The 72,089-nt window shown below is 42.1% G+C and overlaps 1 protein-coding gene across 1 annotated transcript; it reads right to left on the reverse strand.

The window, feature by feature from the left end:
* Positions 1–1,641: 1,641 nt before the first annotated feature.
* LOC137323063 (insulin receptor substrate 2-like) lies at positions 1,642–46,296 on the reverse strand. The gene is made up of 2 exons (XM_067986462.1): positions 42,901–46,296; positions 1,642–3,584 (listed from the first exon to the last, which is right to left on the reverse strand). The coding sequence occupies exons 1-2, from the start codon at positions 46,115–46,117 to the stop codon at positions 3,580–3,582; spliced, it is 3,222 nt and encodes a 1,073-aa protein (XP_067842563.1). The 5' UTR covers positions 46,118–46,296; the 3' UTR covers positions 1,642–3,579.
* Positions 46,297–72,089: the final 25,793 nt, after the last annotated feature.

Here is a 72,089-nt window from a genome sequence, read left to right on the forward strand (position 1 = left end):
CAAATTGACAATCAAAAAGTGACTAGTGGGCAATACCACATTCTTTGAATGTTAAATGTTTTGAATATTAAACAGTTAACATTTAAGAATAGGTTTGATAGGTAGTTGAAGGAAAGGGATATGGGAGAAGAACGAGCATATGGGAATAGGATTACCGCTTGTGTGGAGGATAAACAACAGACAGGTTGGGCTGAACATCCTCTTTCCATTTTGCAATTTCTATGTAATAAAATGTGGTTTTTGGAGTGTTATCCATTTTCACTGATTTATAGATTAAAATAAATGTAAAATTATGTTGCCTTAGATGTGAAGTTACAATAATCTGAGTTCTGTATTGGTAAACTGAACTTTGGTGCATAGATCATGGAAATAGAGGCAGGACATACTGAACAGAATGGGAGGACACCAAGCCAAAAGGAAACTTTTCTTTCCCTCACATTTCACTAATTTTCAATAATTAACTTTTGAAGGTGTAAGAATCCTTTGAACAACACTAACCAGGGATCAATAGCTAGTTAGTGCTTTTGTTAAAAAACTGGTTTTCGGGATATGGCCGACATTGGCATGGTGGCCAGTCTCTAGTTGGGCTAGGTTTGGGGTTAGGGTTAGGACAAAAATTCTCCTTGAACTGCTGCAGTCCTTGTGATGGTGCCAATTTTATTCATTACTGAACTACATAGCGACTATTTTACAATTGGGTGGCTGACTAGGCCACTTTAGAATGCAGTGGAGTCAGGTGTAGGTCAGACCGGGTAGGGGTGGCAGGCTCTCTTCCCTCTAGGACATTAGTGAACCAGTTGGGTTTCTAGGCCAATCAGGAAACTTTCATGGTTATTTTTCTGGTGCTAGCCCACAATTCATGTATACTTTTTCAATAAAAGAATAAACAAAACATAGATATAAAAATAACTGAAAGAAAATAAAAATAAGCCAGAAAACAGAATACAGAGCAGAAAGAAAACAATGATAGTATATTGAAGGAGAGAAAGAAACAATAATAAGGAGGATCAGAGGAAAAGATGGAAAGGAGGGATGAAATGATGGAAAGCTGAAGAAGAAAGCTTTTTGTACACTGACCTACTGCATTAAAAAATAACTTACACAAGGAGACAACTGGAAACAGGACAAAGCTGGCTATGAACTGGCACGAGTCCAGATTTCCCATTCTTTTTATGCTGTTTGAATACATCATGCATAATCTGCAACCATCATCATACAATATACCTATGGGGTAATTTTATAGGTCCGCAATGCCAGAAGACAGCCATGTCCATTGAACAGTTGGAAAATTGTTGGCTGGGCGTGCCAGAATTTCTGCTATTCATTGCCAGTGGTTAAGGACATTCGCCGGCAGCACTGACTTTTAAGGTTACTCCCCCGCCACCCTGTCTCGAGCAGCATAGTAGCTAGCTCGCTACCATTATACCATTATCTAGTTGATGGAGGTAGATTCTTACAGTACATGTTAACCAGAATCAATACACATGCTTTGGTGGTGTGTACTTGACAGAAATATTGAATAAAAGGGACAATTCCAGGTGGTGTAGAGATTTGCAGATAGAGCTCAATACATTCTTAATGCACCCAAAACTCATTTATCTAATGAAATCTGGGAAATAACAGCTTTCATAAATATTGTAGGTTATTTTATTGCATATGGCTATTGAGAGAGCATTCAAGATCAATACAGATATAATACAATGCACTATTCTAAATCAGTTTTTCCTCTTCCGGCAGCATTACATTATATATACAATATATACAACGGAAGACACAGCAAGATATGTTAAAGTTACAATTATCTCTTGTCTGGTCACAAGAAGAAATATTATTACATAATGTTACCTTTTAGTTTTGGGATGTCAGGAAAGATAACATGAAAACACTGCTCTTACATTGCTACGAGTTTATACAGCATAATGAGAAAAGAAACACACATTGAACTGAAAAGGGCAAAATATACAAATAGCACAAGGTGCTATACACTCTAGTGAACGTTGTAACTATCATATACAGATATTTATTACATTTGGTTCCAAACTGTAAACTAAGGACATAAAATTTTGCATACACAGTTTCTGAATCGTACATTTAAATGTTTCTGATTTAGTGAAGTTATGAAAACTGTATTCAGTGGCAAGTGGTCACTTATTTCTGTACATTCCATAAGCTGTTGTCTCAGGTAATGAAATTTGAAGTTAGCATTTTTTTTCAGTGCCATGGTTATAAGTGGCTTTCAATACAGATTCAGCCACTGTATCATGATTAATTACGGTCTTTTTTTATTCCTAATGTAAAAATAAGCAATGCTCACAATACAGATTTTCTTTGTACAGTATATTTACAGATACCATCAGGCATGACTACAATGGAATTGATCTCTGGTGAAATACAGAGACCTTCACACGGGTCTATAGTGAAACTTCAATTACTTGCATTGCAGAAAATCATGTCTACATTCAGAATTTTCTGGCACTTTCATCAGCTGTTCCAGTATTAATAAATAAGTCAGCAGGAAGGTCTAATGGAACCACGTCCACCAAAACATTACTGGATAGTCCAAGTTCTGTGTCCAACGTAAGAAGCACTCGTGGGTAAGAACAGCAAGAGCTTTATCCTCTATATATATCTTTTAAACCAAAAACGCTGACTCCTCTTTGAAGGAATCAAACTTACAATTTAAATAAGCTGTACAGTTGACAATGTTTTGCATTCAATTGCAATTAATATTTACGTCTGACTCAGCTCAAAATATGTGAAGATCTTTATCGTCCACATTCATAATATCACATCTTCTCTCCTTATAATGACTTACTGAAGGTTACCATCCTGGTTCTAGTGAAAGCACTTGTCTGTATCTTGATGGGTCTTTCATGGGTCTTTTGAACCAAGTCCATTGACCTGAAATTGCACTTTTCTTTCCTCCTATCTGTCAGGCCATTTTGCTTTTTTTTTAAGTTAGGCTTAAACTACTCAATATGGGATCCTTGTTGAACATAGCAAGCCCAAAATTCTGGCTCGTCACAAGGGTACAGTATTTTCAAGATATTACACTCAGTTAAGGCCCAGGGTTTGTGTCTTGGGAGTTCAGCAGTGATAAAGCTAAGTTTGTGCTCCTTCTCCCATAAAAGGCTGACTTTAGTATTTAAACGAGGTAGGATTTATACCAGGTCAGTAATGTTCCAGTTCAGTCAGTTTCTGGTGTGAGAAGCATATCAAAAAGGTAACGAAGTCACGGTGTTACCAGACTGGGAAAGTTAAGTAACAGAAGTTGGCCATATCTCAGCTTAAAGCAAGGCCTAACTGGCAACAGTTAATATACTGCTAAATAAGTACTGCTTCAGTGCACTCAACCTAGAAAAGGAAGAGAATGATCGATATCCATAACAGAAACTAATGAGGCAGAAAGCTTCCTTGTCCTTGAAGGTATGCTGTGCGGTGCAGTGTTATAACGGTCTCGAGGCATTATTGGTTACCCATTCACAACGAAGAAAAAAGGTAAACTTGGAGCAGCGTTCCACAAAGGTGTTTGCTGAGCAGCATCGCTTGTGTGAGGTTCCAGAGATGTAGAGGGATCTGTCAGTCTGGACAAGACAAAAAAAAATGTTGCTTGAAATAATATTTTACAATATAAACTTAGTGATTTGGACATTCACACTTGTTAACATTGCTTAGATTGGTACTTCGCAGTTATTTTCTTTCCTTAATAAACTATTTAAGACACACAGAAGGCTCAGAAAACAAGTTGCATTTATTGCCAGTGTTAGAGCCAGTATCCTTTTCTCCTCTCCCAAAAGTTGTTTGGTTAGCTATCTAAGCACGGCATCAATTCACATGGGAAATGTTGCTTTTGAGGCAATGTTTATTTCTGCTACAAATCAGGAGTTTAAGGATTAAGACTAGGATTCTAGAGAGCGGATGCAAACAACATTTGTATTAGCATACACTGCAGTTACAATTTCATGATTCTAGGGCGAGAATCTGAATTAACAGAAATCTCTGAATAGTCTGCAGGTCTGAGACAAGAGTCAAAATACACTATGAAGACAGGCCTAGAATATGCATTGATTAGAATGTGACCTCAAAGTGCAACCTACCAAATTTGTGCTCTATTTTTGAAAAACACATTTTATTTTACTTTGTGTTTTTTTAAAATGGTGAGTTTGACTGGGGTTGTGAAGTGGAGTAACTGTGTCTGACCTTTGAACCTTGTGCTCTATTTTGCCATGACAAGTTACGTAGCTTTACCCTTTCAAGTTTAAAAAAAACTATGCACTATTCTACTCGAATGGTGTTTAATAGGTGCAATTAAGTCTAAAAACAAAAGGTTCAAGTCTGACCTTTAACCCAAATGAATAAAAACAGTGCATAAGCAGAGAGAGAAGTTTCTGGAAAGCATGGGGCTGGTGTTTACAAAGGGAATACTGTGCTCTAAATGTTACTGTTGGCACAAGTTCTTTTCAATTTCCTAAAGTGCAGTTATCAGGAGGCTGGACACAGGCTTCTTTTGTTTTTCAACATCCTATTGAAGTTTTAACAAAAGAAATTCAGAATATAATGAGTATCAGATGCAGAACAATCTGCTGCTGGAAAGTCAAACCCTTGAAAGGAGATTTTTGAAGCATATGGCCGCAATAAAAACATTGAGTGCATCACTATAATCGTGGACTGGCAGCCCATAACCTCCAAGGCAGCATGCATCCTATGATTCTATTGCTAAAAGAGATCCCTACCGACACATGTTCTATGGACCTCAAAGAATAGGATTTGAAAGCACAAAGAGGGTTCATAGAATTATAGAAATTTACGGCACAGAAGGAGGCCATTCGGTCCATCGTGTCTGTGCCGGCCGAAAAAGAGCTATCCAGCCTAATTCCACTTTCCAGCACTTGGTCCATAACCATGTAGGTTACACATCCAAGTACTTTGTAAATGCAATGAGGGTTTCTGCCTCAACCACCCTTTCAGGCAGTGAGTTCCAGACCCCCGCCACCCTCTGGGTGAAAAAAATTCTCTTCAGCTCCCCTCTAATCCTTTTACCAATTACTTTAAATCTATGCCCCCTGGTTATTGATCTCTCTGCTAAGGGAAATAGGTCCTTCCTATCCACTCTAGGTAGGCACCTCATTATTTTATACGCCTCAATTAAATTTCCCCTCAGCCTCCTCTGTTCCAAAGAAAACAATCACAGCCTATCCAATGTTTCCTCATTCCTGGCAACATCCTCGTAAATCTCCTCTGTACCCTCTCCAGTGCAATCACATCTTTCCTGGAATGTAGTGACCAGAACTGTATGCAGTACTCAAGCTGTGGCCTAACTAGTATTTTTTTTTTAAGAGTTCTAGCATAACCTCCCTATTCTGTGCCTCGGCTAATAAAGGAAAGTATACCGTATGCCTTTTTAACCACATTATCTGCTACCTTCAGGGATCTGTGGACATGCACTCCAAGGTCCCTTTGTTCCTCTACACCTTTCAGTATCCTCCCATTTATTGTGTATGCCCTTGCCTTGTTCGCTCTCCCCAAATGCATTACTTCACACTTCTCCAGATTGAATTCCATTTCCCACTTTTCTGCCTGCCTGACTAATCCATTGATATCTTCCTGTAGTCTATAGCTTTCCTCCTCACTATCAACCACATGGCCAATTTTTGTATCATCTGCAAACTTCTTAATCATGCCCCCTACATTTAAGTCTAAATCATTAATATAGACCAATACTGAGCCCTGCGGAACCTCACTGGAAACAGCCTTCCAGTCACAAAAACACCCATCGATCATTACCCTTTGCTTCCTGCCACTGAGCCAATTTTGGATCCAACTTGCCACTTTCCCTTGGATCCCACGGGCTTTTACTTTTCTGACCAGTCTGCCACATGAGACCTTGTCAAAAGCCTTGCTAAAATCCAGATAGACTACAACGCACTACCCTCATCGACCCTCCTTGATGCCTCCTCAAAAAATGCAATCAAGTTAGTGAGACACGACCTTCTCTTAACAAATCCACGCTGACTGTCCTTGATTAATCCGTGCCTTTCTAAATGACGGTTTATCCTGTCCCTCAGAATTGTTTCCAATAATTTGCCGACCACAGAGGTTCGGCTGACTAGCCTGTAATTACTCGGTCTATCCCTTTCTCCTTTAAATAATGGTACAACGTTAGCGGTCCTCCAATCCTCCGGCACCACTGGCCTGTAGCCAGAGACGGATTGGAAAATGATGGTCAGAACCTCTGCTGCTTCCCCCCTTGCTACTCTTAACAGCCTGGGATACATTTCATCCGTGCCTGGTGATTTATCTACTTTCAAAGATGCTATTCCCCTTAATATTTCCTCTCTCACTATGTTAACCCCATCCAAAATTTCAGACTCCTCCTCAACTACAATGCCTGCATCGTCCCCCTCTTTTGTGAAGACAGACGCAAAGTTTTCATTAGGAACCATACCTACATCTTCTGCCTCCACACATAGGTTACCTTTTTGGTCTCTAATAGGCCCTACTCTTTCCTTAGTTATCCTCTTGCTCTTTATGCATTTATAAAACATCTGAGTTTTCCTTGATTTTACTTGCCAGTATTCTTTCATGTCCTCTCTTTGCTTTCCTAATTTCCTTTTTTTAATTTCATCCCTGCACTTTCTATACTGCTCTAGGCTTTCTGCAGTATTGAGCTCTCAGTATCTGACATAAGCTTCCCTTTTTTGCCTTATCTTACCCCATATGCTCCTTGACATCCAGGGGTCTCTAGATTTGGCAGCCCCATCCTTTTACTTTGTGGGAACATATTTGTTCTGAACCCCTTGAACACCTCCCACTGCTCTGACATTAATTTACCCTCAAGTAGCTGTTTCCAGTCCACTTTTGCTCAATCACTTCTCAGCTTAGTAAAATTGAGAACTTTTATTTCTGTTCTATCTTTGTCCTTTTCCATAACTATGCTAATTCTAAGTGAATTATGATCACTACCACCAAAATGCTCTCCCACTGACACTCTTTCCACCTGCCCAGCTTTATTCCCTAAAACTAAGTCCAGAACTGCCCCCTCTCTTGTTGGGCTTGTGGCGCACTGGCTAAAAAAGTTCTCCTGACTGCGTTTTAAGAATTCTATGCCCTCTATACCTTTTACACTGATTCTGTCCCAGTTAATATCAGGGTAGTTGAAATCCCCTACTATTACTGCCCTATTGATTTTGCACTTCTCAGAAATTTGCCTACATATTTGCTCTTCTATCGTCCTGACTGTTTGGGGGTCTATAGTACACTCCCAGCAGTGCGATTGCCGCTTTTTGTTCTTTTGCTCAAAACATATAGCCTCATTTGATGACCTTTCTAACATATCATCCCTCCTCACAGCTGTAATTGTTCCTTTAACCAATATTGCCACCCCCATCCTTGTTTATTTCCCTCTCTATCTCGTCTGAAAACCCTGTAACCAGGAACATCGGGCTGCCATTCCTGTCCCTCTTTAAGCCATGTTTCAGTAATAGCTATGATATCATACTGCCACGTGTGTCTATCTGTGTCCTCAGCTCACCTGCCTTATTCAATAGACTCCTTGCATTGAAGTATATACCATTAAGCAAAGCCAAACTCCTTTCTTGTCTATTTTCTAACCTTTGTTTCCTCTGCCTTCCAAACTCACTTACTAATTTTCTGCCTTCCATTTTCAGCTCTGCTATTCTCCCTTCTGAATCTATGCTCAGTTTCCCATCCCCCTACCAAGCAAGTTTAAACCCTTCCCAACAACACTAGCAAATCTCTCTGCGAGGATATTGGTCCCGGCCCTGTTGAGGTGCAACCCGTCCGGCTTGTACAGATCCCACCTCCCCTAGAACTGGCCCCAATGCCCCAGGAATCTAAAGCCCTCCCTCCTGCACCATCTCTCTAGCCACTCATTCATCTGCACTATCCTCCTAGTTCTATACTCACTAGCACGTGGCACCGGGAGTAATCCAGAGATTACTACTCTTGAGGTCCTGCCTATTAATCTCTTTCCTAGCTCCTTAAAATCCGCCTGCAGGACCTCATCCCTTTTTCTACCTATGTCATTGGTACTGATATGGACTACGACCTCTGGCTGTTCACCCTCCCCCCATCAGAATGTTCTGTAGCTGCTTAGTGACATCCTTGACCCTGGCACCAGGGAGGCAACATACCACCCTGGAATCACATCTGCAGCCGCAGAAATGCCTGTTCCCCTATCACTATTACTTTCCTGAACTTTCTCCTCCCCCCCCACCCTGGACTTGGCTCTGGCTGTACTCCCCAGAGGAACCATCGCCCTCACCAGTATTCAGAATCGGTTAGAGAATGAGATGCACTCAGGGGACTCCTGCACTACCTGCCTGGTCCTTCTAGTCTGTCTGGCGGTCACCCAGTCCCTCTTTGCCTGCACTCTCTTAAGCTGTGGGGTGACCACCTCCTGAATCGTGCTATTCGTGTAGCTCTCAGCCTCGCGGATGCACTGCACTGACGCCAGCTACTGCTCAAGCTCCGAAACCCGGAGCTCGAGCTCCTCCAGCTGACGACACGTCCTGTACACGTGGCTGTCCAGGACATGAGAAGCGTCCTGGACTTCCCACACAGGATGTACATTTGACGGAACCGAGGTGCTTTGCCATACCTCTATTTATTAGGCTACTAACTAAACTTACCAGAAATAAACTTAAGACTTGTCCCTGATCTGGTCACAAAAAAAACACTCACCAGCTACTCACCAATCAGCTCCTTCCTTTTGCTGACGTCACTTTAGGTGTTTTTTTAATACCTCTCACTGCCGGGGTTCGGGGCAGGACAGCTACTAATTTTTGTTTTTATTTGGAAAGGCCACATTTGCCCATGCCTGGTTGCCCAGATGTGGCTCATCTTTCTCAGAAGCTATTTAGAGTGGACTGAGTCATGTGTAGATCAGACCTGGTCAACATGACTGGTTCCCTTCCTTAAAAGGACATTACTAAACCAGTTGGGATTTAACGACAATCCGGTAGCTTTCATGGTCATTTAAGTCATCAGAGTTACTGAATTCAATTTCACCACTTGCCATAGCTACTTCTGAATGTTATTTTGCATGTACAGTTAATCTATTTAGAGTACAATACATTAAACTGCCTGTTGATTTAGCCTTTTCCTTTCACTCTTAAATTCAGATAATTTCAATCACACAGGATGTTTGATTAAAGACAGTGGCCATAACCAGAAATTCATCCAAAAGCTGAGAAAAACTCATCCAAAACCAAACCACCTCAACAGAAAGTACTGGCTGCTAGCTGCATCGTTACCATACTATACACGGTAGCAGTTACTGTAAGGGAGCTCGAGTCCATCTAGGAATAGGGTATACACTCCATAATGGACAAACAGAAAATCTATCCGCACATAGCCTTCGCAACATGGTTTGGGGACTCTTAAACATGTCGTGTTATCGGTATTTGTGCATACTGGAATTCTACGCAGCCGAAAAAATATTAACACTGCATAATTTTAGAACATTTACTAAAAGTCAGTTCAGAAACCTAGATGTCCTAGAAGAGACAACATTGTGCAAGTAAACCTGTCTAAACTCCAGTAAAATTGATCTACATCAAACACTCACAACTGCAAAAATACTGGAGTGTCCTACATTTCTGTAATACACTGAATGGTGTTATAGACGTTACGGTTTGTAGAGTTACAATAAAGTAACCAACTTTTGACTTAAGACTTTCAGAAATTTTCATTGTTTTATTGTTCGAAATGGAAAATTGAAACACGCTTAACAGTTAATTCACAAGGATAAGGTTAAGCATACTTCAAAACCACATAGGTGGCTTTGTAGTAACACCATACACTCTCAGTGTCCTTCACATAACATCCCGAGGCTTTAAAGGTGATTGGAGGAAACTGAGCAGGCAGAAAGAGATAAGCTACAGGAGGTGACAGTGGGGTGCGTTCGAAGAGGTAGATTATGAGAAGGCTTTTGAAGGTGGGGAGAGAGCATCAAAGAACACTTTTCACTGCTATAATAACCTAATAATGTTCCATATGTGCAGAACTTCATGGGAGATGGAGAGAGAAATGAAGCATTCAACAGCTTTGTTTTCTGAAAGTTTTTGCTTCAACAGTACAGCCAATGCATTCAATTGGTCACAAGGTAAAGGACAGGAAGTTTCAACATTGCCATACAGTTGCAACAATTGCACTTTGACTACACATTTACAGTAACTCGTTGGCCAAGTTCAGAAGATAAGGCTTGAGTCATGCTTTGGAGACCATTGTCATTTTCACAAATTTTATTTTCAAGAATTTGTTCATTAATGTATAAAATTTTATTAGCATATAGAATTTTGATGATGCACTAGACATGGCATATCGTCAACAGGTTAACCTTTGTTTACTGGAGGTACAGGGTGAATAGATGTCTTTTTAAAAAAAGCACAAAAAATTCTTCCCACTCCAGTATTTTGAACACTGATCTTATCCATATAGGTCAGTACATCTAATATCAGAGGGAAACAGAATTTGAGGGATAAGGGAAGAGAAATTCGGGGTATGGTTGCTTCAGTGTCTTGGCCAGATATAAACACCAAGCAGCTAAAACTGTACTACTGAAGGTATGAGATTTAAGATTCTAAGGAGATAGGGATGACCTATTTCCTATTATTTGTTTTACATGCTCCAGAGTTCATCTTGGGACATATATATGCTCACAACCATTCCTCTAAATCTACCCCAGTTATTTGTTACTTTGTATAAAAATAATCATGGTATTTCTCCCCTCCCCTTCATGGTTTGGACTATGTCGAGTAAGAGAGAAAAAAGAAAAAGAAAACATCGAGAGGTAGAAGATTACTGAAATGTAATCTGCAAGTTTTAACAAAAGGAATTATAGTTTACAGGGACGATACGATTTCTAAAATACATGGCATGCGTTATACAGAACTTATTAAATTAAAATCAATCATCCTCCCCCAAAGCCACCCCACTACACTTCTCCCCTTTTCCCCCATTAAAAAAGACAATTTGGGTTTCATTTGGGATCTAAACTGCAAGGGAATAAATATTTTGTATAATAGTAGAGTAACTTTGCATTATGGAATAGGGAAGGTTTTAAAAAAAACACAGAAGGAAAAAAAATGACAGGAGGGCAATATTGCAGCAGAATTTTTAAAAAATAATATGAGCAGTTTGTAAAGGCTAGTTTGAAAGATACCAAGATGTTAATTTAGCAGGTGGTTAAGTTCAATTAGCTTTACTCCCAAATCCCACTTAAAAATATTAAGATGGGGATGCGATATTAAAAATTATTTCATTCAGTACATTAATTCGTCTTTTATGCAAAACTGCACAAAAGCAAAAATTTAATTCATGTGAGTGAAAAAAGTCATGGAGGATGAAAACTGATAATATTGGTAGGTCAAAGTTTGGTTATTGAAGGTTCTCTTCAGTTTCGCTTTTTAAAAAAAAGCATTTCCCAGCATGACCTAAGGTTGTTTCAACTCCATGTTTTATTGGAGCCAACAGATGCCAGTGCTGGGTCAGATGCTCTACCTTCCCCCATCTCCTTCCATGATGGAGTATCTTATCAGAAGCACACAGTGAAAATTGCTGCTCTCTGACTTTACTGTGCTGCTTAAGAGCAGCAGAAAGTAGTGAGATTGCCAACCACATTCGAAAGGCAAGCTTATTGTAGAACCTCCCAATATATTAAAAAAAAGTTTGCCCATCTAATAATGACAGATCCTCAGGGAAGAGGGTGATCATGTAAAGGGAGTTGGGGGGGAGGAGTGCTATTTGCATGATTAATTCATGGCAAATAGCCCAGCAACCACTCAAGTCTTTCATGCACAAAGCAATTCAAGAGCCATGAAAGCAAACTCATGCATTTTCTTGGTGACGACTGCAGCGCTGTTGCAACTGTTACCCCAGCTGACAAGTCATCATTCACTCTGTCAGATTTCCATTACCCAGCACAGATAGATAGCTAACTGATTTGTTTGTCTTGCCTTTACCAACCTACTCATTCACTTCCAGTCTCACCACTAACTAGTTCATTTGCAGCGTTGATAACCGCTTCACTTACGCATTTGACAATACAAAGACATAAAAGGTTCAGTTACTAAACCAAACAAACTATAGCTCAATGCAATTTCATACATTTCTCATGAGTCATCAGAGAGCCATTTTAAGACTTAAAAGAGCAATGAATTTCCTTTGAGTACCGAGGTGAAGTAAACGCAGCTTTCAAAATATTCAATTTTTCTTTAATAGTTGCAAAAATTATGCAAATTTCTAAATTATAAAGTAGAATTAGATAAATGAGCAAATTCATAGGAAATACCTTAATAACAAAAAAAGTTTTAGTACTGACACAGTAAAGGTACTATGGCCCTCATGAGGTTAAATTATGACCCAATAGTTAAAAATAAAACTTTATAGCAGGTTTCTAACTGTCTGCCATTAAGTACATTTTGTTTCACGTGCTATATAGCACTACAGGATAGTTATGTTGTATTTGAATGTTTGTCATTTTGCATTTATTATACTATCAAATCATACGTGGAATTGCTCATGGCAAATCAGAGTGCCACTGAAGTGTGATGGCTAAAGTGTGACAGGAAGCAAAGTGGGACACATGGAAAGTGCACACAATCCACAAGACTTTTGATATCTTATTAGTTGACCTCCCATGGTGTTGCACATGGGGAGTTGAGACAAATGTAGTCTTCAGGTGGAGCAGAGTTAAAAGGTGGGGGAAATTCGACCAGGGTGTGCAGATGTAATTCAATCGCTATTTAAAAATCAATCATTCTGTCCTTATTCTTATACAATACTTTGATTTTATATTATTGTTTTATAGCTAAGTAGCAAAGGTACAGCAATTTGGGAAGCAGAATTGGTTGCAACACAGGAATTTCTCTGCAGTACAGGCTGAAGAGTTGGGAAATGCAAAACCAAGGCGCTACAGTGTCACCACTGGTGTGAGAGTGTAATTAAAGTATGACAAGTTTACATACGCTGTTTCTATTATAAATGTGGACATAGGAATTTATAATGGAAAAAGCTGAGAAAAAATGCAAACCAACTTGAGATTTTAAAATATTAGAAATAAATGTGTTAATTGCGTATTAATTCAATTGTTCTGAATGAATGGATCGGCTTTCCAATAATAATGACTGGATTTTGTGAACCTTTCATTGCTTGAGCTACTTAGTACAAATTAGAATTGGCATGGATGAGGCTTGACAAGACTGTCTACAATTATCTGAACATATTGCATTATTGTGTGGATTTATATTAGAAGATATAATTATATCTTCTTCAATAAAAAAGCAAATTGGGAACCATGAAACTCAGACAGAAGCAACAAACTCAGAACTTTTTATTTTGCTCACTGCCTTTGTCCTTCTTGTTCCCTCTTTCTTCTGTGGTCCAATTGACAGGGCCAGTTCAACAGGAAAAACAGATCAGGAGATTGGAAAGAGAAAATGAAAATGAAAGATATTGAAAGAATTAAAAGATGTAGTATGAGCTTAATAAAGATAATCAAAGTTACATTGAAACTACAGCACAGACACAGGCCATTCGGTTCAACTAGTCTATGCCGTTGTTTATGCACGACATGAACCTCCACCCTCCTACTTCATCTAACCCTACCAACATACCCTTCTATTCCTTTCTCTCTCATGTGCCTATCTAGCTTCCCTTTAAATGCATCTATGCTATTTGCCTCAACTACTCCTTGTCGTAGCACGTTAATATTCTTAGCACTCTTTGGGTAAAGAAGTTTCTCCTGAATCCCCTACTGGATTTATTGGTGACTATCTTATATTTATGACCTCTAGTTTTGGACTCCCCCCACAAGTGGAATCATTTTCTCTACATCTACCCCATCAAACCCTTTCATTATCTTAAAGACCTCTACAAGAACATAAGAAATAGGAGCAGGAGTAGGAGTAGGAGTAGGTCATACGGCCCCTCGAGCCTGCTCCGCCATTCCATCAGATCATGGCTGATCTTTGACCTCAACTCCACTTTCCACTATTAGGTCGCCCCTCAGCCTTCTCTTTTCTAGAGAAAATAGCCCCAGCCTGTTCAGCCTTTCCTGATAAGTATATCCTCTCAGTTCTGGTATCATCCTTTTGAATCTTTTTTGCACTCTCTCCAATGCCTCTATATCCTTTTTATAATATGAGACCAGAACTGTGCACAATGCTCCAAGTGCAGTCTAACCAAGATTCTATACAAGTTTAACATAACTTCTCTGCTTTTCAATTCTATCCTTCTAGAAATGAACCCCACTGGTTGGTTTGCTTTTTTACTGGCCTTGACTGAGTCCGCCCCCTTTCTTGTGCTTCTGCCCTCACTATTTCTCCCCCCTTTCAGAACCATGATAGAGTTCCCCTTGTCTACACCTTCCACCCCATCTGCTATTTCCAACACATTCAACGCAATCATAGAAACACAAAAATCATATACCAGTACAGGAATTCGAATAGCATGGTTGACTTTTCCATGCAGTTACTTGAATTTTGTCTTTGCAATGAATGATATTTTTTTTGAGGTTGCTTTCAGAGGCTATAAAAGTATGCAAATACACCCTAAACATTATTCGGGAATCTATTCAAATTAAACGAGGAATGCTCTTAATTGGCCGTTTTCACGTTTCGCTTTGATGATGTGAACCCAAATTGTTTTTTAAAAAAAATATATATACAGCTGATGCTTGTTTCTTTGTCTCCCAAGTGCAAGCTGTTCCTCATTTTTCAAAGGATACGTACAACTTTCCTGTTGAGCAATTTTGAAAAAGTTTTGAATGACGGCCAGAATTTATGGCACTACCAGAGCGGTCAGATTTTTTTTTTTTAATTCCCTGAAGGACCTGGGTTAATATTCCTCTTGAACATTTGTATTCGAAGCAAGATTCTAGATTATATCTGCAGCTGGATATTTAGCCATTTGGATGTGAAAAAGGCAGAATTTAGTTCAACAAAAACTGCCGTAATGACCAGGGTTAGCTGATCTCGCAGCTTCCAGGTTACTAGTTATGCAGCTCATAAGCCACAAATAGACAAATAAACTTGCATCTCTGCTGAACTACCTGAGACACTCAATATTCAATATGCTTGCAAAGCCATTCCCAACATTGCAGAAGAAAGTGGGCAGGCCGGCTGACCGACCACCTGGGCCAATTCCTCCCCACTCCCGCCAATTAATAATTGGTGAAATCACAACTGGTTTTGGTTGTTCATTTGAATGAAGGAATGATAGGGTAATGGTTTTGGCACTGAACGAGCTACCCAGAGTTTGTGAGCTCAAATCCCACCAAAGCAAAGTTGTGAAACTGAATTCAATAAATCTGATAACTGGTGGAAGCTACCAAACTGTTGTAAAAATCCAACTAATGTCCTTCAGGGAAGGAAACCTGCAACCCATTTCTGATGTGGTCTAAACATGGCTGCAATCCAACACTATATCGCTGAGTCTTAAGGCCTCTGAAGTGGCCTAGCACCCCATTCAAGTACTAGAAGAATTTTGCAACAGTAAAGTGAACTGTGGCACCTCAGGTCTCTTCAAAACCTTATTTTTGCAGTTTGAACTTCACAAGATCTTCTGATGAAGAACTTGGGCTACTGTGTAACACTCTAATGGATGCTGTAGGCGCCCATCTCTGTTCAACTACAAATATTGAGTGATTAATTGTCGTGAGAATAGGGTTTAGTCAATAAAACAGAAGGTAGGTCTGGACTTCCTCTATCCAAGTGTTTTATCCCCCCAGCAATTAGATGAAAAGAATTATTAAGCTGTTTGAGAGAGATAAGGCAGCTTTAAAACCTGTTTCTGGCTTCTGCATCAAAGAGTTGACTTCCAGCAGAGCCCACAATATACACCTGGTTACCAATGGGTAATCTCCATCTTTAAAAAGTGACAATCACCTCACATCCAAGTTGCTTTGAAATGGCAACAAGGACTCTTAAAAGCCATACCATCTCATTACACCTTCAATTTGAAAGGAAGTGGATTGTAAAATCATTTAAGTAGATGGGAATCCTCCTAAAATAACTTGCCTCAAGTAACAGAGTAACCACCCATTTTAGCATTCCACTTCATCCTTCTAACAAAGTATACAGCTTGTAACAAATTGACTGCATTGTTGTCATTCTAAATGCATCTTACCTCAGCTGCCAGCGGGAGTTGGGATTAGCAAAATGGATGCAGACGCATCACCCCCCTAAAGCAGAGAGTGTTTACTGCCACATTGCTAGGTATTTGATGTCCATCATGCATTTTGATCACGCTATCTAACAGGACACGCAGGTCCATAAAACAGGATTCAGGAAATGTTTGCTGTGCCATTTTACACACATCACAACAGGAACTAACAAAAGCTTTGCTATTTATGCTGGTTACTGGCTAATTTAAGTGCTAGAGAACCACAAAGAAGGAAATATTACAGGTGGTTTTTGGTTGGCTGGCTTCTCTTTTCACTAACACTGATGGATTCAGATTGACTAGAAACTTTGTGGCATTCATCCGCCATTTTGATTCAAGTTCATTATCTTCTGCAAGATGAGGGCAACTGATCCTTTATGAAAATTATGAAATGTACTCTTAGTTAATGTAATATTGACTTTTTAGGAAGTAAAGTTTTGCAAGTTCATCTGCAAAGATATCCCCTATTTTTAAACCTTCTTGCTTGGGAGAAAGGACAAAAAGGAGTGGGCCTTGCAGGTCAGAGCATTAAGCTGCTAGTTGGTCTAACCATCACCAAACAGGGAGGGAGTAATCACCTTAAGAGAGAGTAAAAAGCAATGCACCACACTTAGCTCAGTGGTAGCACCCTTCCCTCCAAATGCAGAAAAAGCAATTGCCTTTTCTCCAGCTGATTCTGATTTACATAGAGCAATATTTCAGCAAACACCTGAGGTGATAAACAGATCACAACAGCAGCAAGCTAATTGAATGGCTGTCTGATACTTACCGTAGGTATTTTTAGAAAGAGTTCTTGCCCTGTATCAAAGATTATTTTCAGTCAACACAAAGATGTTTTCCAGGAGGGTTCAATGGTACAGTAACCTTTACTGATACACTGTGACCTCAACGTAGTTAACTCGCTCAATGACACCCTTATTTATACAGGAACCAACTGAAATATACCCTCTGGTGGTGATCCACCCCTCACTAGCACATTCATTTTATAGATTCCTAAAATGAGTGTTACAGTTATCATCCATCCATTAGGTGTTGATGTTCTGTGATTATAAAGTGTTGTGGCTAAATTGAAGATAAATCTGTGGATATCTCACAGCGTAATTTTGAAATAACATGCTTTCTAGACTATTTTGCAACTGTAGACAATTATGAACAGATTCATTAGAAATCTGCAGTTACAAGTACATAGAGGATAACACAAACCTGTAACACACCAAGGAGACATCATAAACCATGAAGCAAAGCTTCAGCAGATTATTGGCATGTCTTAACCCTGAGATGCATTGGTGCCATGTAACAAAATCTGGAGTATAAATATAATTATACAGAAGTGTACTGATTTCTTGCAATTTCCATTTTTGAAACAGGGGCGTCATGATAGACAGCTCTGGATTAAAACACACATACCATCTTTCCATATTGTGCTACATCACACATTGGTCATTGGTCACTGGTAAAGTAATTGCAACATACAAACAAAGTGTAATCAGCAGTTGAAAATACAACACTCAGGATTAGCTCAGCACCATACTTTCAAACTCAACTGACAGTCAGCCCTGCTGAGCATTCTCATGAAGATATCCCTAAACCACATTACCCTATCCGAATCAGGTTCACCAGTAGCAATAGAGTCCTCTCCACTGCAAACTCGCTGCGAGATTTTATTCTGTGCACCCAATATGTGGTTTCTCTTCAAAATTTAGAATTAGGAAAAATATATTTTTCTCCCAAAAAAAGGCCCAATATGTTTTCAGACAGTTATTGACACACAGCTGTCATCTGTGGGCTTTCAATCTCTATACAGTCTATTCTTAGTTTAAAAGCTTAATCCAAATCATCTGATAATTATTTATTCCACACTAAATTCCCACTTTGCTGTGTTAACATTGATTAACTCAAATTTTTGTATGATTAATTTTTTATAGCACAAAAGTCAACTTTAAATTATCAATAGACTATAATGAGTGAAGTACTGTAAGCAGGGCAGTAAAACAACAGGAGGTACCAATGCCAATTTGTAACTAAAACTTTTATTTAGCAACTTTGGATATTCAAGATTTCCTTTTTTGAATGTATTTGCTGACATTAATGAAATGGAGCAATGTACTCAAGTTTGCCAATTCAGATAACAAGACCTCCAGTAAGTTTGCCATTACAACGCACAGGAAGTTCTTTTTTGCTCAGTTAATGATGGTTTATACTTGATCATCACACACTGCAAATTTCTCAGGCATTGCTTTTTCAGTCTGACAATCCAATTCACTCAAGTTTCATAGTCATTGCAGGCAATATAAACTGCTGCACTCACTCGCACGAGTTGGAAACTATCTTTAAAAGTTCAGTGGTGCTAGATTTTTTTATAGCAACTTTGTAACATGTCAGGATATCACGGTCTAACACAAGTCTATTTGAAACTTACTTGCCAACTCCTCGCTGTTCATATACAGGCATCCGACAGATGACCACCAGCACTGCCGCCTGTCACAAATCTCTCCCTTGTTTACATTCCTCACACATTACGGTAGGGGCTGCTTATTATCCTCTTGTTTCTCATTCTGTCTGCACAGACACAGATTCAAACCATGGTCTCTTTCTCCATTACAGTTTTATCGTTAAACTATCCTTGACCCACCACAACCTGTTACTATCTACTCGAAAGGTGAAGGCAAAATTTAAATGGGTTCTGGCACAACAGTAGATAACCAAACTAGTGCAACATAAAAATCATTTACCAAAAAAAAAGTTTGACCTATTTTGCAATAAAATTAAACCCTACATCTGCATAATAAATTCGAGAATAAAGGGAAGTGCAACTTTTTGGAGCATGTGTCAAAATGAGCGATTGGACTGCACAGAACTATGCAAAAATGCAAATCTTCCCCTCTCCACCACCTCCCCCCCACCCCATACACTAACATGCAAGTCTCCATTGACAGAAGATCCAAACATCCCCATACACAAAAAAATCAAATCCCTACACACAAGACTTGGGGAGCAAAGGTGACAGTATGTAATATTAGTATATCTCTGCTGAAGGTGGTCAGAGGTCAATCCATCAAAAACATGTCAACTTTCTATCTCCACCCATACACTACTTTTTTGTATTCATCTAAATATTACTATTAAGGAATTTATAAAGATAATATAAACCAAATAAATATTGACTTACCCATTCGCAATTGTTCTTTACTAATTCTTTTCCCCTCAGTTATTTGACCAATAGTTAAATATTATGGCATCATTACACAGCAAGATTGTTCTTGCAGATCAATAGATCAGCTGGCATGGATAAACTCCATGACTGTGCAGAGAGGTTCATGGAACTAAGGTCATTATGTCAGTAAAAAAAGAAAATTGAGCCACTCCTATCATTGGCAAGCTTTCAGAATCCACCAACCATTGACTACCCTTATGGCCAAGATCAATGAAAAGCCATACATATAAAATAAAGATCTAAAATGTTTTGAGTGTTAGTTTGGCTCAATTTGTAGCGCTCTTGTCTGAATCCAAAGGTTGTGGGTTCAAGCTCCATTCTAGAGATTTGAGCACATAATCTAAGCTGACACTTCAATGCAGTACTGAGGGAGTGCTACATTATCAGAGGTGTCGACTTTTGATGAGGCTTCAAACTAAGACCATGTTTGCCTGCTCAGGTGGATGTAAAAGATCCTGTGGCATTATTTGAAGAACAGCGAGGAACTTCCCCTCGTATGCTGGTCAACATTTAGCTCTCAACTGGGATGCTGATGAGGGTGGTACCATTGGCTTCAGTGTCACCCAGTTATGGAGATGGAAGAAAGTTAATTATTGGCCAACGTTCCCACATCCAATTCTCATCTAGTCCAGTGACCCTGCTGGAAGATGTAGTCTCTCGAGGATAGTTATGGGCTCTGCACTCTCAACCACTGGGAACTAGATTGAGTCTGCCCAAATGGTAGGGTCACCAACACTCCCAGATTGTCCTGGAGTCTCCCAGAATTAGTCTCCTGAACACTCCTGTGAGCAATCCAGGAGAAAAATCAGAGGGATATTTTCTTCTCCCATTTCGCTCCAACCGGGCTCCCAACAGGAGGGCAATGCAGCCCTGGTGCATGCGCGCTCTAACTGGTAAGACTGCATGATGGAGAGAACAGTGTCTGGCACTGAGGATGGTTGAGTATCGTAGCCACCATTATTGACCGGTTTCTGCAGGGATTGACGCGTCAGGCGACCAATGGTGGGAGAGGGGCAGTTGGAGGCAGGAGGACATGTGATGAGACCTCCCGGAATACGATCCAACCAGAGTTGGCAACACTACCAAATATACCACTGTGAGAAAAGAAGGCTTGCACCTCTTTAGCCTGAGCTAGATTCGAACCAAAGCCCCATTGCTGAAAGGACAGTTTTCTAACCCACAGGTTTAACCAGCACCTTACTTAATAACTGTGGAGGATGAATTCCTGGAGTGTGTATGAGATGGTTTTTTAGACCAGTACATTGAGGCGCCAACTAGGGAATAGGCTATCCTAGATTGGGTATTGTGCAATGAGAAGGGGTTAATTAATAATCTTGTTGTGCGGGGTCCACGGGAAGAGTGACCATAACATGATAGAATTCTTCATTAAGATGGAAAGTGAAGTAGTCCAATCTGAAACTAGGATCCTAAATCTAAACAAAGGAAACTATGAAGGTATGAGGAGTGAGTTGGCTATGATAGATTGGGAAGCTTCATTAAAAGGCATGACGGTGGATAGGCAATAGCTAACATTCAAGGAACGAATGCATGAATTGCAACAGTTATACATTCCTTTCTGGTGCAAAAACACAAGGAAAAGTGGCCCAACCATGGTTAACAAAAGAAATTAAGGATAGTATTAGATCCAGAGAGGATTCATATAAAATTGCCAGAAAAAATAGCAAGCCTGAGGATTGGGAGCAGTTCAGAATTCAGCAAAAAAGGACCAAGAGATTGATTAAGAGGGGAAAAATAGAGCATAAGAGTAAACTTGCAAGCAATATAAAAGTGGACTGTGAAAGCTTCTACAAGAATGTAAAAAGAAAAAGATAAGTGAAGACAAATGTTGGTCCCTTACAGTCAGAAACGGGAGAATTTATAATGGGGAACAAGGAAATGGCAGAGCAATTAAACAAATACTTTGGTTCTGTCTTCACGGAAGAGGACACAAATAACTTCCCAGAAATGCTAGGGAACCAAGGGACTAGTGAGAAGGAGGAATTAATGGAAATTAGTATTAGTAAAAAAAAAGTGCTGGAGAAATTAATGGGACTGAAAGCCGATAAATCCCCAGGGCCTGATAATCTGCATCCCAGAGTACTAAAAGAGGTAGGCATGGAAATAATGGGCGTCATTTTAGCACCTGCTATCGGGTGCGTTCCTGGCGGGGGGGGGCTCCGAAAATCGGAGAATCCCGGAGCTGGACCGGAGCCCGCCTCGAACCCGCGCACTTCCGGGTTCCCCGCTGACGCGCCGGCATGCGCGTGCAGCCCCCGCTGGTGGGAATCCCACAGGCAATTAAAGCCAGCGGGATGCCACTTGAGAGTATTTACCTTGGTATTTCAAGTCATTAACTGACCTGATTAAGGGATTATGTGAGGAGGGGTGGGATTTTAGAGCAAACTGGGACTGTTTCCCACACTGGGGGAAAAACTCCCAGGTCAAATGGACGTGTTGCAGCTATCAGCCGGTGGCAGCTGCAAAGGTCCATTTGACAGGTGGGAGGGGCGGGGGGAGACCCTCACCCATTGCAGGAGGCCACTCTGTCACTTGGGACAAAGTTTGGCCTCCACTACCCTCCTCCTGACAGTCAAAGTCACCAACCTGCACACTTACCCCGGGGTCCGGAGACATGTACCTACCTTGCGGACCCCCTCAGATGTACATCTTCCGGATGGGGGCCGCCGTAGCTGCAGTCATGACCTCCTCGGAGGGCGAACAGCATCACCAGCCTCACCAGCCTCGCCATCCACGCCGTCCACCTCTGACACGTGGATCTCCACAACAGTGTGCTGTGACACATCCACCTGTACAGCAGGAGGGAGGGCTACCGCAGAGAGAGATGCGTCGCAGAAGGCACAACCCTCGCCACAGGGTCCACAGACCGAGGCTCAGCCTCCTGCACCTCTCTGAGCAGCAGTGCACACAGAGGCTCAGAGTCACCCGACATGTCGTCGTGGACATCTGCAGCCTCTTTCATGCCGAGCTGCTCCTGGCTGGCCCGAGCACCATCTTCTTACCTGTCGCTGTCAAAGTCACCACTGCCCTCAACAACTTCTCCCCCGCATCCTTCCAGGGTGCAACCGGGGACATCGCCGATGTCTCTTAGTCGTCTGAGCAAAAGAGCCCTGCAAATACACCTACACCCACTCTGCAGTGACACAATGGGTGGCATCAGTTGTGGGTCCTCATAGTGATCATCAGGAGAGGGCAATATTGCACAAACCAGACAGGATTCACGAAGACATGGCAGTAGAGGTGCCAATCTAATATGTAATGTGAGTTGGTCAGAAATTCAATATAAGTAACACCCGTGACAAACCCTCAAACACCCTTGTGCATCCCCTTCATGCTCATGACACGTTTGCCTTACGCTGCCTACTGCACATATGTGATGCATGCCCTGTCGCTGCAGCACAGGTAGTGGCACGTTGAGTGAGGCTGGCCGTGAAAGAGATGCACGAGAGGGTGAGTATGAGATAGAGCCATGAGATTGTATGAGGATTGGTTTGAGTGGTAGTGGCGGGATGAGTACTGGCGAGGTGAGTAAGAGCAGGTAAGATGAGGATGGGGTTTGAGTGGGTATGAGGGGTGATGTGACAGAGTAGTGTTGGCAGTGCTGAAGGAGATGTGGGGTGGGGGCAGTGATGTTGCAGACAGAGTGTAGGGGAAAGACTACGTGTACTCACTTTGGCTGACCTACTGAGGTCATTGGAGCGCCTCCTGCACTGTATGCAGGTGGGCGATATGTTGGTTGCGCTGGTGACCTCCTCTGCCACCTCGAGCCAGGCCTTCCTGGTGGCAGAGGCAGGCCGCTTCCTCCCGCCCGCCGGGAGGAAGATCTCTGTGCTCCCCCTCCTCCTCACCCCATGTATTGATACCTGGAGTGAGGCATCATTAAACTGGGAGCAGCCTTCCCCCTGGGCTGCTCCATGCTGTAATTTTTTCTATTTGTTGCAGCATCTGTCTGTGGAGGACTGCCCCTTTAAATAGAGCGCCTCCAGCTGACAGATCTTACTGCGCATGCGCAGCCTGCCCGACGCGCAGATCAGCAGTGGGGAACCCGGAGGAGCAGGTAAGTGGATCCAATTAGTGGATTGTCTGCGACGATCGCGCGGGAAGCTGACTAATTTCACCAGGGGCGTTACCCACGCGCCCGATAGCCACCCCCCCCCCCCCCGCCGAGAACCCGCAGCCCTGCTAACATCGGGCCCAATGGATGCATTGGTTGTCACCTTCTAAAATTCTATAGAATATGAAACAGTTCCTGCATATTGGAGGGTGGAAAATGTAACCCCATTATTTAAAAAAGGGAGAGAGAAAACAGGGAACTACAGACCAGTTAGCCTAACATCAGTAGTAGGGAAAATGCTAAAGTCTATTATAAAGGATGTGATAACAGAACACTTAGAAAATATCAACGGGATTAGACAAAGTCAACATGGATTTATGAAAGGGAAATTGTGTTTGACAAACCTACTGAAGTTTTTTGAGGATGTAACTGGTAGAATAGATAAGAGAGAACCATTGGATGTGGTTTATTTGGATTTTCAGAAGGCCTTTGTTAAAGTCCCACATAACAGGTTAATGTGCAAAAGTAAAGCACATGGGATTGGGGGTAATATACTGGCATGGATTGAAAATTGGTTAACAGACAGGAAACAGAGAGTAGGAATAAATGGGTCTTTTTCGGGGTGGCAGGCAGTGACTAGTGGGGTACCGCAAGGATCAGTGCTTGGGCCACAGCTACTCACAATATATCTCAATGATTTGGATGAGGGAACCAAATGTAATATTTACAAGTTTGCTGACGACACAAAACTAGGTGGGATTGTGAGTTGTGGGGAGGATGCAAAGAGGCTTCAAAGCGATTTATACAAGTTGAGTGAGTGGGCAAGAACATGGCAGATGCAGTATAATGTGGATAAATGTGAAGTTATCCAAAGGAAAAACAGAAAGGCAGAGTATTATCTAAACGGTAACAGATTGGGAAATATTGATGTACAAAGGGACCTGGGTATCCTTGTATGCCAGTCACCGAAAGCAAACATGCAAATGCAGCAAGCAGTTAGGAAGGCAGATGGTATGTTGGCCTTCATTGCAAGAGGATTTGAGTACAGGAGCAAGGATATCTTACTGCAGTTATACAGGGCCTTGGCGAGACCACACCTGGAGTATTGTGTGCAGTTTTGGTCTCCTTACCCAAGAAAGGATATACTTGCCATAGAGGGAGTGTAGTGAAGGTTCACCAGACTAATTCCTGGAATGGCAGGACTGTCGTATGAAGAGAGATTGGGTCGACTCGGCCTGTATTCACTGGAGTTTGGAAGAGAAGGGATCTCATTGAAATGTATAAAATTCTGACAGATCTGGACAGACTGGATGCAGGGAGGATGTTTCCCCTGGCTGGGGGGTCCAGAACGAGGGGTCACAGTCTCAGGATATGGGGTAGGTCATTTAGGACTGAGATGAGGAGACATTTCTTCACTCAGAGGGTGGTGAACCTGTGGAATTCTCTACCACAGATGGCTGTGGAGGCCAAGTCACTGAATATATTTAGGAAGGAGCTAGATAGATTTCTGGACACAAAAGGCATCAAGGGGTATGTGGAGAGAGCGGGAATATTGTATTGATAGAGGATCAGCCATGATCATATTGAATGGCGGAACAGGCTTGAAAGGTCGAATAGCCTACTTCTGCTCCTATTTTCTATGTGTATATGTTTAACTGGAAAACCTAGCATGGAAAAGTACCCAGCTAAATACTGACATTCCTCATTTGCACAAGTGCCAGATGGCATTTTACATCACCAGACAATATAACTTCCTGGTTAACTCGATCAGTGCCACACCTTATGTTATCCACTGCCAAAGAATTTTAATCAACATTTCACCGTTGGCCTGTGGCAAGGTGGAATGGTGAAATGATGTCAGTGATGATGACAACAATAACTTGCATTTACATGTAATCAGAAATAAAGGAGATATTAAGGGAGGTAACCAAAAGCTTGGTCAAAGAGGTGGGTTTTAAGGAGGGACTTAAAAGGACGAGAGGGAGGTAGAGAGGTTCAGGATAAGCTGTTATACTTTTAGAAAGGAATTTAACACTTCACACAGCTCTGACATTTTGCTGAAGGATGGCCAGGACGATGACAATTTTTTTGCCAATGCAGTAGCAGCTTTTTGTTTCACTGCCACAGGTTATCAGGCACCTGCGGATTATCATCTGAACCACAAAATTCCTATACCGGGTAGCTCAATGATGAGAATTAATCATTTGTTTAAAACAGAGTGTCAATTCAAGAAAGGGCAGTTGTCAGTATTGATAGGTTAGGGAAAGAGGCAAAACAAACTACAAGGAATGGAAATAAATCCAATAACGTACCAGCATCTGTGTAATTTAACCTAATTATCACATGCCCACTACAGTTTAAAGAGAAAAGGCTTTAGAAATTTTAAAAATCCATAACTATATCCAACTACATGGATTTACAGAGTATTAACAGCAATGGCCTCCATGGTGAGGATGTGCTGGAATTATTTTGGTTTTGTCGGTTCATTCTCAGACATCAATTCAGTACAAGCCAATGGGGGGGGGGGGGGAGGGATCAGCAATATTTACCACACATGTAAGGTTTTATTTTGGTTTGTAGTAACTGATGAAGAACTTACAGCACTGTACCAATAATGGTACCTTACTAGATTCCTTTCAGAGTTCAAAGAACTCATAATTCACAAACATCACAGACACAAGCTTATTGGGAGGTCTCCTGGAATATTGCATTATGGAGTCCAAGTCATCTTTTTGCCTTGAGACAGCAATTCAATTTGTGGCAGATCACCTGCTTTGGTACCATTCACTCTACTTATTAGAGCGCACAGACTCATACTGAAGTTTGAAACCTTTTACTTGCACGTTTGTGTTGGTGCAGATGTAAATAATCGTACCATTCTGAAACCTGCTTGAATGACAGCAGGGAGGTACAGTCTTTTAAAATGGAAGCTGAACTGACTAATTGAGGCTGTGATAGCTTTGTGAAGTAGAATCTTTTAAAAAGTGCAGACAACTTTCATTTAGCTATTCTACGGTCATTAAAATTTGAACACATACTGGGGCAGAAAGCAAAGTTCACGTCTGAACTCTTCATTCCATCCCTGAGCTCTCCGTTTTAACGTAGGCATTAATCTGTTTAAAAGAAATGAGTAATGGGCTGTGTAAAGAATGTAGCATGAGCGCATTAAGATTCTGTTCATTGGTGTTGCCGATCAACGTTTCGACACTGCAGTTAAAACCTACAAACACTGACTAAAGATGAACAAAGTCTCGGGCAGATAAAATGTAAGATCGTAACTGGTATTTGTTTCTGTTTGCACAATGGTAATAGGAGCACTGTAATGTAGTAGCTTATTAGCTGATACATTATTTATCCACGTGAAAAGATCATTCCCCTCACTTTTGATATTCTATGCAAACGTCCACAAAATCAAATATTTTAACTTGAGGAAATCCCTTCCTGCTTTTAATTTTAAAAAATACCCTCCATGCCACGTCCCATCCGAGAGTGGGATGGTGACATGCCCCAGCCCCTCTACCAGTGTACTTCTTCAATTAATTACTGGAAACTTCTCACGAGTGGCTAAGGGTCACTCCCAAACCTCCAAGAAAGTGTCTGCCTTCTCCTCTACACTTTTCTTCCTCCTCCACTCGCCTTCCCAGCAGTACAATCAGAGCTCACCATATGGGAAATTTCAGAAACAAACCTATATCCTACTGCTGTGTGGCAATGCATTTGAAACACCGATACATTCTATCATCCTGTTCCTAGTTAATCGTAGTTAGCTGATTAATATACTTAGACCTTAATCTTGTTTCTATTCATGTTACTTAGCAAATTGTCTAAATCGATCAGGGTGAGGGGAAAAGCAGTCCAATAACAAGGCGTCTGTCTTTAGAGTTGACCCGCTCGTCTCAGAAATCTCTGGGTCATGGCAAGTCCCACTGTTGTTTTGGCAACACACAAAAACCCTGTACCTCCCTTCACTGACCACAGAACAAAAGCAGGCTGCTCAAATTGTGTCTAATCTCCACGTCATGTAATCTTTCCTAATGCGTAATGAATAGTTTCATCTTCAGCAAGTACATCCTGACCTGGCTAAATCATCATTTCTTAACCCGTGACTTAAAGTATTATATATATTATATTTTATTAATTATGTACATCTTACTGCAGTTATACAGGGCCTTGGTGAGACCACACCTGGAGTATTGTGTACAGTTTAGGTCTCCTTATCTGAGGAAGGATTTACTTGCCATAGAGGGAGTGCAGCAAAGGTTCACCAGACTGATTCCTGGGATGGCAGGACTGTCGTATGAGGAGAGATTGGGTCGACTCGGCCTGTATTCACTCGAGTTTAGAAGAATGAGAGGGGATCTCATTGAAACATAAAATTCTGACAGGGCTAAACAGACTGGATGCAGGGAGGATGTTTCCCCTGGCTGGGGGGTCCAGAACGAGGGGTCACAGTCTCAGAATACGCGGTTGGACATTTAGGACTGAGATGAGGAGAAATTTCTTCACTCAGAGGGTGGTGAACCTGTGGAATTCTCTACCACAGAAGGCTGTGGAGGCCAAGTCAATGAATATATTTAAGATTGAGCTAGATAGATTTCTAGACACAAAAGGCATCAAGGGGTATGGGGAAAGAGAGCAGGAATATGATATTGAGATAGAGGATCAGCCATGATCATATTGAATGGCGGAGCAGGCTCGGAGGGCCGAATGGCCGACTCCTGCTCCTAATATATATATATATCCCAATCTGACTAAAATGCAATCTAAAAGCAAACAGCAAATAACCAGGAGTGACATCTTCACAAGACACTGGATGGATACTCCTGCACTTGTTTGGACTGATGCAATTGGAAACGTCATGTTAGGTGCAAAAAAATGGCAGTACACTGATGAACTTGATGTACTATAGGTATCCGAAAACAAGCGCAAACCACTGATAGACCCAAGTGTAGAACTTTCAGCCCCATTATTAAAAGTTCGCCCTTAATCTATCCTCCTCTTCACCACGACTTTCAAATGTTGTCATTTCTCAGCTGAAGGACAAACACTTTTCCCGTTTTCTTTGAATTGCAAGGCAGATGGTCTGAAATCATTAGCCCATTGTCAGCAGTGATGGAGGGTAGATTACTAGTATGCTTTGCTTGTAATGGCAGGTGCACAGCCCTGGGACTGCCATCTGCTGGGAAGGAAATGTTCTGTGTTTATTCTGCAGAGATGCTGAAGAGATTGTGCTTCAGTTAAACAACAAAATAGAAGTCTGCCCTCTGTAACACTTTTTTTTTCTCTCCCCTTCAGCCTTTTATGGTCTGCCTGAGTAGAGTGACGCAGTGCCTAAATATAGCCACATGTTCCATTCATTATTACTTCTTCATAACACTAGTGCAGGCTGTTATCTTCTAAATGAATTAAAGCCTCCCCCTTTATACGCCAAGCCCACAGCTCGAGGAGTAGGCGGGGACTGCAAGATGACTCAGATATGGTTTCAGCCCTGCCGCAGCTGCCTTCTGAAGCGAGCGCTTTTCTGTAATTGGACATCAGAGGGGGAAAAAAACCTATCCAGAGCATGTTAGCTGTCTGTGTAGATTTTCAAATGATGTTACCAAAGGGTTGAAAGAGAAGGAGTTCGGCAATGATTGTGGGAGAGGCTAGAGCAAGTCTAATGCCCCCTCCCCCGCTAGAGTAACACAATCACGCTACTGTGAAAACCACACACACACACAAAATCAGTACCGCCAGAAAATCACCAAACAGGAGAAACCACATTCAGCATCATGAAAGTAGAAGAGGCTGGTTCCCTGAGTAATTGAAATGATTGCAAACGTGGCAAAAGTGAAGAATCCAAAGTGACAGAAATGATTACACTTAGTACCGGTTCATTCAACTTCGAGCAGGAGCCTAATTTAATTAAATTAGACAATAACTTCATATGAAGAATTTGACAATTTCAAATCTATCCATGGCAGATTGTGCACTTTCTGATGAAAATATAAAAAACACACCTCTAATTTGTACATCATAATCACAAAACAGTACATTTTAATGTAATATCACAATGATACAGATTAAGGCACTAGAACTGAAGAAGGTAACAGCAGGAGGATGTAATTATTTCCGGCGAGCAGTGGTTTATATAGCAGGAATGCACGTTAGTGGATTAACATGGAATTTTACACCTCCGGTAGGTGAGGTTTTAATTTGGATTTAAAGGATTTCCCAAAGGAAAGAACTGTGGATAATCTAAAACCATCACCACACAGATATTAGTTTTTGTTTAAAACTATCAAATTCTGTGTATCATGTTTGGTTACATTCAAAATGAGAAGTCATAATAAATTATATACGTATATTCCTTTCAACATCTGGTGGAAATAGCGAACCACAAAATTGTGACAGAATGCCGAGTGTTGAAACCAAATTTATGTTTGGATGATTACTGTCTTTGACCAAAAAGAGTAGGAAGGGGGCCCACATTTCCTTGCTTAAGCTTAATCTATCCTTCACATTACAAAACTTCCTTTTTTTGCATACTGTGTCACTGCTTCCTTTGCCTGAACCAAGGAATCACCCTCTTAGAAACCATAACTGTGGAGAGGACAAGATTATTCTGCCTCAGAGGCAAATTAAACATTTTATATATCCTCCATAATAACAAGCAATTGTCAGTCATTGTGACATCAGCATCCATCCTCCAAACATGACTGCTATCAATGACAATAACTACGACTTCTGGAGGATAACACACAAGGGATTTATTTTTATTTGCATCTACAATATACGTCACCATCCAGGTTTGACACGTGCCAGAATTCAGCTGAACCCGGGTAGATTTTAAACTGGAACATTTCAGTTCTGACGGAGGAATGTTGTTGCTGATGAATTTTCTATGTGCAACAAGGGATATGGAGAAAGGCGGGTAAATGGAGTTGAGGTACTGATCAGCCATGATCTAATTGAATGGTGAAACAAGTTTGAGGGGCCTCCTCTTGTTTCCACGTACCTTAGGTGGTCACTACAGAACTACAGCCAAGGTGGGGATATCAATCTCCTATTCCCATGCAGACCTCACTCTGAGAAGACAGCAACCTCTATGACAAATCTATACAGCTGAGGAATTCAGCGATGCCTGTTGGCAGTTCATGAAAGGAGATGGTCATACCCTCCGCTTTTTGCGGCAAGACGCACATTCCCTCCTAAGACTGCACTCACCTGGTTCCATTATTATCTATCCAGTCATAGCCACAGAATCACCTGCAATGGCTTCTCTCTCCGCTCCCGCATCGTTAACTCTGGAGTCCCCCAGGATCTATCCTTGGCCCCCTCCCATTTCTCATCTATGTGCTGCCCCTCGGTGACATCATCCGGAAACACAATGTCAGGTTCCATATGTATGCTGATGACACCCAACTTTACCTCACCACCAACTCTCTCGACCCTTCCACTGTTTCTCATTTGTCACACTGCTTGACCGATGAGCAAAAATTTCCTCCATCTAAATATTGGGAAGATCGGAGCCATTGTCTTCGGTCCCTGCCACAAACTCCGTTCCCTAGCCACTGACTCCATCCTTCTCCCTGGCCACAGCTCGAGGCTGAACCAGACCGTTCGCAATCTTGGCATGCTATTTGACCCTGAGATGAGCTTCTGACCACACATCCGCTCCATCACCAAGACCCCCTACTTCCACCTCCATAATATCGCCCCGTCTCCGCCCCTGCCTCAGTTCAACTGCTGCTGAAACCCTCATGCATGCCTTTGTTAACTCTAGACTTGACCATTCCAATGCTCTCCTAGCCGGCCTCCCATCTTCCATCCTCCATAAACTTGAGCGCATCCAAAACTCTGCTGCCTGTATCCTAACTCGCACCAAGTCCCATTCACCTATCAACCCTGTGCCCGTTGATCTACATTGGTTTCCGTTCCGGGAACACCTCGATTTTAAAACTCTCATCCTTGATTTTAAATCCCCCCATGGCCTCACCCCTCCCTATCTCTGTAACCTCCCCCAGCCCTACAATCCTCAGAGATCTTTGCGCTCCTCCAATTCTTGCCTCTTGCGCATCCCCAATTTTAAATCGCTCCACCATTTGGCGGACATGCCTCCAGCTGCCTAGGCCCTAAGCTCTGGAATTCCCTCCCTAAACCTCTCCAGCTCTCTCCTCCTTAAAACCTACCTCTTTGATCAAGTTTTTGGTCACCTGTCCTATTTTCTCCTTATATGGCTCGGTGTCAAATTTTGTTTGATAATGCTCCTGTAAAGCACCATAGAGTGTTTTGCTATGTTAAAAGGTGCTATATAAATGAGTAGTTGTTGTTGTTGGGGGAAAAAACCATTACTGCTTAAAGTGCGTAAACATCTGAGATATTCTTGGGGAGGTCGACTGCCCAAATGTCACCAGGTTCCATGCCAGAAACAGTACAAGTTTGTCCTCCACCCTAATACTGGTGTTTTCCATACAGCAAAAGGAAAATAGATCGGACTTGATTGCCCATTAAAGGGCAGAAAATTCATAGGCTGGTGAGAGCAGATGCTGAAACCCCAGCCTAGTTTTCTAAATATCTTCCAGCCGGTTATTTATGTGGGGGAAAGGTTGAAACTGTAAAGAGGGCACCATGCGGGTTTGAGCCAGCAGCCTCATGTTGACGATACAGACAACCCAGAGGAACTGGAGCCTGATCAAATAAGCGAGCTAACTGATGCGGCTGGAAGGGCGGCAGCACAAACTTCTAATCCTACCTCATTTTAGGGTAGAATTAGAATTTGAAGCTAACCTCTTTGTATCTCACATGAACCAAGACCGAACAAATCAAGAATGATAAAAGCAACTTGTGCAAACTGGTTTATTGTCAATATATAATGACAGCGCAATTAATGGGAGACGTTAATGTCGAATCAAGTACAGGGTGTGCTGTTCATTTACTCTGACAATAATCCTAGTTAGATAGTTTGTGCCTCCTACTGGTTCATTTAATAGTTCCAGGGTTCCACAGGAAATGCTGCCTGCATCCACTTCAGCAGAAAGGAGCCAGTAAAATAATGTGGGGCAAGCAGCAGACCATTGCTGTATCATCAGGGACGATGGGGATAGTGTTTACAGACTTTTCACTTCAAAAAATAAAAAGATAATTTGCATCGAGTATTTGTTTCGGGCTGAAAAAACAAAACTGAACAAATCCAGGATCGATGTATAAACAGAGAGCAAACATTACTAGTGGATACTCTACTGACGTGACCCATGGTTACCATCACAAAGAATGTCTGCCAGGGTCCATTAATTAAACATAACAGGAATGCTTTCTATTTGTCAGCAGATAGTTGACTGACGAATTAGAAAAAACTATCAGGGGTAGTTTCAAAAAATGTGGCCCCTCATCGGCCTGCAAAACCTCCTGCTTTTATATAGCACCTAATCGTGTCCTCAGCACGTCCCAAAGTGTTTCACAGCCAAAAGCTCACTATTGTTACAGTCAAACATAGCAGCCAATTTGCACACAAACAGCCAACGAACGAGTGCCCAGGTGATCTGCTTTTTCAGATAGGTTGGGGAAGGAACATTGGCCAGGACACCAGAACTCCCTGCTCTCTGCAAACAGCGGCATGGGTTCCTCTATATGCACCTGATGGGGCCTCACTTTAACATATCATCCGAAAGATGGTACTGCACTGAAGTGTCAGCCTGGAATATGTGTTCAAGTCTGTCATTGAGTTTGAACCTAAAACCTTCTGACTCAGAGGCAAGAGTGCTACCACTGAGCCAAGCCCTGTGGCAAGTTAAACAACACAAAACAAACCTTTGTTAACAATTATGAAACAACCCTAGAGAACAGGGATTGTTTTCGTAAGAGGTAAAACTCAAGTTTACAGCGATACGTTGCAGGCAGCAAAAAGGAAAGTACTTTTCTCTCCTCACGAGAAGCTTCTTAAATATCTCATTAGTAATGAAACTTTTCACTCCACATAGAATAAAAACGGAGAACAATGTCATTACTGTTTCAAAGTGTTTTACAAAGTAAACAGTTTTTTTTAGTTAAAATGTCAACATGCAACAGTTTTTTTTTTGAAATTGCTTAATTTCAAATCATGGCATCAAAAAAGTACTGCAGCAAGTCTGCCAGTTTAATGTCCCAAAATCTAAACTCACTCTCCTGCTGGATTCCCATACCATTAATATTCATTTTTTCAAACAACTACCTAATTCCCTTCCAAAAGTACTGAATTGGCTTCCTTTAACAAGAGTTTGTGACAGAGAATTCCGATTCTACCCACTCTCGTGTTAAAGAATTTCCCTGGCCCCTTCAATTCTTATCGTAAATTTCTGCCCTGCTGTTACGAGTGTTCTCTTCTTGTAAAAAATCCTGATGTCACTGTTGAATAAATGCTTGGGAGCTCCAAAACACGCAAGTGTTAAAAACACAAATCAATTTTACTTAGAATCCACAAGAAAACTACCCACTGAGAGATGAAAGCAAAAGAATGTGCACAGTTGGAATCAGTCAGTTCCAAATTGAAGCATACCTAAACCTTTGTACTAATGTGTTCTACAAAAATTATTTACAGTTATCAAAGTGCCCTTATTTGCCTTAGTCCTGCATTTAGATTGTAACTTCAGCATCACTGAAAAGCTTTATAGATCCAGTGTGATGTCAAATCTGGTTTAGAAAATGCACTGGTGGGTCTCTCGACCCCCTGAGTACCCCTGGAGTTAAATACTTAGACAGGCCGGAAGCCCTTGACCATGAGGCCTTCAAACGTTTATAAACGGCTGGGAGCAGAGCTCTGGCTATATAAGTGTATACTGGGAGGCTCAATTCCAATTGCAGCCAGACAACACAAGCGAGCTGTGCCTGGCTGGCACCTACGCTGCAGCCACTGAACCCAGATGGCTGGCTGCAGAATAAATGCACCATGACTTTGTCTGTGTGCTGTGACTCTTTTGTACCCAGTTTTAGGTCAGTGGGGAGAACTCACCAGGACATGGTTAGAATTGAACGCTTGGTTGCCGCTGCTCAGATTCTGTTTATTGCCCTCGCTGCATGTAAACACAACATTGTTTTCCTGTAAATACAGCCCTGGTGTCACTGTAAAGCCATCAAACTGTATTAATAATCCAGAACTAAACAAAAGACCTGAGGGCCAATTTTAATTTGGGGGCCGAAGCGGAGGCAACGCTGCCATTTAAATTAGGCTCACTCCTCTGGGATGGGTGGCCTTCCCATGCCTGAAGTCAGGCAAGTAAAAATGGTAGGGGGGGGGGGTGGAGGGGAAAGAAACGTGGCGTAAAATCTCCCTCAATCGCCATCTTAACCCCCACCCGCACCTGCTAGGCGGAGGGGAGTTATAATTGGCCCTCTGCACAATTTATCTATTTGCTCGCTGTGTTAAGATAACTTTATGACAGTACAAGAAGCATTGATCAGGTTGCATTCTCCCTTTTCAACACTAATTCACTTTTTAACCTCTTACATATTTCTTCCTGAACTGGGTATTTTCTCCAGCTATCAACTGATCCTAACTCACCCTCAACAAAACCACTTGGATGATGTCCTTTGTTAGTTTTGCTCTCACACAACCCCTCTTTTAAGCTACAGGGTGAATCTGAACAGACTGCACACACTTAAAAAAGTGATACATTGGGGATGAAATTCATATTCAGCAGGGGTGCAAAACAGGTGGTTTAACATCTCATCGTAAAGGCAGCACCTCTGACAGCACAGCACTCCCTCGATACTGCACTGGAGTGTCAGCCTAGATTATGTACTGAAATCTCTGGAGTGGGAAAAAAGAAACATTTTGATTGTACAACTACATAAACCATATTGTAGAATTTTGGCAGCTCAGAACATAGAATTGGAAATGTGCATGATAACAGTATTTCATTCTAAAAGTATTCTCAAGACAATAGTCTTTTTTTAAAATATTGAAATAGTTTAATGCAGAAATGCTACATTAATTCTCAAACTTTATTTTAAAGGGATCATGGTAGCAATAATTTGCCAGAAGAGAAATTCTCTTTTTGTTTTAAATTAAATTACAATCTTAGCATTGAAGGAGAAAATGCATTCAACCAAGCGACCCCTTCCCTCAAATAGGAATGTTCAAACTATGTCTGTGATATTTATGGGACAGAGTGCACCAACCAAAACCTTACTTTAACCTCCAGAATGATAACCTTCTCATTTCAAAAACATCCATTGCCTAACTCTGTAGGTCAAAAAACAAGTGAGCAGCTCAACCTTTGGACGAACAGTCTGCATTCCAGTCAGGAAACTGAGTACCTGACAACTGGCAAGCAGCTGACTCACTTGTTTTTGTAAAGTATTTTAATCACTGCCCATAGTGAGTTACAGACATGAAACCAACTGCAGCATTTAAACACCCGCAAAATACATGTACATATCGAGGTACGTGCACAACTTTTGAGAGTGAGTGGGTTCAAATTGATGGTGAATTGCTGAAATAATTAGTGATACATCGGAGGAAATATATAAATGAATGTTTAAATAGTTCAAATAAAAACACAAAATGCTGGAAATATACTGCAGGTTCATCATCATAACATTTTGGGTAGAATCCTTTTTATTTACTTCCGCCATCAGGTTTGAAGGCTTCAGTGTATTAAATTCCTACAGTATTTGGTTTGAATTACGTGTATTGCAATTGCACACAAACCCAAGGGGTGATTGAAACAGTAGCCACAGAACATAATGAATTAAAAAACAATTGAGAAAACAGTCCTTCGATTAACTAATCGTAATACAGCTCTTTAGTCTGACGCTATACAACAGCAACTCACCACATAATGGTGTTTTCCTCCCAGCCTGCAGCCAATCTGGTTCCCTCACGGCAGACTGCACTTTATGGAAACAAACAAGTCCTGAACTTCTCAAGAAGCACATTTTCCACCACACCTGAGCCCTGTGATACCCATAATGACAACCATCATTGTAGCATTAGCATTTTCCTGATTGCCAAAGGCATAAGGCAGAGCATTTAATGAATGGAGTAAACCAGGGCATATTTTTACTGGTACTATCCTGTTGTGGTAGGAACAGAGTAACAGAATGTCTGCCCTCACTAGAGGGGTCAAGAAGTTATTAAGTCAACCAGAGCCATGTTGAAGTTCAATAGTTAAACTAGGACAATGTCTCATTAAAAGAGTGAAGCTTCTTAGCAAGCCATTTTTATAGCCTTCTACCTCATTAGTAACTATTTATCAAGGAACTCTGCTGATACTAGCTGCAACCCACTCATAACGTCACACTAATGATCCAAATTAAAAGGCAAAATTAATTTCCATCAGAAAAATGCCAGAGGTGAAAGAATTCCAATTAGTAATTTTTGCATCAATTAGTTAATACTGCCCATGCAATTATCTACTAAAGTAATTGAAATCAACACTAGGTATAGGATACATCACAGTACTACCTTCTAAACACTATATGCCAAAGCAGGACATGGACTCACAGACTCCCAAGACTGGTAACTGGTCTCCGAGAATGATATATCAATGTTAACCCTTCATTGTTAGCATAAGCTTAGGATGAAAGCATAGAATATGACCAAATTAAAACTGTCCAAATATCCAGCTAATGGATGGGTGTTCCTATTGTTAATGACTGGAGGAAATGTTCACTTTTAGCATCTTTTCCAAAGAAACTGTAATAAGTGGCTAGCAGAGTCAGTGAGCAGAGCTCCATTTATCCATTAGCCAGTTTTCTTCAGGTCAGAGCCCCTTTGCACTTTCCTTAATACAGTCATTGCAGCCAGCCTCACAAGTAGAAACAGACACACACGCACCCTTCCCCATCAGTATTCTGCTTTTAAATAAACCCCAGAATATACTACAAAATAAGGTTGTATCTTATATATAATGTAAATGTAAAACTTTATAGGTAGAGTGATGAAAGGGAATGTGTGGTAAGTCACAGTGTAGGAATATAAGTTTTTTTTAAACTTTAATTCTCCTGTGACCACACATTTAATTCATACCCACACAGAAGACAAATGCTTCCTCCTCACCCAATTATTTACTTCCTTTTTTTTTCTTTGGCCTGGGCCACACAAAATAGGCAGATGATCTGTTCCCAGGTAGGCTTAGAAGAGCAGCAAAATGGGAAGCACCCAGTTTGCTCATACACCAACGCAGCAGAGATCACAAAGTTAGCTGAGCAGGAAATTCAACCTGTGATCTCTCTTCACTCTGTGGCGTGGTGCAATGGCCGTGCAATAAGCTGAGTCACCGAGGATAAGCCGTGTTAAAGTATTGATATAGAATAGAATCATAGAAAGGTTACAGCAAAGGAGGCCAGTCGGCCCATCGAGTCCGCACCGGCTCTGTGCAAGAGCAATCGAGCTAGTCCCACTCCCCTGCCCTATCCCTATAGCCCTGCAAATTTTTTCCTTTCAACTACTTATCCAGTTCTCTTTTGAAGGCCATGATTGAATCTGCCTCCACCACCCCCTCGGGCAGTGCATTCCAGATCCTAACCACTCGCTGTGCAAAAAAGTTTTTCCTCATGTCACCTTTGGTTCTTTTGCCAATCACCTTAAATCAATGTCCTCTGGTTCTTGACCTTTTCGCCAGTAGGAACAGTTTCTCTCTATCTATTCTGTCTAGATATATTTTAAGTGACTGGAAGACCCAACAGCTCACAAGTACTATAGTCATGAGTTACAGAGAGACTGCTCAATCATCAACTATAAAAATGATATTTAATGGTTTAACACTCCATTCTTTTTATACCATCATTGTTGTAAAGTCATTTATTGGCAGTGAAACACTTTGGGACATGCCAGGGATGTGAAATGCACTATATTACATACAAGCCCTTTCTTTCTTTAACATAAAGGGGTACAATTTTCATTAAAAAGCCTTTTTTCCCACAATTGTTTGGAAGCACATAAAGAAATTGCATAAAATGTGTTAAAACACATTATTATGTCACTTTCTTTTCTTCTTCCTCAACGAGAAGTTTCCCAAGCTCATTTTCACGATGTTGCTTTCCATTCATTTTTCTCCGTCAAACTGGCTACTGCTGGTTGACAGCAGAGTGATTTGAATGGCCTCAGCTGCATACTTTTGCTGCTCTCCTTGTGCTGAGGTGTAGTTCCAAAAGGCATCAACAGCCACTCAGTGCTTCACGCAGGAGGCTGTTCTTCATGTGTGAGCCTAGACATAGAGTGCATGGGGAATTTCTTTGACAGTATCACACAGCCAACCCTGGTCCTGTCCCCACCTGATATCCATATGCTGGCACTTTTTCAGCAGAGCCAAGTTACTGGATAATATTCAGAAGTACAAACTCAGGCTACCATTCCCAGCCCAGGGGCACTGAGACCAACTGCTGTGTTCCTTCTGTCCACCTCAGAAAGGGCCTTTCCGGTACCAGGCTGCCCGGTGTGAATACCCACTGAGTTAAGCATTTCTGAAGCAGCAACAAAATGCATGAACAAAGGGCCGGGAAAACTTCTTAATTCAGCGAATCGACACTATTGAAAGAAGGGGAGATGCTGAGTGGACTGGAATGGAGCAGTGGCTTTAAATTACTGAGTAGTTGCTGTACAGAGAGGATTGATGGTATTGATTCCTTTGTGGGTTGTGGGGTCCGAGAACCTGAAGATTTTTAAACATCAAACACTAGGGGCCTCGTTAGGGGGAAATTCCAGAAGGAGGATTAGAATCCATTCCAGTTCAGACTGGGCTATTTGTGTCTGAAAAAAATGGGTGAAATATTTTATCACTAATGTGGGAATATATATTATTTCCGAGTTTTTCACAGTTGGGTAAGTTAGTTACAGGCCTTTGTAAGCTGTGCATTTGACCTTGTGACCACCCCCATCTCCCTGTATGCCAGCCTTTTCTTCTCTTCCAAAGGCCAGCCTTTTTTTTAAATATGCAAGAGAGCTGAGCAATGGGATTTTAATCTGTTCCAGGGCAGGCTCCTTGGACTTTCAGTATGGGCGGGTCCTCCGAGAATCCGCTCAGTATATCCTTCTGGGTGCCTTGGACGGCCAGAATTAATTGTCTTGTTTGGCATCAGAATTCCCAAGTGACTCTGCATCTGGTGGACTGGGATTGGGTTCTACCCAGGCAGTTGCCAGCTTACGTTGCCCACCTGGAACTTTTAACCGTCCTGTTTAGGAGAGAGCTCTGTGCCTGTGTGGGTACATACATTCCAACAGCTGGAAGTGTAAGTGTCAAGAGCTGGAGGAAGGGGGAAATCCCTGCTCTCCATACATTTAAATTTAGGTAAGGTGGGTTTAAAGACTGCCTGGGTGGTCCTGAGCACTTTCTAAACTAGATTTGACACCTCACTGGATTTACACTCCATGCAGTCAAACTGAAGCATCGAGAGTCTACCCGCTGCAAGGACTCTTGATTCGGCTTCACTCTGGGGTCACGACAGAACTTGACTCCGGACGTGCGCCAACACTTGCAGTCTAAATGCACCCCGTGCTGAAAGCAGTGAGATTGCCATGTTTGCAAGCTTTGTACTGTCACTGATGAAATTCTTTCTATTTATAGTTCACTTGCTTTTTAAAAAAAATATAACAAATCCATTTTTTTTATAATCGTTTGGACTATTTTAGCTGTGAAAGCTTTCATGTAAACAAAAGTGTTTTTAGACCATAAATTAATAGCTTCTGAAATCCATTTCCTAACCACGAACAATGCCAGTCAGTATTAAATCAAAATCTAATTTTCCAGAAGTGTTGTAAATTGAAGAGTTAAAACATTCTTTTCAACAACAACTGGCCTTTATATAGTGCCTTTAATGTAGAAAAACATCCCAAGGTGCTTCATAGAGGCATAATCAGAGAATGGATGCTGAGCCAAGGGAGAGGGGGTCAAAAGCTGGGTCAAAGAAGTGGGTTTTAATGAGGCTGTCAAAGGAGGAGGCGAGGCGGAGGGGTTCAGGCAAGGAATTGCAGAGTGTGGTGGCTGAAGACATGGCTGCCAATGGCAGGGCGAGGGCGAGGGCAAGGGGGGGGGGGGGCGAAGGAAGGGGGATGTATGAGAGGCTAGAGTCAGAGGAGCTACCATTGTGAAATGAATAACTTTTTGGGGGGAGGAGGTGATTTAATTCTCCGGTCTTTATATATGATTGTGTATCTAAATAAAGCTGAATGAAATCCACTTCGGAGTACTCGTCCGGTTACCATCTTTTGTACTTTACTAATACTCTCAGGAACCTTTAGTGAACAAATTATTAAGCACTCTGCCCTGGAATTTATGCATACATTTCCCGTGCTTTGTACATTTAGTTTTTAGCAGATTAACAGACCAACAAAAAAGCCTTAGCTACAGAAAGTGTCTCGACTCCAATCCATCAATGTCCACGCTACAATCCATTTCTCACATTCATCCCCCTAAAAAGAGTCAATTTCTCACTGTGTACATTTCAACGACTCTGGAAAAACACACCAACTAGTGCCACATACAGAAATGAGCAGCTTTCCCGTTGCCCCTAGCAAAAGCAGCTAATAAAATAAATAAATCACAGACAGGCTGGCAGCTAGTGCTAGACTACCAGTTACAAACAAGCTACATTTTTCAATGCCTTTTGGCATCCAAACGTGCTATTTAACATGAATGAACAGAATGTGGTGCCTTTTTATTAGGGTGGTGCCGATCCAATTTTACAACAGATCACTCCAGTGACTAATCAGGCACCCAGATCAATTCAACCGCCATATAAAATAACACAACTTCCTGATTAAATATGTTATGGGAATCTTGCAATAACATACTGACATCATACTGAACAAGACTCAGCTTGTTGGGTGACTTTCTTTTCATCTAATACCTGCGCCAACTAGTCCACTAACAAACTAAAGACATTTCACTGTTTTTTTTAAAAATCGCAATAATGTCACCGGTGTTCTGGATATGAACAGCCTGATCAGAAGTGCTCATGGTACTGTGCGTGGTGACCATACCAAGATAACCCAGCGATTACTTAACTTGCTGTGAACCAAATTAAACTGCTTTCAAAAAGTATATTCATCAGCGGCTATGTGCTTTTGTCTCAAAGTGACCAAAGTGATCGACGCATAGATTTCTGCAGAAGTCGGAAACATTACACAGCAGTTAATCTCACAAATCTTATGTTCTTAGATCACTTATACTGCTTAAGACATACACGTCAAGAAAAAGCAGCATGAAATGTAACATAATAAAAAGCATGTGGAATATCCTGGTACAGTACTAAAATGTTGAAACACTCAGGACGTCTAGCTGGACACAGTTATCTTCTCAATTACAACTACAATTGTGTATCTATGTATCTAGGATCCATTTCAGCTCTTCCCTAATACAGCTGAACAACTGCTGTGAAACTCAGCTGACATTGTAGCCTCCTCGTTTAGAAATAAGCCCAAAAGAACACCTGCTAATTCAGCTTTTGGTTTCAGTTTGACTAAACAGAACAACCAAAAATCTCAAAACAGACGAAAATCAATGCTGTGATGGAAGCAATCATTTTCAATTTACTAAACTCATGCTTCAGACCCTACATGTCCTGGAGAAAAATACAGACTATCAACAAATATTCATATGTGAATTTTACAACAAACAAGTCACAAACCTAAACTAGGGTTCATATTTTGCATTATTATAGCTGCACTTTGCATTTACTGCACATTCCATTACCATGACTGCTCTCATTAATGATTTCAAGATGAAACTCAAAACTTTCTTCCTCCTCCTCCTCCTCCTCGCCACCCGCCCCCTCCCAACTTCAATTGAGCCTGTGCGTAAATTCTAAACAGGTGAGAATGAATCTTGGCTGGGTAAATCCAAAGCAAGCATTCCATCTCTGATTTTTGTTTTTTGCCCCTCGTATTTTGAACTCTATTCCCTGATAAGTTACACAGTTAACACTTTATAAAAAGCACCAGCCCACACCACTCTGTAATTGTAACAAGCTGAAGGAGATTTATGCTCAATATACAATGCTACAGCTTTTTTTTTGTAAATAAACAAAACTAAAATCAAATATTGAAAATCTAAATAAATAGAGAGAGACCAATTCGAGAAAGACTTTTACATAGTATTTGACATATGACATAGTATCCAGTATGTATCCCTCACCTCTGAGAATCAACTGCAATAAAATTACAAAGAGCTTCCAGTCAGTCCAGCAATACAAGAGTTCAATTGGCTTTTTTGGGGGACAGGTGTCAGGCGTGCATTTAACCCTTCTAAATAAAATACCACAGAAATAACCAAACAGCTCTAAGTTCCAAATCCTACTTTCCAAGATCCCTGATCTATAATCAAAAATCATTGGGAAGGTTTGCAAAATGGAACTGGCTGTCCATAAAAATCTAAAATAGTTCCTCCCAATTACTAATACATTTAAAGCTATAGTGGTAAATACTTCAAAAATAAATAACACCTTAAAAGATAAAAATATACACTCGACAAACCTTCAACAGCAGCAGCTTGGTCAAAATTCTTTGACACAAAGTCTATGCTGGCATACATGCTAGCATCTATACCATTAATACTTCCTTTGGGCTGAGGTGTTGATCGACATCGTGCTATTTTCTCGCATCTCGTCAAATCGTCATCCATTAAATCTAAGGCAATGTAGTTCAGCCCGTTCTGGAAACCAGTGGAGGTTTTGCGGCACATCGGGCTCCCTTGTTCATCTTCAGCTTCGTCATTCTTTCTGAGAGAAACATTTTCAAACGAAGCAGAACTGTGCCTCTTGGGATCGTGAGCAAATGAAGGCGAAACAGGTGTGACAGTCGTTGTGGAAGAGAATGTCTCTGAACTATGTCGCCTCCGTCCCTGGGGATCGGCGCGGATTACTTTAGCACCCCGATTGGGATCTAATGGTGGACTCGGAAGCATGAAGACCTCCACCCCAGGCATCTGATCAATCAGAGAAAGTCTTTTCACACCTATGGTAGGGCTAGCCACTTGGGTACTTTCATGTTTTGGTGAAACTGGTGGCAGAGGTGTCGTGGCAATTCCAAATGCCATTTCTGTATAATCAGTCTCATCTTCTAAAGGGTTAGAGAGGCAGGATGTCCCAACCTGACCTTTTAAGTAAATGTCAGTTGGTTGACTTCTACTGGAGCATGACACTGGCGAACTGGTTACTGCATCAAAGGAACCGACAGGAACAATTCCACTCTTTGGTGACTGCGAGTTGAGATCGAGGTTCATGTAATCAGACACCGGCGACCTTCTCTGAACATTACCAGAGTCCAGGGAAGGTAAAGAACTTTCTAGTGACACAGAAGTTGGGGAATACACAATTTTGTTACTGAAATCTATATTAATATATTCTCCTGGGCTTTTCGGTTCAGGTGGTAAAGGATGCTCATTTGTACTTGGTAATATGTTGGCTCTTAGCATGTCCAGAGACAATCTGGTGGGTCTCATAGCTCTTCCTCTATACACAAAACAGTCATTCCGACTTTGCCTCACTGGTGTATGTGCTGCACGACTGACTACACAAGATGTGCTAGACTTTATATTAAACATTGGCTCTTCGAGAATTACACTAGCCGGCGAATTCATCAGAATGTAGTGATCATTTTCTCCGTTCTTCTGACATTGAGGTTTATAAGATCGGGGTAATGAGTAAAAGGAGTAGCTGGGCTTGGGAAGTTCATCACTTACAGGGTTAAAGAAGTAGTCTGGAGGAGTAACTGATGCACAGCGGTCAACGGGAGACATATTCATATATTCATCATTGGTGAACTTTCCGTCGGAACTCTCTACCGATAGCTTTGACCCGCACCACATTCTCATGTATCCATTTGTATCTGGCGAGCAGCTCTCTGTAGGAGAAATATTCTTGTATTCATTTATATTCACTTGGGAATGCGATCGTGGATTAATTATTTGTTTAGGGGCAGAAACACTTTTGGGGCTCATTGGCATATAATTGTCACTTTTGTTAGGTGCAGGTGCTACTCCAGGAGTCATTGGCATGTAACCATCATCACCAAGATTACTACATCCAGAGCTCTTTTGAGACCCTATTTCAATGTCACAATAATCTTCTGGATAAGGATTGTGGGCTACTTTGGGAGAGGCAGCATATGACAGGCGCCCTGAGGTGCCCATGCAGGTAGCTTTCATTAAGGTATATTCATCTAACGAAACTGAAGAAACCTGTGATGTTGCTCTCTGTCGGCATGGAGTAGTTAAGGAGTAAGTTCTTTTCCTGTAGCCCTTCTCCAATTCTGTACTTTCATCCCTAGCCGTCCGATAACAGCTGCGGTTACACTGGCCACTGGAATGTCTTTCCATTAACATATACCCATACAATTCGTTGCCCTCTCGAACAGGTGGTGTGTCAGTAAGGGACTCTGGTGTGTTACTTCTGTTCCCCACATATTGCCTTAGGTCCCCGGGACTAGAACCGTACTCATCAAAGGAAATAAACCCACCATCACTCGGGGAGCCTGAAACGGATGCACTGCCACTGGATGGCCGAGGTATAGTGTCCGAAGCAGACCCGTGCCCGCTACTAGATGACAAACTCACCGGACTTGTGGCAGATGGGGGGGAATGGGACATTGGCATTGACATCGATCGGCTATGGTGAAGAGAATTGTGCTGAATCACTCTTGAATTTCTAGACATAGTATTTGAACGGCTGAAGTGCGTCCTCACCATACCGGGGCTGATGGGGCTGCCAGTGACAGATTCTGGTCTGCACATGGAGCTATCACCTTCGCTGGCTGTCCTCATGCGACACAATGTGATTTTATTGGCTGGCGAAGGGGTCACGACGCTGTCAGTCCGCGATCTCCTCTGAAGCCCGGTCTGACTGGGAGGCAGGTTATTCAGGTGCCTCCTGGTGGGCACAGTGATGGGATTCGAACCTGAGGATTGACTCTTGCTCCTGGGCCGGAATTCACACAACTCTTTCATGGCTTTCATAGCTTCCAGGATGGTTTCGTGGATGTGCTGAGCTACCACCGAGTCATCCACCTGCATCCACAGCTCCCCGGGACCGGTAGATGCCGACCTGCCCACTTCAATGAAGAAGAAATTCTCCGAGTGTCCACACCTCCTGATGTTCATCAGTTGCAAGCTAACAGAGGGGACTTCGGAATTGAGTTTCACGAAGCCCATGCTCTTACTGGAAAGGCACAGCATGTAAAAGCCGGTGAGGTTTTTGGCTTGCCCCAAGCCTTTAGGCTTCAGGTTGACCTGCCACACTTCCTTGTAAACCGCAGAGGCGGGGGTGATCAAACCGTAATTGACCTCCTCTCGCTGCAGCGATAGCGAGGACGATTCGGGCACCAATTTGTCTTCGTTCAGCAGGTCCGTGAGGGCGCTGAACCAGCTCTCCTGCTCCTGCTCGCTGTCCGCCGCCACAGCGAAGTACTCGTCCTTAGTGTAGAGGGCGATGAGGTATTTGTGCTTGGCGTCCGCTCTCTTGTTGATGTTCAGGCAGTACTCCAAAGGGATGACCCTCTTCGCCGACGACTTGTTCCTCCACTTCTTCTCGTTCTCGTAGTACTCCAGCCTGGCCGGGCAGTCCCCGCTCCGCTCCTTCAGCACGAAGAACCTCTTGTGTCCATGTTTCTGCTTCTTCAAGTAGCCGCATTTCTTCACCTTAGCGGGGCAGAGGTATCCTCCTAAACCCCCTTTTAGTATTGGCGGACTTGCCATTCTTTAAGAGGGGGAAAATCCTCCAATAATAATATATATTTTGCTTCTTTTCTTCTGCTCCTCCCCCTCGTTTCTGCTTCCCAATGTACCAGAGTGGAAGTGTTAGCAGTAAATAACACACACCACACACATATAGACTGGCTGAAGAGCAAAACAACATGTGACGTCCCTACACACGCCAGCTTTTAGCAAAGCAAAGAAGGTGGCGGGCGGGGCGAGAGAGGAGAGGAGAGGAGGGAGGAGGCGAGTCCCTGGCGAAAACCCATCCAACAGCCTTTGCCATTGCTCAGGTCCGTAATCTGACAGCGAGAGCCGCCAATTACAAGCCGCCTCTCAACCCCCAGACCCCGGAGTTTCAGCTGCCCTCCGCCTCCTGGCCTTAAGGTAGTAGAAGGCGGCTAGTTGTGGAGTCGCTGGGTGGTATTTTTTTTCTATAAATAGTCCCTTTTAAATTGAAAAAAATCATTGTGCACTTATGTAAAAAGAGATCAATATGCACGTGTTTCCAGAGATACAAAGGCCAGTCAGGGTTTCTCCACTCTTTATATTTTTATTATTGGGATTATATGTGAACATAAGACGTAAAGGTGCTGTGAAAGAAATAACTGGAAGTGAGCTCAACTACCTTAAAGTTAGTTGCCATTGTGAGACAGGGAGCTCCTTGTTTATCACCAATGCGACAGGCTGAGCTGGAGATCAATAGCGTTACCATAGCTGCAAGCGCAGAGCAGGACGCGGGCGGTGCACTTTCATCACACCCAAATAAGCCTCCTGCAGGGAAACATTAGAGTACTCACAACAAAGTTACAACTTGCCCACTCTATTACCAGTGTACGGATATTTCTATATCCCCCATTTGAGAAACCTGCACGAGGTAGGGTTGAACGCGCACATTTTCCCACATTTAAAGCAGGGTCTGGAAGTGCAGTGTTTTCTTGGGTTCAGTTTGTATTGTGCTGTACTCCGACACCCGCTGTGCCATTGGGAACACGTCTCTGCAGCAATGAAAAGGCAGCGTTTAATACTCCGAGTTGTTAGACACAATTTGTGCAGGTTTTTTTTGTTGGTTGTTGTTTTGACTTACCTACCCGCTTAATATAGATATAGTTATGACTAAATAAAATATAATTTAAAACAAGCCCGACTCCCCTAGCAAAATGCAAGGGATTATTGTTTTAATGTGGGAAAAGGGGCGGAGATTAATTTCGACAGTGAGGCGTTGGAGTAAAGTTACTGACGTCGTTTACTTAGCAAACCAGGAGCCTCGCAGGTTGTTTACCAGCCGGTGAGCTGTCAGCTCGGAGCAGAGTCCTGCCCAAACCAAAGTATTATTGAAATCCCATGACTAGTTAGACTCGGAAAGGGCAGGGTTAATTTGCAATTAAACCGCAAAATTACAAATAAAAATGGAAATTACTATTTAAACACATCCATAACCCTTGTTTGCACGTGTTTTCCAGGTACTGTTTGCGCGTGAAGTTACTCTGACGTGTGTTTTAATGCTAATCTGTACAGACCTTCGTAAATGTCGAGTCATTAATTATTTTATTTTCCCATTGCCATTATGTGATTGTAAATTTAAATTGAATGCAATTTTCAGAACGACTGTGCGTACATTCATATTTTACATATGCCATTAACAGCTAATTGTTTTTCGGTTCAAAATGAGATTTAAGGGTCAGTGTGTGTGATTCATAAACAAAATATTGCAATAAACCGTTCTTTGGTTTTAATATAACCTTCAGTAAAGTTCCGAAGATTTCTAAAAATATAGAAGATACATCATCTTAATTGACAGTGAAAAATCACACAAATTTTCCTACCCTCTCCACTATATCACAAATATAAACGGACAAATCCCCAGCAGGAATATTATTTCTTTAAGAAGTGGTGCAAAAAAGTCAATGCTCTCTAACTAAAGTGCCTCCAGAACAATCCCTTTTCCTGTAAAATAAGCTATTATTTATGGGCGTCGTTTATTTATTTATAGTTTTTAAAATAACTGCCCAAATTTGCATTTATTGATTTTCCTAGTCTAGTTATTGTGAAAACGTCTTAATTGTTTTTCTGTTCAGTAATACGCTTTGTTTGAAGGATTATTGTCTGCACTGTTGACATTTCCATTCCTTTGGTAGCCAACTATATAATAAAAAAAGATTACCCATGCAAATTCTGATAGTTTAAGGTAAGGGATCACTTACCATGAATAAACATTTAAGCTTCTGAATGTAGTAAACATAAATTAGTTTGTTCAGTTGTTTGACGTTATCTCTTGTGTAAAATTTCTATTTATCAAATCGTAACCAAGAAATTCCAAAACCACAAGAGTACCAGCCCAGTTTTTAGTGTTTTATATACACCAGGTCTCAAGGCTGAAATGTTCTCTTGCATGGAGGAATAGCACCATTCTCAAAGCCATTCTTATTTGTTTTTCTCATCGCAAGGTCTGAGAGGCTGGGTAAGATAAGACCAAGTGATTGATTTGCAAACCAGTGAAAATATCAGCAACAGGAATTAATTGTAATGGTTTCAGGGTAACTTTTAAGAGAATATTCTAGAAATGAAAACCATTGCTAAAAGCTTCAAGAGACCAACACAACGTTTCAAACCATGTCTCAAACGTATTTTCTTTGAGTTTATTATAAACAAATAATTATCTGTGTGTACTGTTCTTCCTTCCTCACAACTGCAGTGTATCCAGCATTCTGGTTTTATGTAAAATGTTATTTTAGAACAAAAGGGGTTTTAATGAAAAATACATTTATACAAACATGGCAACTTCAGACCTAAAAGGAGAATGTTAAACCACCTAAATGTTGACATGAGTGGATAAACAAAAATAGACTTGGTTTATCATGTGTCTGCAGATCTGCGGCCAGATTTCAATAGTAGGGCTCCCCATCCTTTATCTGAAGAGTTCTCATATATGCATTGTCACAAACATAAGTAGGAATGTTCTCCCACTCTCTGCGTTGCTGTGTAATACAGTACATCCATCACACTCTGCAAGCTAACAGCCTGTGTAAGTATCGAAACATTAGGGCACATAAGAGAACATTGTACCGTTCACCTTTGCGTTATTGAGGCAACTGTCCTTTCAGAAAGATATATGCTACTCAAATAGATATTCTATGCTACATATGATATTTTACAAAAGGTGCATGAATCCTGAAATTGGGCATACTTTGAATTTCTTGTATTCTCACAAAAAGAGAATGAACAGACCAATCTGACCCAGGGCTGTGAATGCTGCCCTCAGGTGGTCACTTTTGATCCAGAATGACAAGTACATGATAGCTTATAGTGAAAACCACTTTTTTATAGTTTTCACAGAAAAATGAACAGAATCGCAAAATTTAATTCCCAAAACACCAGTAAATTTCTGGAATCCCATGTAATGAAACCAGAATTTGATGTATTATTTGTCACTATAAACCAATGTTCCTAATTGTAAACAAAGAGAACAGCAAAATTGGATCTCTAAAATACCTATAATAACCATATATACAACAGGCACACATATACATCACTCACTATACATAATCTACATGTATACATATCTATATTATGTCTACGTGCACTTCTTGTCAAGTTTTTCCATTATAAATTTCTATGTCCAATTTATAATGGAAACTACCTATGTAAACCTGTTAGGCTGTAACTACACCTGGTTTGGTGGCTGTACCTTAAAATCCAGTCATAGTACGTATGCAGTTTATTTTTAAAAAAAACAACTGCAGTTCATATACCTATACCAAGATTACCTTGGTACAATTTTGCAAGTTTCATTGGTTATAGGCTTGACAGAAAAATAATTCAAACTTAAACAATGCTGTGTGTTTGGTTTTGTTTGTGTATGACTGACAGTTTCTTTTTAAATTTAAGTGGTGAATTATTTAAAATCCAAAAAGTCCCTGTAACCCTTCTGGGATATAAAAAGAGCTGTTCTATTTGTATCTGGCAGTCAATTTAAAAATCTCTGCAAGAAGGAACAGGTCAGTTTGAAACTGCTGACAGAGAAAAAGAAAATTGATTTGAAACTTCCAAGATGAATATAGACTTCTGCATTGATAAAGTTAATATAGGAACATAGGAACAGGAGTAGGCCATTCAGCCCCTCGAGGCCGCTCCTCCATTTGATAAGATCCTGGCTGATCAGTGATCTAACTCCATATACCTGCCTTTAGCCCATATCCCTTAATACCTTTGGTTGCCAAAAAGCTATCTATCTCAGATTTAAATTTAGCAATTGAGCGAGCATCAATTGCCATTTGCGGAAGAGAGTTCCAAACTTCTACCACCCTTTGTGTGTAGAAGTGTTTTCTAATCTCACTCCTGAAAGGTCTGGCTCTAATTTTTAGATTGTGCCCCCAGTCCTAGAATCCCCAACCAGCGGAAATAGTTTCTCTGTATCCACCCTATCTGTTCCCCTTAATATCTTAAACTTCGATCAGATCACCCCTTAACCTTCTAAACTCTAGAGAATACAACCCTAATTTGTGTAATCTCTCCTCGTAACTTAACCCTTGAAGTCCGGGTATCATTCTAGTAAGCCTACACTGCACTCCCTCCAAGGCCAATATGTCCTTCCGAAGGTGCGGTGCCCAGAACTGCTCACAGTACTCCAGGTGCGGTCTAACCAGGGTTTTGTATAGCTGCAGTATAACTTCTGCCCCCTTGTACTCTAGTCCTCTAGATATAAAGGCCAGTGTTCCATTAGCCTCATTGATTATTTTCTGCACCTGTTCATGACACTTCAATGATCTATGTACCTGAACCCCTAAGTCCCTTTGGACATCCACTGTTTTTAACTTTTTACCATTTAGAAAGTACCCTGTTCTATCTTTTTTTGGTCCAAAGTGGATGACCTCACATTTGCCTACATTGAATTCCATTTACCACAGTTTTGCCCATTCACCTAATCTATCAATATCCCTTTGTCATTTTATGTTTTCATCTACACTGCTTACAATGCCACCAATCTTTGTTTCATCGGCAAACTTGGATATGAGACTTTCTATGCCTTCATCTAAGTCGTTAATAAATATTGTGAATAATTGAGGCCCCAAGACAGATCCCTGCGGGACTCCACTAGTCACATCCTGCCAATGTGAATACTCACCCATTATCCCTACTCTCTGTCGTCTTTCGCTCAGCCAACTTCCTAACCAAGTCTGTACTTTTCCCTCGATTCCATGGGCTTTTATCTTAGCTAACGGTCTCTTATGTGGGACTTTATCAAATGCCTTCTGGAAGTCCATATAAATAACATCCATTGACATTCCCCTGTCCACTACTTTAGACACCTCTTCAAAAAATTCAATCAGGTTTGTCAGGCACGACCTACCATTCACAAATCCATAAGAAGAAATGCTGTATAATATAAACGTTATTTATAGAGGATGAGTTTAAATAAAAGAAAGAACGTGCAATTATATAGCACCTTTCATGACCTCACAGTCAATGAAGTATTTTTGAAGTGTAGTCACTGTAGGGAATGTAGGGAAACACTGTTGCTAATATGCACACAGAAAGCTCCCACAAACAACAATGACATAAATGACCACACAATCTGTTTTAGTGATGTTGGTTGAGTGATAAATACCGGTTAGAACACCAGGAAAATTCCCCTGCTCTCCTTCAATTAGTGCCATGGAGCTTTTATGTCCACCTGAGAGGATTTAAAGTCTCATATGAAAGCTTATTACTTAGAGTTGCAATTTTTTATTTTTTTCACTCAAGGAATTAGGTGGAATGATATTTACTGTCAACATGTAACTGTTTTGTATGACAGTTACTTACTTGCTTGTTTGTCTTTTGCTAAATAAGTTCAGTTAATGGTTTTAAACTTAAAACGAGGTCTGACGGTAGGAAATTCAGAGCGTGGAGTCTAGAAAGTTGAATGTATACCAACAAATAACATCCCCTTCCCCTTTCCATTGATGTAAAATTGTTTTTGACACCATTACAACTGGCTCTGCTGATCAGTATTGATGTGAGGACTTTGCTGGGAAATAGCCATAGTAAGAACCAATGCGTACGAAAAAATCAATGTGGCTCTTTCCAAATGATTATTTCTTGCCAATCAGGCAAGCTGTGAGCTTTGCAACTCTTGCCTCACTACATTCAAAGGTAAGGGCAAAAGCTGTGGGATTCCTCCCTGGGTGCAGAATCTCGCTAGGTGCGATCACAGGTTAAGGATAGGGCAACAGAGCCTTGCAACTTCTGGCCTGTAGTGTAATTCATCAAGCATTTAAAGAGTATATTGCAGTAGCCTTGCAACTCTTCCCACTTTCAGTCACCGAATCACTCACATAACAGGTCCAAGTGATGTTGTTCAATACTTAGTCGTGAGCAGCAAGAGCTCCCAGCACAACTTTGGCCTTAGGCTAACCATTAGCACAATGGGGATGCAGAAAATCTGGCTAGTAGTTCAAATTTAAAAGGATGTGGCCACTTAATGGTAAGTGGCTACATCCGGAGGCAAATAATATGCCAACCTTTCTAAGAATTCAAAATATGTTTTAAACACTAGTTGTTCTATTGTGGTGTTGTGCACAGCGATTGAAAAACAATTGTAGTCTTCAGATGAAGCAGGGTTAAATGATGGGGTATAATTTGGCCAGGACATACAGACATGATTCATTCCAAATCATACATTTTGCCCTTATTTTTATGTAATACTTTGATTTTACATTAATATTATTTGTAGTAATCTATAGCCATATACAGCAATTTGGGAAGCAGAGGAGTAGAGTTGTTTGGAGTGTAGAGTTTCTTTGCAGAGCAGGTTTAGGAATTGGAAGACATAAAACTGCGGCGCTACAGTACTACCGTTGGCAGGAGGGTGTAATTACAGTATGTAATGTTTACATAGACAGATTCTATTATAAATGTGGACATAGGAATTTATAATGCAAATGCATACAGACATAAGATTTTTCTTATATTAAATTGATTTTTTTGCCTTTGTCTTTTCTGGGGAGAATTAGCAGACAAAAATGGAGTGAAAAGAAACCCAATGTGGAAGCACAAAGTCACAAAATAGAGCCCGTGTGCAAGTGATGGAGGGGGTGCAGTACATCACCCCAAGTTTAATCGCTACAAATGGATGTGCAGCTGTGTGAGGTGGGTGTAAGGAGCATGGAGTTATCCTTCTTAGAGGACAGCAGTGCCTTACCCATCAGAATGTAAGGTTATTGATCTGTACAGTGCATGGGTGCCATCTGTGGTACTTTTCACTCTTGGGAGCCCTGCCAAGCTGGAAAAATGATATGCCCCGTCGAGCTAATGCCTTATTTCCATAGGGAAAGTGATGAATTTGTTTTCCTTTGCAAACAAGGCCTCTGTCACCTGCTTGATACATTTGTGGATAGCCAATTGACTGATTCGGCATATGTCACTGACGGCAGTCTGGAAGGTTACATTGGCATAAAAGTTTAATGCCATAATGACAAAGAAAAATATGAAATAGGGCAGCAAAAGAACAGCTTGTCCCTCAAGTCTGCCTGTCCCCAAATGGTATTCCTTACATGCATCATCACGTCCACTCCTTCTGCCTTCCCCTTCCCTGTCATGACACAGTCAAAAAAAAAGAGAGAAAAACAAATAGGCCAATTTAGGGGGGAAAAAAACACTGGGAAATTCCTCACTGACTCACTAAAGTGGTCAAGCCAGCTCCAGGAGACAATGATAGTACTTGCCACCATAAAGAAAGAAAGACTTTCATTTACATAGCGCCTTTCACAACCTCAGGATGTCCCAAAGCGCTTTACAGCCAATGAAGTACCTTTGAAGTATAGTCACTGTTGTAATGTAGGAAAGGCCTGTCTTCTATATATAGAGCTGTTTACCACTGGCAAGAAATTGCCCAGCTCCCTTACAAATGCCTGCAGGGACTCCCCGTTGACTACACATGCCGGGAACTTATTTCAGCCCTTCATGCTCACAGGAAGAGCCATTCTTGTCGTACAAATTATATGTGCATCAGCCTCCAGGGCATGGCAAGCTATGCGTCGGTCTCCTTTGTGAATCGGCAAAAGACTGGTGGTCTCTGAAATGCTCAAAAAGAACTGTCTGAGCCAGTAAGTGTGGGTCCATGAGTAAGAATAGATGAGCACATAATGTGTGAGATGAAGTGGGACAAATTGGATAAGGGCTGTTTTTGGGTGCAGGTAACATGATGTGATATTACCCCAAGTGAGCTAGCATCAACTGCCTCCTGGAGAAAAGCGTTCCAAACTTCTACCACCCTTTGCGCGTAGAAGCATTTCCTAATTTCACTCCTGCACGTCCTGGCTCTAAATATTAGGCTATGTCCCCTAGTCCCAATATTCAAGTGTAGGAGACCTCCAAAAACAGTTACAAATGTCTCGGCAGCCAGAAGCAATAATCTAGCCACTACCCTGTAAATCCTGCATGGTCCCTTTAAATAGCGCTGGCAGGGGGTCCTCCAGGCACTCTAAGACACATTCACATGGTCGGGGTTAAGACTGTTGAGTTGAGCGTTAAGTCCCAAAATGGTATCTATCACTTTAAATCAGCGTTGCACACTGATTGAAGCCATTTTCTCCCTACTTTGCATGATACCAGCGTTCCTCATCTGCGCCTACGCTAACTCCTGTACCAAGATGGCGTCCGGTGCACGTCACGCTGGAAACAAGCATGCACATTCAAGACGCCATCTTGGATGTCAGAGAGGCCGTGTAGTGCCGAAACAATGGGCGCAACACAGCCCAATTTAGCACCCATAGTATTTCTGGTCCCCTCAAGAACCGCTCTTCCTTTCAAATCCAGGAGCATCGTTGGAACCCCCAAAGGATTTCCTCATCCTACCCTCTTTGGTTGTGGCATGTGAAATAGCAGTTGAAAGCAAGATGGTTGTATGAAAAGGATAGTGGAAGTAAAATTCTTGAAATGCAAAATAATCAGGTGTGAGAAAGCCAGCATCAGGGCAGAAGGACAGGTTAGTATCTCTTGCCCAAATAATAGTTTTATATATGATTGCACGGAGTATAAGAAATAAATTGAGCGAATTAGAGGCTCAAATGCAGCTTAGAGGGTATGACATGGTGGACATTACTGAGACATGGCTGCAAGCTGGTCATGATTGGGAGTTAAATAAGGTCTTTAGAAAGAATAGGGAAACTGGAGGAGGAGGAAGGATAGCCTTATTGATTAAAGATACTTTCACAACATTAGTAAGAGAGGATATAGGTAAGGGAAAGCAATCAGTGGAGACTCTGTGGTTAGAATTGAGGAATGAGAGAGGACTTAAAACTGCAATGAGAGTTGTCTACAGGCCTCCAGATAGCAGCTATGAAGTGGCAGAATGTATTAATTCAGAGATTAGAGAGGCTTGTAGCAAAAGCAGAGTTGTTTTAATGGGAGACTTTAATTTTCATATAGATTGGGAAGAGCAGAGTAGCTCAAGTCAGAAATATGATATATAATACATATAATATATGGAATACAAAAGGTTAAGGAGTGATTTGATTGAGATTTTTAGGATTTTGAAAGGAATTGATAAGGTAAATAGAAAGAAACTTTTTCCACTGGTGGGAGAGTCTAGGACAAGGCGACATAACCTTAAAATCAGAGCTAGGACATTTAGGAGTGAAGTTAGGAAACACTTCTTCAGACAAAGGGTGGTAGAAGTGTCAAACACTCTCCCACAAAAAGCAGTAGATGCTAGCTCAATTAATAATTTTTAAATCTGAGGTTGATAGGTTTTTGCTAGCCAAGGGTATTAAAAGATATGGAACCAAGGCAGATGGATGGAGTTAGGATACAGATCAGCCATGATCTCATTGAATGGCGGAACAGGCTCAAGAGGCTGAATGGCCTACACCTGTTCCTATGTTCCTAAACAGCAACAAAGATCCATGCAGCAAAGAAAATACAGATAAAACAATATAATAAAACAATAAAATTCTAACGTTCTAACGAACAATTAAAAATGATACACATCTTTAAGAAACCTACTTCCACAGGACATCCACACGCTGTTGTACCCACTTCATGTGGGCAAGAAGGTGGCAGGAAAACCACTGAATCTGGTGCAGGATCTATTTAAATTTAAAATTCTCATCTTCCAGCTCTGCAAATCCTAACCCCCATCGCCCCCCCACCCCCTCCACTGAAACTCCTAACTCCTGTTTCTCTGCCTCCGGCCTCTCATGCATCCCCTCCTCCCTTTGCCCTTCCATTTGCGACTGAGCCTTCATCCAGCTAGGCCTCACACTCTGGAATTCCCTTTATAAACCTCTTTGCATTTCCATCTCTCCTCTCCTCCTTTCAGATCCTCCTTAACACCCACCTTTTTGACCAAGCTTTTGGTCACCACTCCTAATATCTCCTTCTTTAGCTCAGAGTCCAATTTTGTTTCCGATTATCCTTCTGTGAAGCGCTCTGGGACGTTTTTCCACGTTAAAGGTGCTGTATAAATGCAAATTATTGTTATTAAATGAAATTTCTCACTAAACTGAGAGTTGCACTGATCACCAGTTAGGAAATGCCAATCAGGCGCGCTAGATATAGTACAGGATGCAGTAATATTATTTTGTTTAAGTTAAATATGACAACCATTCAGACTGGGGGGTAGCGTTGTGGTTCATTATTTTGTATCATTAAGCAAATATAAATTGTACAGATTGAACGAAGTCATCCTGATCATACTCATTCCTCTGTATATAGGTGTTAGCTGTGGCTCAGTGGTCGCACTCTTACCTCTGAGTCAGAAGGTTGTGGGTTTAAGTCTACGTTCATTTCCACGAGGCTCCATGCCACCAGCGAACCTTTGCAAAATTAGGGCTAGAAATTAAACAAGCTGCTGAAGTATTTAACAAATTAGTACCATCAACTTTTCATTTTTCAGTTGAAAGCTTGCTTTACAAATGCCTTAAATGTCATTGATACAGTTGATCATACTGCTGCAAAGGCACGAGTACCTTCGGTGAACCTTATTGTGGAAATATCGCACCTTTCTGTTCCTTTCCCCCTGACGATAACAAGACTTATCTTAAATGCCATTTACACAGATTGGTATAATTCAAAGTTTATTATCTGGACTGAAAGTTGCCTGTAGGTTCTTATTGCAGTTTCTGAGAAGCAAATGTATTTTCCATTATAATCGGAATGTTTTTGATCTAAAATAACATATGGGGGCCACATAAGAGCTGTGTTAATCAATGCTGCATTCAAAATATTGTAATTATATTCCTTTGTGATTATTCTTCTGATTGCATTAGCTTTTTTATGTTTATATGGTTCCTGATTTAATATATTTTAAAATCTTTCCTTGTTTTATTAAAGAGTCAAGCATCTGAAATCCCACGTTTCCATCCAATTCTCAGGGTTTCTGCCGATTTTCCATCAAAGATGGCAGGGTATTGAGGAACCCTTGTGGAAATTCTACACCAAGAACTTTGCAAAATGGGTGTAAATTACAGAGGGAATAAGAAGAAAATATATTAATAAACTTCAACTACCCAAATCCTGCACTGGGGGAATCATACTGGAGGGATAAGACATTTTAATTTTTTAAAAAGATGATTATAAAAGGCAGTGTTATGTTACATTGATGCTCAAATAAGTTTTGCTGTAGTAAACTCCTGATGATATTGGGCCGGTTATCTCTGTGTGCCAGGTGAGGTGAAATCACAAACCTCTTATCATATTTCAGCATTCATTGGCTATTTTTCCATGGAATGCATCTAGATATGAATGACATTAATATGTGTTTTAAGTTAAAATTTGCTTTAAAGGAGTTAAATTCACGGGACAGCTGGGTTGGCTGGTGTGTATTGAAATACAGACGGGGCATCTGAAAACAGCATCCTGAAGACAATGAAGAATCATTTGACGTTCCAGCGATCACTCACATTTATTGCTGCTGTGACAATCCTATTCATTTGAACTCAGCAAGTTAGGTTTGTGGACATTGCCCTTGGGTGTTGGGGAATAGTCAGTTTTGTCTAAAAGCTGACACAACAGTTTCTAAAAACAAGAAACACAGACACCAAAAATGCAGTCTTGCTTTTGAGAACAGGATTGCACAGGATGTTAGGTAGCAGAGTGCTCCAAATAGGCTATAAAAGGACAAGAGACTGCAGGGAGTAAGGTTCTTGCCTGGGATATAGCACAGGATGCAGAGATATTATTTTGTTTAAGTTATATATGACAACCATTCAGACTGGGGGTAGCGTTGTGGGTTCATTATTTTGTATCAATAAGCAAATATAAATTGTACAGATTGAACAAAGTCTTCCTGATCATACTCATTCTTCTGTACATAGGTGTTAGCTGTTGCTCAGTAGTAGCACTCTCACCTCCGAGTCAGAAGGTTGTGGGTTCAAGTCCCACTCCAGAGACTTAAGTACAAAATTTAGGCTATCACTTCAGTGCAGTACTGAGGGAGTGCTGCACTGTTGGAAGTGCCGCCTTTCGGATGAGACCCCATCTGCCGTCTCCAGTGGACGTAAAAGATCCCATGGTACTATTTCGAAGAAGAGCAAGGGAGTTCTCCCTGGTGTCCTGGCCAATATTTATCCCTCAACCAACATCAGTAAAACAGATTATCTGATCTTTATCACATTACTGTTTGTGAGATGTTACAGTGTGCAAATTGGCTGCCACGTTTCCTACATTACAACAGTGACTACACTTCAAAAGTACGTCCTGTGATCTTGAAATGCACTAGATAAATGCAACTTCTTTCTTTGTTTTTACGTTTCACTTTACTGTGGAATAAAGCAACTGACATTCAAAACAAACTTTGACTCATTTAGTGTTAACTCGGTCCGCCTTCATAAGAACATAAGAATATAGGAAATAGGAGCAGGAGATTAAAGGAACACACATGCCTAAGATTCAATCGTAAGGGAGTTTCACAGTTGCACTCCCTGGTCCCGCTATTGTACAAGTAGATATTTGGCGGTGTGATTCCACTCCCATCAACGTAAAGCGCTTAGACCGCTTACCGGAGCGACTGACCCTGAGAACCTAACAACCGCAGACCCGAATTTGTAACACCCGTTCTTTCTAAATGTTTACACCTGAGGGCTGATTTTAGAGAATACTGCTCCCAGTGGGGAGCTTCAACTGCCAGGACTGCTTCTCAAGACTCCAGGTGCGCATTCCCCAGACTTTCCATTTAGTAATGGACAGAAGATTGTAGTAAATACACTGGGGGCAGAAATGAATGGAAATGAAGATCGAAGGAGGATCTATAACCCATAGGTGATCCGCTCCGCCAGATTTCGCCCATGCAGTGAAGGTGAAAATTAATGGGGTTTAGATGGCTGGAAAATCATCTGCTTCAACATGAGGTGGTGTATTCAAATGCTAATGTATACCAGTAATGCTTTTGGCATTTTTACAAGTTGTTGTGGCAGGAGATTAGAAACATAACAGGGCTGATTTTAACTATCAGCAGTGGCGGAAAACGGGCGGTAACAGATCAGCCACCCGTTAGGCACCCTGTCCTACTTCCTGTTCCATTGAAGTCAATGCAAAGGAAAATTGGGTGAGCTGTATAACGGACGGCCAATCTGCTACCACCCGTTTTCTGCCGCTGCTGAAAGTTAATATCAACCCTAAAACATTCACAGATAAAGAAACTGTTCAGGGCTGGTTTTCCAAATGCGTGCTCCCAGCCAAGAGCCTCCCTCGCCTACAACACATATAGGGAAAACGCAAGTGTGATGCACGGATGAAAAATTGTGGGGTGATGCACGGATGAAAAATTGTGGGATGTGCACCTGCAATTTCCTGATATCGGCTACTGAGAAGAGGCGGAATGATGCTCCCCGCTGGGTGCACGCGTTCAGAAAATTGTCCCTTTAGTGTACGGATGGCAAGAAAATCAAGTAATGCTAATGACCAGCTCATGGCTACGCTGTTTGGGAAGGAGTCAAACAGGATTGTTTGGGATTGAGGTGGCTCTAAGACGACCTGCCTGCTGATGAGGATTGGAAACAAAATGACCCTTTGTGGCAGGAGCAGCACCCCAACACCTCAGCCAGGTAAGTCTGCAGCACCCTGATCCATTGATGGGACCAGGCGAAGTAGACCTGTCACTGGGGAGAAGGGAAGGGGGATTGGGATTCTTCCCACTTGACAGGCCCGGATGAAATGTATCCCCAGATGTTAAGAGAAGCAAGGCAGGAAATAACGGAGGCTCTGGCCATCATTTTCCAATCCTCCCTGGCTACAGGTGTGGTGCCGGAGGACTGGAGGACTGCTAACATTGTACCATTGTTTAAGAGGGAGAAAGGGATAGACCGAGTAATTACAGGCCAGTCGGCCTAACCTCGGTGGTGAGCAAATTATTGGAAACAATTCTGAGGGACAGTATTAATCATCATTTAGAAAGGCCCAACCATCTTCAGCTGCTTCATCAATGACCTTCCCTCCATCATAAGGTCAGAAATGGGGATGTTCGCTGATGACTGCACAGTGTTCAGTTCCATTCGCAACCCCTCAGATAATGAAGCAGTCCGAGCCTGCATGCAGCAAGACCTGGACAACATCCAGGCTTGGGCTCATAAGTGGCAAGTAACATTCGCGCCAGATAAGTGCCAGGCAATGACCATCTCCAACAAGAGAGAGTCCAACCACCTCCCCTTGACATTCAACGGCATTACCATCGCCGAATCCCTCACCATCAACATCCTGGGGGTCACCATTGACCAGAAACTGAACTGGACCAGCCATATAAATACTGTGGCTACGAGAGCAGGTCAGAGGCTGGGTATTCTGCGGCGAGTGACTCACCTCCTGACTCCCCAAAGCCTTTCCACTATCTACAAGGCACAAGTCAGGAGTGTGATGGAATACTCTCCACTTGCCTGGATGAGTGCAGCTCCAACAACACTCAAGAAGCTCGACACCATCCAAGATAAAGCAGCCCGCTTGATTGGCACCCCATCCACCACCCTAAACATTCACTCCCTTCACCACCGGCGCACTGTGGCTGCAGTGTGCACCATCCACAGGATGCACTGCAGCAACTCGCCAAAGCTTCTTCGACAGCACCTCCCAAACCCGCGACCTCTACCACCTAGAAGGACAAGGGCAGCAGGCGCATGGGAACAACACCACCTGCACGTTCCCCTCCAAGTCACACACCATCCCGACTTGGAAATATATCGCCGTTCCTTCATTGTCGCTGGGTCAAAATCCTGGAACTCCCTTCCTAACAGCATTGTGGGAGAACCGTCACCACACGGACTGCAGCGGTTCAAGAAGGCGGCTCACCACCACCTTCTCGAGGGCAATTAGGGATGGGCAATAAATGCCGGCCTTGCCAGCGATGCCCACATCCCGTGAACGAATAAAAAAAAAAAAGATTAATTAAGGACAGTCAGCATGGATTTATTAAGGGAAGGTCACATCTGACTAACTTGATTGAATTTCTTGAGGAAGTAACAAGGAGGGTCGATGAAGGTAGCGTGTTTGATGTAGTCTACATGGATTCTAGAAAGGCTTTTGACATAATCCCACATGGCAGACTGGTCAAAAAAGTAAAAGGCCAAGGGAAAATGTCAAGTTGGATCTAAAATTGGCTCAGTGGCAGGAAGCAAAGGGTGATGATCAACAGGTGTTTTTGTGAATGGAAGGCTGTTTCCAGTAGGGTTCCATAAGTCTCGGTACTAGGTCACTTGCTTTTTGTGGTATATATTAATGATTTAGACTTAAATGTAGGGGGAATGATTAAGAATGTTGGTCGCGTGATTGATAGTGAGGAGGAATGCTGTGGACTGCAGGAAGATATCAATGGACTGGTCAGGTGGGCAGAAAAGTGGCAAATGGAATTCAATCTGGAGAAATGTAAGGTAATGCATTTGGGGAGGGCAAACAAGGCAAGGGAATACACAATAAATGGGAGGATACTGAGAGGTGTAGAGGAACAGAGGGACCTTGGAGTGCATGTCCACAGATTCCTGAAGGTAGCAGGACAGGTAGAGAAGATGGTTAAGAAGGCATACAGGATACTTTCCTTTATTAGGTGAGGCATACAATATAAGAGCAGGGATGTTATGCTAGAACTGTATAAAACACTAGTTAGGCCACAGCTTGAGGACTGTGTACAGTTCTGGTCACCACATTACAGGAAAGATGTGATTGCACTAGAGAGAGTACAGAAGAGATTTATGAGGATGTTGCCAGGACTGGAGAATTTTAGCTATGAGGAAAGATTGAATAGGCTGGGGTTGTTTTCTTTGGGATAGATAAGGCTGAGGGGAGATTAAATTGAGGTGTATAAAATTATGAGGGGCCCAGATAGAGTGGATAGGAAGGACCTATTTCCCTTAGCAGAGAGGTCAATAACCAGGGGGCATAAGAGCATAAGAAATAGGAGCAGGAGTAGGCCATACGGCCCCTCAAACCTGCTCTGCCATTCAGTGAGATCATGGCTGATCTTCGACCTCAATTCTACTTTCCTGCCCGATCCCCGATTCCCCTAGAGTCCAAAAATCTATCCATCTCAGCCTTGAATATATTCAACGATGCAGCATCCACAGCCCTCTGGGGTAGAGAATTCCAAAGATTCACAACCCTCTGTTGAAAAAAATTCCTTTTCATCTCAGTCTTGAATGGCCGACCCCTTATCCTGTGACTATGCCCCCTAGTTCTAGCCTCTCTAGCCAGGAGAACAATTTCTCAGCATCTACCCTGTCAAGCCCCCTCATAATCTTATATGTTTCAATGTGATTACCTCTCATTCTTCGAAACTCCAGAGAGTATAGGCCCATTCTAGTCAACCTTTCTTCATAGGACAACCCTCTCATCCCTTAATCTAGTGAACCTTCGTTGCACCGCCTTCAAGGCAACTATATCCTTCCTGACTGCTTAGATGCTTTGGGCCTACGCCCTCTGGGTTTTGGAGCCCAGGAGAGTCCCTCCAAAGACTGCTTCACCTGGACCTGGAGAGGAGGCAGCATTGCGGGTACTGGTTGAGAGGGGGGCAATGAGTGAGATGTGGGAGCGCTTTGAGTGACATCCCCACTTCCATGTCCCCTTTCTCCATCATCCCTCCCCTGGGCCAGATCAACGTCGCTCCTACCACCCTTCTAGAAAACAGTGTGATGGACATGTGTGATGCATTGGAAGGCCACTTTGAAAGTATGTGTCAGCCTGTTTAAAGCGGCAGAATGTTGTTCACTCTGAGTCCAAAAGACCGTTGTTAGGGCCTAAATGGACTAATTTGTGAGCAGTGCTTAAAGCTCAATGGAGGCTAGCCTTCTCTCCATCACAGACATTCCCGCAGTTACATGCAACACTATCTCAGACAGTTGCTCAGATCCCTGCGACACTATCTCAGAGATTCTGTTCTGTACCTGTGCCATCATTCCACTCATGCAGGAGTTGGACTCTTCCATCTTCTGTGCTATTGTGGAGAGTACGCATGGCACCTGTTCCAGTAACTTGCAAATGTGCTGCTCTCCATCAATCATTCTCCTTTTAAAGGATGGCCCCCGGGGTTCAGCATCTGCATCCAGCTGAGCAGAGCCTGGAGAGGAGTGCTCCCACCGACGCGGACTCTCCACAGCAGCCCGGGCCACCAGTGTCTGCTCATGCTCACGTGTGTGGTGAGTCACCAGGTGCCAAGCCAACTAACTCACTGCTAGGACCCATCGAGCTGTGAGTATCTGCGCTAGTGGATGGCTCGCTAAGATGTGACGATGCATCCTCAGAGGTCGGCAGGTCCTCTGAGGGATCGCCCTCTGCCATTACTGTGGTTGCTGAAGGGCCTATAAGAGAACAGAAGGCAATATTAAGCAACATCACAGATGTGTCGTCTTACACACGTGCCCATTCACCGCCCCCCCCCCCCCCCCCCCCGGCTGCCATCCCACCTCCATTCTAAAATCGGGGCCTTTGTGTCCTCCTAACAGCTTACTTTCCCACCTAGCTTTGTATCGTCAGCAAACTTGGATACATTACACTCGGTCCCTTCATCTAAGTCATTAACATAGATTGTAAATAGCTAAGGCCCAAGCACCGATCCTTGCAGTGCACCACTAGTTACAGCCTGCCAACCTGAGAATGAACCGTTGATTCCTACTCTCTGTTTTCTGTCCTTTAGCCAATCCTCTATCCATGCTAATATGGTCCCCCCAACCCTATGAGCCCTTACCTTGTGTAACAACCTTTTATGTGCCACCTTATCGGATGCCTTTTGAAAATCCAAATATACGACATCCACTGGTTCACTTTTACCTGCTCTACCCTGTTAGTTACATCCTCAAAAAACTCTAATAAATATGTCAAACATGATTTCCCTTTCATAAAACCATGTTGACTCTGCCTAATCATATTATGATGTTCTATGTGCCCTGTTACCACTTTCTTAATAATGGATTCCAGCATTTTCCTGACAATTGATGTCAGGCTTACTGGCCTGGAGTTCCCTGTTTTCTCTCTCCCTCCCTTCTTGATTAGCGGGGTAACATTTGCTACCTTCCAATCCACTGAGACCATTCCAGACTCTAGAGAATTTTGGAAGATCATAACCAATACATCCACTATCTCTGTAGCCACCTCTTTTGGAATCCTAGGATGTAGGCCATCAGGTCCAGGGGATTTGTTGACTTTTAGTCCCATTAGTTTGTCCAAAACTTGTTTTCTAGTGATATTAATTGTTTTAAGTTCCTCTCTCTCATTTACCCCTTGGTTCCCCACTGTTTTTGGTATGCTTTTTGTGTCTTCCACTGTGAAGACAGATACAAAATATTTGTTTACAGCATCTGCCATTTCCTGATTCCCCATTATAATTTCTCCTGTCTCAGCCTCTAAGGGACCAACGTTTACTTTTGCTACTCTCTTCCTTTCTACATACTTGTAGAAGCTCTTACAATCCATTTTTATATTTCTTGCTAGTTTACTTTCATATTCTATTTTCTCTCTTTTTATCAATTTTTTGGTCGTCCTTTGTTGGTTTCTAAAACGCTCCCAATCCCCAGGCTTATTCCTCCTCTTGGCAACATTAAAGGCCTCTTCTTTCAATCTAATACTCTCTTTAACTTCTTTAGTTAGCCACGGGTGGATCACTCTTCCCACAGAGTTTTTATTTCTCAATGGAATGTATACTTGTTGAGAATATTGAAATATTTCTTTAAATATTTGCCATTGCTTTTCAACTGTCAAACCCTTTAATTTAATTTCTCAACCTACCTTTGACAACTCGCCGCTCATGCTTATGTAATTGGCTTTATTTAAGTTTAAGACTCTAGTTTCTAACTTAAGTGAGTTCTTTCAAACTCAAAGTGAAATTCTATCATATTATGATCAATCTTCCCCAGAGGTTCTATTACTGTGAGATTACTAATTAACCCTATCTCATCACATAATACAAGATCTAAAATAGCCTGTTCCCTGGTTGGTTCCATGACGTAATGCTCTAGGAAACTGTCTTCAATACATTTCACGAACTCGTCTTCCAAACTATCTTTGCCAATTTGATTTGCCCAGTCTATATGCAGATTAAAGTCCTCCATGATGACTTCATTTCCTTTGTTACAAGCTCCCATTATTTCAAGATTAATACTCTGTCCAACAGTATTGTTACTATTAGGGGGCCTATAAACTAGTCCCATCAATGTTTTCTGTCCCTTGTTATTTCTAATTTCCACCCATATTGATTCTACTTCTTGATCTTCCGGGCATAGATTTAAAGTGATTGGTAGAAGGATTAGAGGAGAGCTGAGGAGAATTTTTTTCACCCAGAGGGGTGAAGGTAGAGGTCTGGAACTCATTGCCTGAAAGGGTGGTAGAGGCAGAAACCCTCATCACATTTAAAAAGTACTTGGATATGCACTTGAAGTGCCGTAACCTACAAGGCTACGGACCAAGTGCTGGAAAGTGGGATTAGGCATGATAGCTCTTTTTCAGTTGGCACAGACACGATAGGCCAAATGACCTCCTTCTGTGCCGTAAATTTGTATGATTCTACGATTCTATGACTGGGGATGGAATGTTTCCTAGGAAATGCTGAGGGAAGTAAGGGTGGAAATTGCAGAGGTGTTGGCCATAATCATCTAATCCTCCTTAGATATGGTGGTGGTGCCGGAGGACTGGAGAATTACAAATGTTCAGAAAAGAGTATAAGGGTAAACCCGGCAACTACAGGCCAGTCAGTTTAACCTCGATGGTGGGAAAGCTTTTAGAAACAATGAACAGGGACAAAATTAATAGTCACTTGGCCAAGTGTGGATTAATAAAGGAAAGCCAGCATGGTTTTGATAAAGGCAAATCGTGTTTAACTAACTTGATTCAGTTTTTTGATGAGGTAACAGAGGGTTGATGAGGGCAATGCAGTTGATGTTGTGTATATGGACTTTCAAAAGGCGTTTGTTAAAGTGCCACATAATAGGCTTGTCAGCAAAATTGAAGCCCATGGAATAAAAGGGGCAGTGGCAGCATGGATACGAAATTGGCTAAGTGACAAGAAACAGAGAGTAGTGGTGAACTGTTGTTTTACGGACTGGAGGATGGTATACAGTGGTGTTCCCCAGGGGTCTCTACTAGGACCACTGCTTTTTTTGATATATATTAATGATTTGGACTTGGGTGTACAGGGCTTAATTTCAAAATTTGCAGATGACACAAAACTTGGAAGTGTAGTAAACAGTGAGGAGGATAGTAATAGACTTCAAGTAGTAACAGACCTCGAGAGGACATAGACAGGCTGGTGGAATGGGTGGACACATGGCAGGTGAAATTTAATGCAGAGAAGTGCGAAGTGATACATTTTGGCAGGAAGAACGAGGAGAGGAAATAGAAACTAAATGGTACAATTCTGAAGAGGGTGCGGGAACAGAGAGACCTGGGGGTATATGTGCACAAATCTTTGAAGGTGGCAGGACAGGTTGAGAAAGCGGTTAAACAGGCATACAGGATCCTGGGCTTTATAAATATTGCAAAGAAGCATACCGACAACTGGACAACCAGGAACACTACAGACGGTTACCCGCAGATCCGACCAAAGAACACACCCACCAGCTCAACAAACTGATCAAGACCTTCGATCCAGACCTTCAAAGCATCCTACGCATTCTCATCCCACGTAATCCCCGCGTGGGAGACTTCTACTGCCTCCCAAAGATACACAAAGCCAACACACCCGGACGTCCCATCGTATCAGGCAACGGAACCCTGTGTGAGAACCTCTCTGGATACATCGAGGGCATCCTGAAACCCATCGTACAGGGAACCCCCAGCTTCTGTCGTGACACTACAGACTTCCTACAAAAACTCAGTACCCACGGACCAGTTGAACCAGGAACACTTCTCACCACGATGGACGTCTCGGCACTATACACCAGTATCCCCCACGATGACGGCATCGCTGCGACAGCATCAATACTCAACACCAACAACAGCCAATCTCCGGAAGCCATCCTACAACTCATCCGCTTCATCCTGGATCACAATGTCTTCACCTTCGATAACCAGTTCTTTACCCAAACACACGGAACAGCCATGGGGACCAAATTCGCACCCCAATACGCCAACATTTTCATGCACAAGTTCGAGCAGGACTTCTTCACTGCACAAGACCTCCAACCAACACTATACACCAGATACATCGACGACATTTTCTTTCTATGGACCCACGGCAAGGAATCACTAAAGAGACTACACGATAACATCAACAAGTTCCATCCCACCATCAAGCTCACCATGGACTACTCCTCAGAATCAGTTTCTTTCTTGGACACACGAATCTCCATCAAAGACGGGCACCTCAGCACCTCACTCTACCGCAAGCCCACGGACAACCTCACGATGCTCCACTTTTCCAGCTTCCACCCTAACCACGTCAAAGAGGCCATCCCCTATGGACAGGCCCTGCGAATACACAGGGTCTGCTCAGACGAGGAGGAACGCGATGGACACCTACAGACGCTGAAAGACGCCCTAGTAAGAACGGGATATGACGCTCGACTCATCGATCGACAGTTCCGACGGGCCACAGCAAAAAATCGCATAGACCTCCTCAGGAGACTAACACGGGACGCAACCAACAGAGTACCCTTTGTCGTCCAGTACTTCCCCGGAGCGGAGAAACTACGCCATGTTCTCCGCAGCCTTCAACATGTCATCAATGAGGACAAACACCTCGCTATGGCCATCCCCACACCTCCACTACTCGCCTTTAAACAGCCACCCAACCTCAAACAGACCATCGTTCGCAGCAAACTACCTAGCTTTCAAGAGAACAGCGTCCACGACGCCACACAACCCTGCCACGGTAACCTCTGCAAGACATGCCAGATCATCGACACAGATACCACCATCACACGAGATGACACCACCCACCAGGTGCATGGTTCATACTCCTGTGACTCAGCCAACGTTGTCTACCTCATACGTTGCAGGAAAGGATGCCCCAGAGCATGGTACATTGGCGAGACCATGCAGACGCTGCGACAACGGATGAACGGACACCGCGCAACAATCGCCAAACAGGAGGGTTCCCTCCCAGTCGGGGAACACTTCAGCAGTCATGGACATTCATCCACCGACCTTCGGGTAAGCGTACTCCAAGGCGGCCTTCGAGACACACGACAACGCAAAATTGTCGAGCAGAAATTGATAGCCAAGTTCCGCACCCATGAGGACGGCCTCAACCGGGATCTTGGGTTCATGTCACGCTACACGTTACCCCACCAGCGAACAAATGTTATCTGTTTTTAATATAATGGGTCATTTGCTGGCTCTCTCTGCCTTCCGGATGTTTCTGCCTCTCTCTGTGTTTTTCTTTTCTCTGTTTTTTTTCCCTGTTTGTTTTTTTGTTGAATGTGTATTCGGAGGTTCTGCAGGTAACACCTCTCTGTCTGAACACGGTGATTGCCTTGGCAACGGGCAGTTGCAGGGGCAGTCTGTAAACACCATGTTTTATTGTTCAATATGTATAAATGCGTAGGCTTCAAGGAGATCTTGAAACATTTGCCTGAGGAAGGAGAAAATCTCCGAAAGCTTGTGAATTTAAAATAAAATTGCTGGACTATAACTTGGTGTTGTAAAATTGTTTACAATTTATAAATAGAGGCATAGAGTACAAAAACAAGGAAGTTATGTTAAACGTTTATAAAACACTGGTTCGGCCACAACTGGAGTATTGTGTCCAATTCTGGGCACCGCACTTTAGGAAGGATGTGAAAGCCTTAGAGAGGGTACAGAAAAGATTTACTAGAATGGTTCCAGGGATGAGGAACTTTAGTTGCGTGGATAGACTGGAGAAGCTGGGGTTGTTCTCCTTAGAGGAGAGAAGGTTGAGAGGAGATTTGATAGAACTTTTCAAAATCGTGAAGGGTTTAGATGAAGTAAATAAAGAGACACTGTTCCCATTGGTGGAAGGGTCGAGAACCAGAGGATTTAAGGTGATTGGCAAAAGAACCAAAGGCGACATGCGGAAAAACTTTTTAATGCAACGAATAGTTATGATCTGGAATGAGCTGCCTGAAAGAGTGGTGGAAGCAGATTTAATCGTGACTTTCAAAAAGGAATTGGATAAATGCTTGAAGGGAAAAAAATTTGCAGGGCGACAGGGAAAGAGCGGGGCAATGGGACCAACTGGATTGCTCTTACAAAGAGCCGGCACAGGCTTGATGGGCCGAATGGCTTCCTTCTGTGCTGTAACCATTCTATGATTCTACATGATGCTGCAAATTAATACCCAACTTGCTAGACAAGAAGCAGGTAACTTACCAATGTAATTTCAGCTGGTTAAATTCGAACAGCAACTCAGTACCCACTTGTGAGGGTCCTTAAGCCTGCGCTGTTGCTAACTTGCGCCTAAATTATCTGGGGTTAAGTAAGTAGGATATGTCAAATAGGGAGAGCTTGTGCATTCCTTATTGAGCCATCTGAAACTTAGTGCAATGTGGATTTCCCAGTAATTTGAAGTGTGTTAAGCATAATGATGGATTTCGGCAGCTGATAAGAATCTAGCCGACCAAAAATAAAAAGCAGACAGAAGATATCATCTGTGAACCAAAAGTAGAAAAAAATTAAGGTCGTTCTTCATTAACATGTTTTCGATTTCACTGCAGCTAGTGCCTAGAGAAAATCTTCGCCCCAGGTAATTAACTGGCCAAAAGCTAATGAAAGCTGCCAGTCAGTGTCATGTGGATTCTAATAAAGAATATTCAGCTGCAGGGTGATCATTCCTGTGTGTTTCATGTGCTGATGATCTTTCCTTTACATAGAAACCAAAACTAGTAAGTTGTCAAAGCACCAAAACGTTTTCAGGAGCTGTATTCCTTTAGTAAGATAATTTCACACTAAGTAAAGTAGCTCCATGTTATTTGCAATGCTTCTGAGCTGTAGTCCCCAGAGAGGGCAGGAGTTATAATGCTGCTTAATTCCAGTCTCACTGGCATCTTATAAGCCATGCAGAGCAATGCTAGGACAGGAGATAATGGGGAAATCACCAAACTCATTTCAACTGGAACAATTTCCACTACACATTTATGATTTGTGATTATCAGAAATGTTCTGTTTCATTTATTCATTCAATTCTAGGGTGCTTGAAAATCTGTGTAATTAACTTTGAGAATTTCAGGAGAGGTTTGTTATTATTTTGGGAGCGTAGATCAACAGGCATTTGACCCCCTGTACTCACATGATTCTAACTTACTGTTGGGAGGAAGTGGCTTGTCTGCACTCTCTTGCTGGAGACACATATTGGGCTTGGTGAGTTTATTAATGCCTTGCTAATTGGTGTGGAAAACCAAATTGAGCTATTTTCCAAGGGTCTCACTTTCTATGTGCAATGCAGTCCTAACCTTCATTTCAAACCGGCATTGTATCAGAGACAGTTTTGATGTACTGGTGCAGAACGGAGATCCAACACACGGTTCTTTGACTTCATTGAATATTATATTCAATGTTTATTTGTACTGTAATTCAAGCAAGAGCAGAAATGATTGCATTTAAGGTGGCACACAGTGAGGTACCATTGCTATCCAGCATATCGGGTCTGCCATGCTAGGCAAAGCTACATGGGAATGAGTCAGGATCTGTGCCTGAAGAGGCTACTCAGGGAGGCAATGACAGAGCTCTGCCATTTCCTCACGGAAGACCTCCAGACACAATAAAAGGCCTGTATGGTCCTGTTGGTAGCTGTGAAAGCCACCATGGCCTTGAATTTTGACGTGTAAAATTCCTTCCATGATGTATGCAGTGTTGGCTAGTTTGCTGCCCATAGATGTATCAAAGAGGGCACCGATTCATTATTCAGCAGGGCCAACAACTTCATTACTTTTTCTACTGACCAGCAGCACTAGCACGATAGGGTAGCACACTTCCACATGTCTGTTAGCTTCCCAAAAGTAAGGAAAGAGCCGCTGATTGCTCACATGTTGCCAGTTGGGCTCCTCTGTACAACGCTTGCCCTAAAAGAACTGTAAGGGCTTTTATTCCATCAGTGTGCATCTGATTTGTGACCACCAGCACTGAATAATTAAGATGAATACTGGCTTCAGCGGGTGCTCTGCCTTCATTTTAAGCTAATCATCTGTGCAAATGTTATTTGAAGGAGATAGGAAAGTGGAAAGATGGCTCCTGGAAGACCAAGAGCACAGTCTATAGCCATGGCTGAATGATGATAGAAGCTCCTCAGATTGTAAAATCCCACCACAGGGAGTGCGGTAGAGTGGGACTTCCACCCACCACTTTCAGCTGGCAGTGATGCCCATCCAAATCCTGGGGACAGAGCCATTTTAATAATAAGGGCAGGCATAAAACGGATTGCTACTCCACTGGCTGGAGTGAGCCTTAGGCTTATTGGTAGCTTTTCTGCCTCTGAGTCAGAAGGTGAGTTCAAACCCCACTCCTGACAGTCCTGGCGAGTGTAGACCGGAGCTTCAGCTCTGAATTCTGGGTTGATATCCAGTGGGATACTGGCATCTGGTGGGTGTAGGTGCCCCCCCGCTTCATCATATAGGTTCTGGGAGCCCAT

The sequence above is a fragment of the Heptranchias perlo genome, chromosome 6 (genome assembly GCF_035084215.1).
Source record: "Heptranchias perlo isolate sHepPer1 chromosome 6, sHepPer1.hap1, whole genome shotgun sequence".
Taxonomy (NCBI): Eukaryota; Metazoa; Chordata; class Chondrichthyes; order Hexanchiformes; family Hexanchidae; genus Heptranchias; species Heptranchias perlo.

Bases quoted from the DNA above. Each gene is read 5' to 3' on its own strand.
- LOC137323063 (XM_067986462.1), bottom strand. From the start codon at position 46,117: ATGGCAAGTCCGCCAATACTAAAAGGGGGTTTAGGAGGATACCTCTGC.